At 40.4% G+C, this 56826-nt stretch overlaps 2 protein-coding genes across 5 annotated transcripts; both read left to right on the top strand.

Annotated features, from left to right (window-relative positions):
* The first annotated feature begins 9539 nt into the window (after positions 1 to 9539).
* On the top strand, positions 9540 to 36612 carry nbr1b (NBR1 autophagy cargo receptor b). Of its 3 annotated transcripts, none has more exons than XM_019858639.1 (23): positions 9540 to 9781; positions 10828 to 10890; positions 11340 to 11358; positions 11462 to 11481; positions 13149 to 13334; positions 15413 to 15490; positions 15578 to 15810; positions 18441 to 18566; positions 18665 to 18871; positions 20061 to 20220; positions 21651 to 21734; positions 22243 to 22428; positions 22535 to 22657; positions 24407 to 24482; positions 26237 to 26347; positions 28450 to 28620; positions 28829 to 29074; positions 30115 to 30316; positions 32550 to 32795; positions 33103 to 33188; positions 33293 to 33365; positions 35830 to 35923; positions 36246 to 36612. In XM_019858639.1, the coding sequence occupies exons 1-23, from the start codon at positions 9680 to 9682 to the stop codon at positions 36417 to 36419; spliced, it is 3066 nt and encodes a 1021-aa protein (XP_019714198.1). In that variant the 5' UTR covers positions 9540 to 9679; the 3' UTR covers positions 36420 to 36612. The 3 variants fall into 3 exon arrangements, with proteins under 3 accessions (XP_019714198.1, XP_019714197.1, XP_019714196.1); XM_019858638.1 differs by having other exon boundaries at positions 9541 to 9781; positions 11459 to 11481; positions 22538 to 22657; XM_019858637.1 differs by having other exon boundaries at positions 9541 to 9781; positions 11459 to 11481.
* Positions 36613 to 52690: 16078 nt separating this feature from the next.
* Positions 52691 to 56820, top strand: LOC109508601 (ADP-ribosylation factor-like protein 4D). Of its 2 annotated transcripts, none has more exons than XM_019858636.1 (3): positions 52691 to 52857; positions 53837 to 54422; positions 56397 to 56820. In XM_019858636.1, exons 2-3 carry the CDS (start codon positions 53979 to 53981, stop codon positions 56559 to 56561), a joined length of 609 nt encoding a protein of 202 aa, XP_019714195.1. In that variant the 5' UTR covers positions 52691 to 52857; positions 53837 to 53978; the 3' UTR covers positions 56562 to 56820. The 2 variants fall into 2 exon arrangements, with proteins under 2 accessions (XP_019714195.1, XP_019714194.1); XM_019858635.1 differs by having other exon boundaries at positions 52691 to 52861.
* Positions 56821 to 56826: the final 6 nt, after the last annotated feature.

Below are 56826 nucleotides of genomic sequence, written 5' to 3'. Positions count from 1 at the left end.
AGGCCTACTGTCATATAGGTTATGTTATCGGGCATCCTTCTAATTCCCTTGAACAACCAAGATTGAACTTTTGAACTCTTTATAATTTCTATTATCTAGTCCAGTTAAAGTCCAGGGGAGGAAGCCCCATCATAGTAAAGAGGATACTAATGTGATGTGTGTAGTTCTTCATAGCCTCTTCATTTTGCTCTCAAAGTGCACGGAATTGATGGATTTTTAACAGAATGTAGAAAAAAATTCTCCCGGGGGGGCATGCCCCCGGACTCCCCTAAAGAGGCTGTGTTCCCCTTGGGGCTAAGCCCCCCTTGTTCTTGAAACCTAGTGACGCCCCTGCTTAACTACTTTCAAAATAACCCTCTTTGACTGCAAAACAACATATATCTAGTTATTTGTTCATTGTTTATTCAATGATTTAATTTGAATATTTTTAAGTATGGGGCCATTGTGCTGCTGCTGCTGTTGCTGCTGCCATTTCTCTGTTATTGCAGTTAAAAGAAAAAAAGAGCCTAGTTTTTTTAGTTATTGTTTTATTTATCGTGTCCAGTCGCTAATGCTGTAGTGTAGTGCACACGCTGGACTTGTGTCTGGGCAGTGACGATGTGAATGTGGGTGTGAATGTTTGTCTGACTCTATATGTGCCCTAGCAACTGACTGGTGACCAGTTCAGTGTGTAATCTGCCTTCCACCCGTAGCTGGGACAGGCTTCAGCAACTGCCCGCGACCCTGTTCAGGATAAGCGGTGTTGAAAATGGATGGAATTATCATGTATCTAAATCCGCACCCTCGATTGTTCATGTGCCCCCCCCCCATCCCACCATCCCACCCAATCCCATCCCACCAGTGCGATGATGTAAAAACTACAACAAGGATAATCATAAAAATAACAATAAAATGCATTCAATGGGTTGATTTCTACAATGATTCAGAGGGTTTGATGGCCAATGCTGTTATATTGTACTTATGAATGAAATACAGGGACATCCATGCATATGTCTTCAAGGCTCAGTATCTACCTGGCTTTGCCCTGATCCTGTTCTCCCACATCGTGTTTGACCAGCTGCAGCAGTATCTCTCTCTCTCTCTCTCTCTCTCTCTCTCTCTCTCTCTCTCTCTCTCTCTCTCTCTCTCTCTCTCTCTCTCTCTCTGTCTCTCTCTCTCTCATATCTGGGGACTGGCTGTATGGTCCCCTCCAAATGCAGCCGTCTTAAAAGCAACACAGAGGAAAGGAGTAATTAAGTGCTGACTGTTTCGACCATGTTCACTGTTTGGAACATACCGAAGGCCTGAGTTCTCTTCAATAACATTTACAAAAGAAGACGCCAGAGTTCTCTCTTCAATTATACACAGACTTTTGCTGTTCACAGACTGGTCTGTGTCCGTCACGGCCATCGGCGTACACTATCGTCTGCTTTTCCCTTTGTCCTGTGCTGTTCCTCATCCTGTCTATCGAGATAGTAGTAGAGTAACAAAGCTTTCTTTTCCATGTCACTTTCCAAGTAATCTTAAGTTTTGTGTCAAGAGTTACAATAAGATAATTGTCAATTTGAGTTTTGTGTTTTGCAAAATATCAAACTTTATATTGTGAAACAGCAACTGTTTTTTGCCCAGTGAAATAAGTTTATGTCTATTGTTGTCTTTTTTTCTTTTTTCTCTTCTGACTGATTTTGTTGTTGATGTTGTTGTTGTTATTGCTGTTGTAATTTATTTATTTAAAAATTGATAATTTGAAGTTTGTTGTTTCTGTGTTTGAGTCATTCGTTTGGGTTCAGCCATAGTTTGATGGTGACAAATGGTTTGGGAGTAACGGGAGGCGATGAATAATCGCAGTGAATGCATTTACTGTAACGTGAGGCGTACGCACACACACACACACACACACACACACACACACACACACACACACACACACACACACACACACACACACACACACACACACACACACACAAAAGAATGTGACTTCAAGCCATGAAAAATGATCACACTGCACTTTTGTTAATCCTATTTATGTGATACACACCCCAATCCCAATGAAGTTGAGTTGTGTAATATGTAAAAAAAAAAAAAGGAAAAAAATAATTTAATACCATTTTGCAGATCCTTTTCAACCTATATTCAATTGAATACACTACAAAGACAAGATATTTAATGTTCAACTGAAAACCTTTGTTTTTCTTCTTGCCTCTATTCATCTATCCATTTCCCGATCCGCTCATCCCCACAAGGGTCGTGTTGGAGCCTATATCCCAGTTGTCATCGGGCAGGAGACGGGGTAAATCCTGAACAGCTCATCAGCAAGCTCTGTAGAAGCCTGAAACGATCATGATCAATTGAATCAGGTGTGTTGGATTAGGGAGAGCTCAAAAACAGGCAGGATATCACTCTCGAGGAACCGTAGTTCCCTACCCCTGCACTGGAAAGTGCAGTGGCAATTGTGGCACGGAGTCTCGTTTGAGCACAGAGGAAGAATAAATTCTCCTTCTGAGATGACAACAGCAGCTCAATGTGTGCATCTCCTATTCTTGCCACAGTATTTCACCACACGTTAAAACATCAAGAAATATCGCATTGTCCTTCCAGCCACCAAGGCAGACCGGGCAACATATTCTGTAGTCATTTACATTTTGCAAAATATCTCAACTTCACTAGAATTGAGATTTATGGATAGATAGAAAGATCGATAGATAGATAGATAGTGTTACGGTATGGTTCCTCTCTGTTAACTGGATTTGAAAGAAACAATGTAGAATGCTGTTGAAGGTATTTCTTGCTTACTGTGATTACAATCACCTTTGGTACCCCCTCACCCCCACTACTTTTATGAACCCTCCAGAGGACATGTCAACATCAAAAGAGGAACTGTTATCTCAAGTATCTGTGTTGCAGCTATTGAGGGACTGCGCTTTGCTATGAGTACTATTGATCTCAGTCTCTTTCCTGAACATTTGTTTGCACACTTAAAACAACATATGTGGTGTTAAAGTTTATCTTCTTCCTCCTAGGTTGATTAACGGCCCCCCAAGTGTCTTCTGGTGTTCCCCCGCACCTTGGGTCGGTCCCTGATCCCTGTTAAGCCCCCCTGGGAAGACCTCTTATCTCAGGATGTATGCACAGCGGGGGTTCTGGAACTTGCCATCACACCAAATGGTGGCTAGTGGTGGTCTGGTCTCACCTCACCACTCCCATCTTCTTCCAGCCACACCGGGTCAGATGTCATGTTACTTTCTTTGTTTCCGGGATTTGCATGAGAGGCGTACCTAACCGCCTCTCATTATCATATTGTCTCTATATAATCTCATGAATGTGTTTCTTCTACGCTTCCTGATTCAAATCTGGACCCTTCAGGAGCCCGAATCGATTTGTAAACTGCAGAAAATAAATTAAAACCCTTCGAAGGAACTGTTCATCGCCTCCAGCCTTTATTTGGATTACCAACATTCTCCTCGTCCGAAATTCAACGAACACGCGGGGAAGAGGAGGCCGCTCTGACCCCAACAAGATAGATAGATAGATAGATAGATAGATAGATAGATAGATAGATAGATAGATAGATAGATAGCCAGCTAGCTAGTTGAATAGATAGATCGATAGGTAGATAGATAGATAGATAGATAGATAGATAGATATATAGACAGACAGACAGACAGACAGACAGACAGATAGATAGATAGATAGATACATACATACATACATACATACATACATACATACATACATACATACATACATACATACATACATAAATTCAGCCAGGACAGCCAAAAGTTCAAGAAAACCACAGGAGATTTAAAACAACTCTAAAACACTTAAATTATTCGGTTCACTTGTGAGCTGGAACTTTGGGAGTGAGGCAGGGTACACCCTGAACAGGTCGTCATCCAATCGCAGGCACATACAAACAAGCATTCCATTCATTGTCCCATTTATATCTAAGGATTATTCAAAGATTCTATTCATTTCACATGAATGTGAAATAAATAGAGGAACCCCACACAAGGACGGGGAGAATATAAGTAAACCAGGGGAGTCCAAACTTTTTTGTTTGAGGGCCGCATATGAAAAAAAAAATGGAAAGATGAAAGGACCACTTTCGAATTCTTCAACTTTTTGAAACACGCTTAAGTAAGAAGAAGAAGAAGAAAAACCTTTATTAGTCTCGCAATGGAGAAATTCAAGTCAAGAAAGCAATTGCCGGTATATATTGTGCGAATTGTCTAGTTTATTTCATCAGCTTTTGGTGAAAGGTGTTAAGGCAAATATTTGAGTACGTTTTTGGAGTGGCCAACAGACGTCTCTCTCACAAAGTAAATCCCACTTTGCACTTAACAGCAGCCGAATCCCATCTTCACATTCAGAACCAAAAAACGAACAAAGTAAAGTGACCATTTTTCAAACAGCTACTTGAGCATCATTAATGTGATGTCTTGATAAATCAGCAATACAGCACAAAGTGGAAAAAAATATTTTTGCCTCTAAAATTGAATTATCTATATTCACTGTAGTGTTTTAAAGATAAATTATTATTCTTTTAATCAAACATGGTTTATTTGTATCTTCTTACATTGAAAAAAATTCTACAGTATTTAAACAAATGTATTAATAGTGATGGCATCTATTTTTCCAACAAACTCCCTTCTCACAATTCCTGCCTTCACCTTTTTTAAGTACGGCCTGTGTTAGTTGTCATTTTATTTTTTTTTTGGGAGGGGGCTGGTTTGGGTCATGCCACAAATGGCCCCCACGCTGTAGTTTGGACACCTTTACACCCATACACGAAGACCAGATCACAAATTTGAAACCTCAATCTCAGGATTGTGGGGAGGAGCTGTTTACTCGCTCACCGAGCCACATACACTAAATTCATGTTAAATGATTTCTGATTTTGTCAATATGCAGTTTGGGTTTTAGATGACAAGAACTTGATGTTAATTTAAATAAAACCACTGGAAATGTGACAAGTACATCTTGAGACCAAGATGGGAAGAAGTCCCAGAGACCAGAAACACCACTGCAAATTATGTTTATTGTCTTTTTGGCATATTATAATTATGACACAGAATTCTTAGAATACTGTACTTTCACATTACAGATAAAATTTTAATTGTGTAGGGGGCGCTCAGACGAAACATTCATTCATTGTCCGAACCGCTTTATCCTCACTAGGGTCGCAGGGGGTGCTGGAGCCTATCCCAGCTGTCTTCGGGCAGTAGGCGGGGGACACCCTGAATCGGTTACCAGCCAATCACAGGGCACACAGAGACGAACAACCATCTACGCCCACACTCTCACCTAGGGACAATCTAAAGCGTTCAATCAGCGTGCCATGCATGTTTTTGGAATGTGGGAGGAAACCGGAGTACCCGGAAAAAACCCACGCAGGCCCGGGGAGAACATGCAAACTCCACACAGGGATTCCAGAGCTGGAATTGAACCCGGTACCTCTGCACTGTGAAGTCGACGTGCTAACCACTGGACTACCGGGCTGCCACCAGATGAAACATGTCTTGAAATTTTTCTTTTGCAAGGCCTGTAAGATATAGTGACTGGGAAAAAAAAACCTTCTCTTGCATAAATATTAAAAAGAACCATTGACAGTGCAGTAAATCTGCTGAATTTATGTGCAGCCCAAAAGAAGCGCGCGCGCACACACACACACACACACACACACACACACACACACACACACACACACACACACACACACACACACACACACACACACACACGCACGCACACACACACACACGCACGCACGCACACACACACACGGACACACATGCACACACATACACACATGCACACATACACACAAACATACACATGCACATGCACACATACACACCTACACACCTACACGCACACACACACACACACACACACACACACACACGCACACACACACACACACATCTATTTTAAGCTTGACAAATGGCTATTTAGGTTAGCTTGTCCATTTCATATATTCCTTTCTCATATCTGGACAGTCTCAACAGCTGACTTTTTTTTAGATGAGGGCAGGGCTTACATTTTTTTCATCACTGCTACTGATGGGCCACATTGGAACATATGCAGGGTGTCTGTCCATAAAGTCTCTTTATCATTTCAAAAACATTTTTAAATGCAATTGATTAGATATTTTATTCAGATTTGTTCTATTGTATTCGGTGTTTATTAAAGTTTTTTTTTTTTTTTTTTTTTTAATCACACTGCATTTGTGTGTAATAGCCCAAAGGTGAATGTGTGGTGTGGGATCATGTGCAATCAAATAATTGGTCCATTTTTCTTCAACGAGACATCAATTTATGCAAATGTTTACTTTGACCTTTTAACTAAATATGTGGTACCACAACTGAATGGCCTTCAACCAACCATCATTTTTCATCAAGATGGTGCACCACCACATTGGGGGCTGCATGTTCATGGGTTCCTCAATCAAATATTTCCAGACCGGTGGATTGGAAGGGATGGGCCAATTCCTTTGCTGCCACGTTGAGATATCACTCCCCTGGACTCCTTTCTATGGGGCTATGTTAAAGATATCGCGTATCGAACAAAGATAAGGGACATTACTGACCTAAAGCAAAGGATTACTGATGACCTAAAGCAAAGGATTACTGATGCAATTGCCACAATTGATGATATGCTACAGCGAACATGGCAAGAAATCGAGTACCGTCTTGATGTGCTTCGTGCAACTAATGGTGCCATGTAGAAGTGTATTAAAAGAGGTAAAAAACTTTCATAAACGCTGAATACAATAGAACAAATCTGAATAAAATACCTAATCAATTGCATTTTTAATACATTTTTGAAATGGTAAAGAGACTTTATGGACACACTGTACTTCCTAAGCCGATAGATGACAAAAATGCCATTTTAAATATGGACAAAATACGTTTATGTGTGCAAAATATGTGTTTTTATTGTATTAAATTTTTCATCATGGTGTGTTGGAGCCTATCCCAGCTGTCTTCAAACAATAAGCAGGGTAAACCGTGAACTGTTTCCTAGCCAATCACAATGCTCACACAGCCGAAAAACCATTCGTGCTCAAAAATCACACCTATGGACAATTTAGAGTGTTCCATTAACCTGCCATTCATGTTTTTGGAATGTGGGGAAAAAAAATGGAGTACCCAGAGAAAACCCACGCAGGCATGAGGAGAACATGCAAACTTCACACGGGAAGGGCGCAGACTGAATCGAACCCTGCACCAGGGTGAGGCAGAACTGCTAACTAGTTGGCCGCCTCTTTTCAATACTTGACTATTGTGATGCACTCTTTTGGTTTTAACAGACATAACTGCAAAGGGATTAATTAAAGTTGAATTACAAATAAAGAAGCATAAAAGTTGAGGAAAACATCTATATCAAAAAATATATATATACAGTAAAAACATGTATTAATCAACAGATCAATCCCATACACACATTTTCTCATTCATGAGCAGATCCAAATAACAGTCAGCGTGAACAGTTTCAGGCTTCTGTTTGAAAGCAAAACAAGACATCTGAAACCAACTTTATTTCGAATTTGACGTTTTAAATGTGAGCAGTTCAGTTCTGACACTTATTTAACCTGATTTTTAATGTAACCTAAAATTCTGAACACATCCCCAGTAATGTGGGTGTGCACATTGTGCACCCACCTTCATTCAGTTTGACCCCCCCTCTCAAAAAGATTAAAAAGAAATACATTCAATTGAATTGTACCAGTTATGGTTCACATTAATGGCAGAAAAAAAATCACACTGATTTATCAATGTTAGCATTTCAACGGTGGGATGGAGACTTTTTATTGTCCACTGTACATCATAACATCAACATTATAACTGACTTTAAATCATAAGATAAGATGAGATAAAATAACCTTTATTTGTCCCACATTGGGGAAATTTGCAGTCTACAGCAGCAAAATTGGAGCGGGGGTGAAAAAAAACAGTGTTTCATTGCACAAAATAAATGTTTCAGAAAAGAACTGTACACACTTCCATATAAGTGCAATATAAAATATAGCATTAGCAATATATATGTTGAATAAATATAATAAATTGGCAATAGCATCGAAAACACAGCATAAGGTGGCTGTGCTATTTACAATGGTTACAGCTTTTCACGTATGTTGACCACGGGGTGTGTGGAATTATTTTCACAGGACTCTTACCTGCTGTGTAAAAAGAAAGGACACAAGTTCCTGTTCCCAAACAAATGTGGCGAATCAGTATTTTTTTCCTTACTTCAGTGTTTGTAAAAGATTCTGTGAATTAAATTGGTCTTTCCTTCATGTCAACGTGAACTCAGATGCTCTACATTTCATTTTTTTGATTATCACTAAATCTAATTCTTCAAGTATGCATGTCATGTGGCAAACAAGCCCCCCCCTCACACCCCCCCACAGCCCTGTGATCTACACTCTGGCCTACAGACTGGACACGATTGACCTCCTTCCTCGTTCCACCGCTGTTGCACACACACTTGACAGAAACTGTCACTACATTACAGGACGACTTGTTCCTTAAAAATGTTGAAACAGGTCGGACAGCAGAGGTCCTCCTCCGCTTAGCTTGATATTATCCCTGTAAATATGTCCTCCATTTCAGTCGAAATTCTAACGTTCACAACTCAATTACAGTTCAGTACAAGTGGAAGGTGTGTTCTTCAGTACAAGTGGAAGGTGTGCTCTTGTTTTTGGAATAATGTCAGCCAGGTGACAATGCATAACCTTAAGTCAGACAGTGGAATGTCACAGAAGGTTAGCCAAGCAGACATACAAGTTGTCATGTATTCATCTCGGACTGTTAAACTTGGTACTAGTTGATTAATATTGGTTGTCGTTTTCAGGTGTATATGTGTACGCACACACCAGTTCAGGGTGTTGTCTGCCTTCTGCACAAGTCCAAATTTCATGTCATGTAATGTTTTCATGTCACGTCATGTAATCCCATGCAATTTATGATTAACAGCTCAGAAGCACATTCGAGTCTCAGTATGTTTAATCAGAAAATTGCGTTTTAACACAACCAGTCAATTTATTGTTGCAATTTTCCTCCTGAATCTGTTTGCCATTATTTGAGGATTTTTTTTGTTTTTAATCGATCTTTACCAAAAAAAAAAAAAAATTATATACTCCAAAGTTTTAATTTAGACATTCAGAAACACATTCACTTAACACTATTGTATGTTAACTATTGGGTTTGCACTTTGCAGTGTTGTTTATTTTGCACTATATTCGGTACTTCAATTAATTTCTAAGAATTTTATTTAGCCAAATTGGATCATCGATTTCGAAAAGGGTTTTCGTGATTTGCAGTGCAGTTGTGCACCACGGTAACTTGAAGCAAAAACAAAATTGATAAATAATAATAATATAATTAAACAAACACCTTTCTGACAGTGTCCAACAAAACGGAGCATTTTCTTTACAAATGTTTATTAAAATAAAAATACGACAAATAAAAATGTTCTTTTATTCTTCCTGGCATGAAACCAAAGCGGCGCTCGTTGTTCCGGGCAAAAGGTGCAAAGTGGGCGTGCCCACGGTGCTGATGTAAACACAACATACGCCTCATCCTCTTCCTGGATCCAACTGGCGAGATTAACCCCAATCGCCCTTGTCTTGCCCGAGAAAACGCTCGTGGCTTTCAAATATATTATGTATTAATGCGGAAAGAGTGACACAATGGACTTCTGCATTAACGTCAAAGTAAATTTCAGGGGAAATTCCAGGAATTTCCTCCTGTCGGGATCCGAGACCAAGAGCTGGGACTCGATGGAGGCCATGGTAAGCTAACAGGACAATTGCCGGGCCGCACGCAGCAGGTATCAGCTCCGACATTTGTTTTCTCCGCAAATGGTCGCAAAACCTGCCGGACGACATTGTTATGACCCAGAGGGGGTTTGAGTTATTGTTTGAGAAAGCACAAACCCTGGCTTCTCAAAAAAGAAAAAAAAGGAGCAACCGACCCACCGTATTCATATTACATCGCAGGATATTGTCTTGAGAATTATTGCGAACGTGCAGTCTCGTGAAATTGTTGTTCACGGAAACGATGTTGACCAGCTCACCTCCACTAACTACTGGTAAAATTTTAGCACAATAGAGGACAAACATTGTTTTGGATAACGTTACGACGAAGTTTTTGTTGTAGCATTCCCAAAATAGTATTTAAACACGAGAGGAAGATGTTAAGGCCAATATTAGAATGTGAAAACAAATCCTACTATCTACTTTTTATTCTAAAATGTACATGACCTGAACTAACACCTACATTCATACAGACCGGAATTATAGCAGACAAACTTGGCGTCATCATGCTGACACCGACATGAAAACAAGGGCTCAGAACAGTCAATGCATAATAGAAAACAATCTCTTCATATGAATTTACTCAATAGCTCGCAGAAATCTGCTCTGGCTACTCTCCAGAGTGACACAAAATATTCACCAAGCTCATTCTGTTACAATGCAGTTCTATACCATTTGTGAACTGTAACCAAAATAGTAAACATACCCGTATCGTTAAATTAATGCCAGTGCAAATGACAATGGATCATTATTATCGTTGTAAAGGCACTACTTATGAGAACTCATGTAGTGAATGTACTGCACTTGGTCTGTGTAAGTGTTTTTTTGTGATTTGTTTTTGCTGCTCTGCTCCTTAGTGTTGTGACATTTCTCTGTCTTGATATGGTAAACAGTTGTTTTTCTGCCTTGGTTCTTGGATCTTGCTGTTTCGATATCGTGGAAATTCACTCTTCATAGCACTGTTAAGAATGTCAAATGTGGCTTCGTACTGACTGAAGTGTGCGCGTGTGTCTCTGTCACAGGTTAAGCGTTCCTTTAGCTTGTGCAGCCTTCAACTGACCTATTTCGACGAGGAGAACGAAGAGGTGAGAGATTTTCTCTTCCTTTAATCAAAACATGTCACTAATGTACATGAAGAAACTTCGAATGAGCTATTTACTGATACCTGTTTCCAGAAAATAGGATACCGCAACCATGTTATCTGACAGGTTGCACTGATTTGGGTGCTTTTTTTTTTGCTTTTTTTCAACAATTGATTTGGCCTCAAAAATGAGAGAATTGGACCAGGTCTTGACAAATATGTTTGTGTCATCATTCAACGTCACTCTGAAACAAACATGTCACCCAAAAAACTGAGGATTGAACAGGAAGGAAATGCAACCTGGCCTCTTCTTGTTTGTCGTAATTTTCACGAATTAAAACATATTTAGCAAATAAAAGGTTCAGTTGCCCCTCGTTTAACCCTTGTGAACTATCATAACTTATTGACTGTGAATCTACCCATTTACAAAAAAAAAAACTTCCTTTCTGATAGGTTTCTATTAACAGCCAAGGTAAGAAATTATGACACCCCTACTGAAAAAAAACATCCATATTCATACAAATGTGCACATTAGGTCCTATTTCAAACTATCCTTTCTGTTTCCTTTGCAGTAGAGTACGAAGAGGCACTCAAGGTATGTTTCACCGTTTTAACAAAGTAATTCAAAATGTGCAAAGCAAATGTGAACTGTACTCTCAATTTTACACTGACCGCTTTTTTCGAGACGGGTCAGGCCACAGCCCCCATTCTCAGCCCCTCGTCCCCACGTCCATGCAGACCTCAATTCTCCACTATTGTCAGCCCAGAAATGTCATCATTTATTGAGACGCCTATTTGAACACACACGGAAGAAAACTGTAAGTGACTACTCTTGTACTATTGTTAATCTTAAGAGACTTAAAACAATGACCGCCTGACTGGAGGTGACTTAATTTTGTGCAACTTGTTTACACTTTTGTATGTGTCTTCAAGAGCAGACTCGTGTTACTTGGCCGGCTGGATGACTTGAACATCAAAAGCGGAAACTGCTAAATCTATTTTTTGCGGCTACTTTGTATTTTATTGAATATTAACGATCATAGCAACAGAACATAACTGTATGACCGAGAAGAATTGGATTTTTTTTTTTTTTTGGTGGGGGGGAGGGCGTTTAGAAGTTGTTAGTTTTTTTGGTAGTTGGAAAAGCATGTCCCTTTATCGAAGGCAGTCGTCAAAATTGCTCACTAGTAAGAGCTGCTGTTGTAAATCAGCATAGAGAAGTGTCAGAGCTATTGTGGTTAAATTGTTGAATCTAAAATTCGTTGCTTGGACATGATCGTCACTTTTTTGTTTTCCTTACATAGATGCATCTGCATGGGAGAGGATGAGCCGTGGGGAGCAGAGAAGCTGTTTTATCAAGGATATGAGAAGAAAGAAATCTTGGGAGCTTCAAAATGTTCTTTCATGATAGGGAAGGCATGTGGAACTTTTGTAAAAATAAATAAAGCTATACTAACATTAAAAATGTAAACTGGCGTGTCTGTCACTGTTCTGCATTATTGTTGTTTGAAATAAAGCACCTTTTTTTTGACTTGGACTGGACAGCTTGAATTTGAACACATTCCGTTGTAGTTTGTTCGGCCGTATTTCACTGAGCGGCGAAGCTTTGCAAGTGCGTGCGCAGCTTGCGTCTGTTTTTTTCATCAGCGTTCCTTCAAGGTCACTGACGTTCACAAAGATGTTCGGCAACAATTTGAATGGTCTCAAACTGTTTTTCTTTTCTCAAAGAACTTTTTAACATGTTCAAAATTTGATGGAGACAAGAAAAACAGTTTGGAACCATTTCAACTGGTAATGTCTGGCGAACGTCTTTGCAGATGTTTTGCAACATTGAACGAACCCTCACAAAAAACATTTGCTACGTGCGCACACACTTGAAAACCTTCGCCGCTCAGTGCGATCCAGGCTTTCGGCGATTGGAAAATAAACCTGAGCATTCATAATTTTAGCTTGCACATTTCAAGAATTTTTAAGTCCAGTATTTTTATATCTGATTCCAAAATCATGAACAACTTGAATGGCAAAAGGAGAGTGCAGATTTGCGTTTTGAAATAACTTTAAAATCCGTATTGATATTATATTCAAAGTAAATTTTATTTTGACCAGCATTTGGTGGAAATGGAACATATTTGAGAATTGACAGCCGCAGGGACGCTGCGATGAGTGGCTGAGAATGGGGCGCTGCAAGTCGGACTTTCTTCCTTTTTTCCTGTGTTGCAGTTGAAAGCCAAAGGGACCAACATTTATGTTTGTGCTTCACAGAGTGCAGCAAGGCAGGGAAATCGACTGCACATGAATGTTTATGAGACCCGTGGTCAACCAGCAAGGATCTCCACTGGCAAGGCTGGCGCAGAGCCAAAGCGGGGCTTCAGACCCCCTCAACACTGTCCCACTCTTGCCCAGGTGGTCAGTCGCAAGGTTCAGGTGGCAGTGCCAGAACAGGGCATGGTAGGCACCCACTTCCAACACGCTCACTTGCTTTTTCACTCATTTTAGACATTTCTTATGTTTTGTACAGTTTAGGACAGTCTTCAGTTTTAAGTTTAGAAACTGTGACTACCTTCCCACTTCAGAAAAATTATATTCTTATCCAACTGTGGAAGGTTCATGTATGAATACTGTTTTCATATCCAGCCATCTCGTTACCTCTGCATCCCGCGTCCTGGATGCATAAGTTTCCCGCGGGACGCACAGTTCCAAATAACGTGCGTTTTTGGGACCCAAGGAAATTTCTCAGTCAAAAAAAAAAAAAAACTACGGCAGGCCTGAGAATTTCACGGTAACGATCGTTACCAGTCGTGTGTCGTTTCCGTAGCGTCATTTTGACGGTACCGAAAAATCGTTTAACCATAAAAGTCACCGCACACGAGTTGACTGTATGCGATGAAATCTCTCCTGTGTGATCAACGCGATTTCACTGTGCCTGTATGTGTGTTTGTGGTGTGGTGTGTGAGCGTGTTTCTTCTAATTTACTTTTGTTTTCAGTGTTGGGGGGGACGGAACAGATAACGTTATGTGCGCATGCGTGTTGCTATTTTAGTCCGCAAACTGAGGAATCTCGCGGATGAAAGTTTGAGATGGCGGCGAAAAAAACTCACAAAGGTCTACTAATTACGACATTTAAGAAATGGGAATGCCAGTCTGATTTTTCGTATGAATCATCCGAAGGGCGTATCACTAAACTCACCTGTGATGTATGCACAGAACACGAGAGCGAGATACGACGAGAGGCACGATTACGAGGCAAATTGGTCATTAGATCTAATTGCTATGAAAAATATTATGAAACAGTCTTGATTATTCTATAATTTACTGGTTGTAGCATGGTAACTTTATGAATAAAACATTCGTCACAAGGTGTAGTAATGCTAATGTTAACTGTTGGTAGAACTAATGATGACGTGTGGTAGATTCTTTCATCAAATTGATAGTCGATTACACATGCATCGTCTTGGGAAGAGGATGTCAAGCCATATTAAAACTTACGAGTAAATTAATCTTTGCAGTGTGAGATTGGAAAAAATACTCTGATTTTGTGGAATGCTGTATTCATGATGCCATATGAGTACAACATATTTTGATGCTTTTTTTTTTTTTTTTTTATTGAGTAAACCTGGAGTACACAGCTGCTGATGTAATGTTCATTGTTTATGCATAGTTTTAAAACATTTACCCTTGAAACATTATACTTTTGAGTTTCAGAATTCTTGATTATGAATATCAGTCAAAATAGAAAAATGGGTTCCCATGATGTACGTTTACGGAACCCAAAATTAGTTACCGTGGTTTCCCATTCGGTAATCCGACGGAACCGAAAAACAGTTGCCGTGAATTTCTGAAATCCTCAGGCCTGCGACTGAATTATTTAAATTTTTGCAGCATTTGTTTATAATTGTATGTATATGTTGTTGTTTGTGTTATTATCATATGCAATTGAATAAGTAGACCATTTCAGAATTAGAAATTTGGGACTCTCCAAATGCATAATGGGACTCATACTTTTCTGATCAGCGAGTCCCTGGGACTCGCTGGGGGTAAACTGTAAAATTATCACTGCATATCCCGGACAAAGGTATAATTTTGTTTTCCTAATTGGTTATTTTGAGTATTGTATAATTTGGATTGTCATAAACAGTTTTCAAACCTGATATTCACATCAGAAAAGTATGATGCTGAAATGTAATTGGGTCAAACAGTAGGCGTGTGGAAGGGGTGGGTGTGTCCAAGACATCTTGCGTTATGGATTTGGACTGGGGTTTTTCAAGACAAAGGAATTTATCAACAACAATATCAAATCATTCACACAATGGTCCAGTTACTATAAAAAAGCCAACAACACTTTCCTGAGTCCATCTTCATTGTTATTTGGCAAGACAAGTCCCTGATTTCATTTTTATTTTATTTTTATTTGTTTATTTTTTGGTTCTTTGGTTTCCCTTTGCTGGTCAAAAATGACTTGAATCGACTCTGCTTATGGCAAGTGAAATTCCATTAATTATTGTTTATTCCCTTGCATGAATTAACAGGTGATTATGAAAGAAGTGAAAGGGACAAAAGAAGAAGATAAGACTCCCCCAGCTTGGTTCACCTCTTACATGGAGAAAGTAAGCGTGACTGGTAACAAGCACAAGTTTGGCTACGTGTGCCACAATTGACCTCTTTTTGTTTTCCATCTCCTTCTATACCACCAGTTCAAGGATCAGGTGGTCCGTGAGGCTGTGGAGAAAATCTGCAGGGAGTTTTCTGGACAGTGCTGCATCCACAAGCCTCTGAGTGGAGTAGGGGGAAGTAGAGGGGATGCAATTGCCGGAGCTGCCGTGGTGCCTGAGGTTTCTTCTTCTGCCCTGCCCGGAGCTCCGTCCTCTTCCACTCTTCCCTGCTCCTCCTGCAGGGGACAGACCACAGGGGGAGGCTACCAATGCAGGTACTGTGGGTGTTGTCAGCTCTGAACTGACTTTACTTTTCTCCAAAGGCTTGCTGTTAATGTCGGGTGCCTGGTCATCATTTTGTTTTGCCTCATTTGGGAGACTGTCGCAACATATTACCGTAATTTCAGGACTATAAATTGCTACTTTTGTCACACGCTTTCAACCCTGTGGCTTATTGAATCATCTGGACTATTTAAAGATTTTAACAACGGCCGCCAGGGAGCGCTCGAGCAGAAAAGGTAACGGTGAGACGCTATCATGTGTCACAATGAAAATAAATGGCCATTGGAGGGCGGACTTCACCTGTGTTTTGAGCTGGACTGCAATCTGAAAGCTGTGTGGCTGGGTCTATGACAGACTTGACCAAACACAAATTTTTTTTTATGAAGGCTTCATTCACGACTCAACATCAGAATTGTACAGCATTAATAAAATAAAAGACTGAGGTATGTCAAATGGGACTAACAAATAGAAAAATACAAAAATAGACAATAGTAGTGGCTTGTGAGCCGGAATGTTGTATGTGCTGAAACACGCGGAAAACAACTAATCTCCCCTGCTTCACGGCTGTTCACACGACCCACTGTGCGACACCGTTCAAACTCCCAAATGACGATATTTTACTCTTAATATCAGTTGGGTTACAATGGCGATTGCAGATCCATCAGGTCTGAGTAAGCACAGATCAGCGTTCGTCTCCCTTCACTTCGTGGTCCAAGTCTCACGAGATTCCCTATGAGATTATCCAACGCTCCTTTTAAAGTGACAGTGCTCCATTTATTAAATGAGGCAGCATTCACTACAACAGTCACAGTATTGTTCACCTGGTTACATATGCCAAAAGAAAACCTCACAAAAGATAATGTCTTGAAAGTTGACACGAAAGCGTGTATGGTACAAGGCCTAATAAAGGAATAGTTGACCAAGTGTTACGGCATGGAACGGTGCCTTTGTTTTAAAATTAAGCCAGCCGTGTGAGTGCTGTTTTACTGCTGTCGTGCTGCAACGTGAACAGGCAAAGAAAAGTTAAGGCTAAGTTATTAAACGTTGAAACCTCTTTCTGTGTACCGTCTTTCTTTGCAAATATCTCATGTTACAATATGGGCACCTGCGGCTTATAGACGGCTGCGGCTTGTGTGTGTACAAAATCGTTTTTCCTTTAAAAATGTCGTGGGTGCGGCTTATAATCAGGTGTGCTTTATTGTCCGGAAATTACAGTAGGTGCATTAGGCAGATTTAGTGTGCGCAATGAAACAAGCCATTTTCCGGTGTCTGAAGTTGTTTTGCCCAATGCACTGACCGGCATTATATCCACCTACTGGTGGGCATACCTTTAGCGTTCTCATTCACGGCCACACTTCCACATTAATGTCTGCATGTCTCAGTTGCGTCTGCCTTTCCTATATATATAAACAGCGTGCCTACATAACATCAGATAGTCAAGTAGAAAGCTCATCGAAGTCACACCTCAAAATACACAGATTTTGGAACTCGGCGCCCCATCCATTTTGGAGAAAATTTAAGACTTTTTTTTTTTTTTTTTTTTTTTTTTTTTTAGCCATATCACGTGATCAAGGAGAGTGTTTTGATAGAGGCACAGGTGGATGCGTCTCATTTTCAAAAGAAAACTTCCTGCACTTTTTAATGACAAGTACAATGTATTTTGACTTTCTGCTATCAAATGTCCCCTGGACCAGCACAGGTCCACTGCCCAGTGGTTGAAGACCCCTGCCATAGGAATCATTTTCAACCTAAATACCTCAGACAACCATACTTTAATTTGATTACTATAATACAAAATAGCTTTTACACGGAGATTACATTTTAATTTAATGACATTTTGACATCACGACTTTTCAAGTCATGGACAAATTATAGTTGCACAGTCATAATGAACATAGTTTGCTTCAAAACCTGTTCAAGACTTATTTAATTATTTGTTCAACCTAAATTGCAGCATATAAAGTTTATTTAAAAAAAATTGAACATTACATTAATTAAGCCAGTGGCCCTTACCCCGATGTCTTTTCACACAAAAGTCAAATCCTTACCACTCATGTGAGTGACATAAATTAGGAGGATGAGCCTGTTAATCACAGCACACTTGTTTGTGGAGGCTTGCAGTGATGAAAAATAAAACCAAGTTCATTCTCCACCTGAAAATAAGCTCTGAACCTATTCTTCATTTTTGTCCAGTAGGTCCGACCTTCATTCAGACATCCAGACAGACAGACACAACTCAAAGAAACTGTCATTATGGTTTCTACTTTTACTGATTTGGGTTTTGCATCACGTAATGGCGAGAACTGGTTTATCCTTTGTGCTCGTAGTTTATATGGCCCAAAGGTAATATAAGTGAGAGGTTCTGGTTCAGACAGCTTGTTTTTTTGGCACAGTGATTCTCATATGTTGTAATGCACTCTTTAAATAATGTGCGCATAGATATTTAGTATGTCTATCAAACCATATGCATTGTTATTCATGATTACCGGTACTCTTTTTACGATTATTACTTGCTGCTTGACGAAGTGTCTTCATGATTTATTAAGTTCTAGCTAATCTTTCTCCCTTTTTCTATCTATGCACTCTCTCTATTTTGTATGATACTTTTTTTTTTCCCCAACAGCGTGTGTACATCCTGTACTCTGTGTGAGCCTTGCAGTTTCTCTCATGATCCTAGTCACAATTTGGTGAGGGCCAGAACTCCACTCTCAATACCAGAGCATGGATCGCCTGCCCCTGACCATAGCAGGTACAAAAAGAAAGACCCGGGGAGTTTTCTGTAACATTTCAAGTTTAGATGAATGGTCCATATCTGCTTACCATCACTTATGACTCTACTGCGTTCAGGTTCTACAGGCGAGGTGACCGAAGCTTCCGGAAGGCTGAGAAACAGCGTCTGAAAGCAGAAAAGCGCCTTTTGAAGGCTGAAGTGAAAGAGATTCGGAAACAGTTAAGAATGGAGAGGCGCGGCATCCAATGGAGCTCCTCCCAGAGAGATGGAAGTTCTTCTCCTGTACTTCTTCAGCCTCGAGCCACTCAGCACAACAGCCCTGAGTAGGTTGCTGTAGATGTGTACCAAATCACCGCATTGTCGAAAAAGTCACATTTCTTGCATCACATGTTACGAACGACCTGGATTGGATCTAGACTCAAAATGAAATCTCACAATGTCTTGAACAAAAATTTAATTTTCGGAAAGGCATATGACAATGACACATTATTCAAAGCAAGTTTTGCGTTCGTTTGTTTTTTTTTTCCTTTCTGGGATTTGTTTTATTTTTCCTCATACCAAACAAACTTTAAAAGCTTTATTCAGGCAATATTTCCCGACACATTAGCTTGTCTACTTCTACAGAAGTAATACTGTAGAAATCTATCTTTTTCTGAACTGATAATGTGAAAATAAAATGGAAAAAAAATGTTCCTTTCATCAAAGCATGTAGATAGACTACTGTATCTACACACAATCCTTTTTAATTTAGAATTTCAACAATTTAACAGAATAAAATGCGTCATCAGCCTGCATGCTTCTGGTGATGCACATGTCTGTTGCCAGCACTCCGATGGTCTTTTCTCCTGTAGAGTTGGACAGGTAATGGAAGGTGACTTGGAAGTACATAGCATGCGTCATAAGTTTCCAGCGTGTTGATAGATCACAGCTTCTGCAAGAAATGTCTTTTTCAGTGTGATTGATTCTGTCATTGTCATCCATCGGACTTCGTGTAACATTGGAAAAAAATTGTTCCACTCATATTGTTCTTTACTGGAGTTAAACTCACTTGTCACTTTTAGAAAAATAGTCCCGAGAGGTGTCAGGAAAAGTCGCTTGATGGCAACATTGACTGCTTTTGCGAAATTGTTCCTCTCCGTACGCAGGCATGCTTTTCGTGGAAAAAGTGCACCTCACTGGGGAAGTGCTTTGAACAAAGAAAGAAGCAAAAAAGTTTGGGGTTTTTTTTTCAAAAATTGTTGCGACAAATGAATTTGAATTAATAATTAAACACAATGACTCATCCAGCTATGAATGGGAGTAGCATATTTATATGTCCATATGTTTAATCAAGCACTAACAGGGTACTTTCTGCAACTTTATGCAAATTGTGGACATATTAGCCTTATGGACTGAGTAATGTACATCTAAGTGCACATAAAAAATATATATATAGATGCAAACTGATTAAACCACCTGTTCGCCTGACTAAAAGACATGCAAACTCTGAAGTATTATTTCATTTGTGTTAAGGCGACCAAAGCGCCCCTGCCCTCTTATGGTTCCATCCATGACAGCGACATTTCTAGATGAGAACCTTCCTGATGGGACTCGTCTACGTCCTGGAACCAAGTTCATCAAGTACTGGAAGATGAGAAACACAGGAACAATGAGTTGGAGCTCTGATACTAAGGTACCATTGAATTATTTTCCTGCTGTTGGGTGTGCACATGATCTTTTGGATTTGTTTTATATATCGTTCATCTCTATAGGGGTAGAAGTGGCAGTAATAGTGCAACAAGTGTATTATCATGGATACATTTTATTCTCCAGTGCCCTGATCCCAGCCTCGAGAGCTGGTCCCAGTCCTTGATTAAAGGGAGGGTTGTATCAAGAAAAGGCATCTGGTGTAAAAATGTTGCCCAAAAAGTTACGCGAGTGACTTGACATGGCAAACCGGGATGGGGGGAGATGAGACTTGAGGGGCAGGGGCAAGTTTTAAATCTTATTGTGGACAAAATGAAATTTCAACTACAAGTAGATGTTAGTGAGATGGTAATCCCCCCCAATACTCATTCTTCAGATATTGCTCCTGTCCTGCATCCCTGCATGTACATGACTTGGTTCTGTATGTGGTGTAAGGCATGCAACAGATTATATTAGCGCTGAACAATTAACTGCATTTGCATTACACCGTAATCACGATTTGATAAGACGCTATTTCCACGTGCAACGGAGGGGAAGTGGGAGGACGAGACGGGGTGAGCGGGGAGAGACATCATCGCTGTCAATAAAGCTTTCCCCGTGGCCGTGGGTGCACGTAATTTTTCGTGAGTTTTCCGTTTCCTGAGACCATGAAGAATATCCAATATGCGAGGTTAAAACAAATGAACAAAAATAAATACATAAATAAAACACCATGCTGCCGTACTGTGGGAGTGGAGAACCGTGTGTGCGGCTGATAAATACTCTCTGTGCTAAAAGAGCAACCACAGCAGTCTGATGTGTGCCGCGCATGTAAAATAAAATCACAGTGGTGAATTGGATTAACAAGTCTGTGGTGTTTGCACGCAGGCGCTACCAAATGGTGACGTAAAATAACACATCTTGCGGTCAAATGATTTGAAAATGGAAGCGCTCTGCTAAATTGTCATCTATTTTGAGGATGAATAGTATGTGGCCAGATAGTGTGCTTTGTCTGGTTTCATGAATGAACACTAAAACAGATTAAATGATTATTGCTCGTCATTTATGAGGTACTGTAATATTTTTTAATTTCCTGAAGGAATTATTGTCTGCTTTCTTAAGAAAATCACATCCGACCCTAATGACCTTAGTAGATAAGGTCAATGTCTGAATCCGTGCATTTTCCTTTACTGTGCTCAGCGACAATCGTCAAAAAGGAAGACCCATACTCAATGACATGTAAATTTAATCTAAGATGCATAAAGTAGCTGGGATATAAGGTCATTTCTTGTATGTACAAAAGGATTTTTTTGGGGGGGGGGGGCAATTAACCATTTGCAATCATTTTCTGTTCATTCCCATTGAGTAATTTTTGCATAATTGGAAGTACAAAACAGTATCTGCAGTGTTTCAGTTGATATTATTTGCTTCCTGCAGCTGAAGTTCATGTGGGGAAACCTGGCAGTGGGATCCGGGGATCGTTGGAGAGAAGTATCTGTTCCTTTCCTCCAGCCTGGACAGGTGAGAACCTCAGGGTTCTTTTTTTCATATATACAGTACTTCCATTCTGTAATCAGTAAGAACTCAATCTGGAGAATTCTTCACCAAGGCCTGATTCATGGTTTCCTTTGAAGCAATGAACTCTCTTATTCTGTGCTGCTAACTTCTTTGAACTCAATTTGTCCCCCCCCCCCACTTTGCTTTATTTCTGTAAGTACTCAACTCTCAACTCAATTGTTTTTAAAGAGCACTTTAACAACCAACACTGTGTAAAGTGCTCTATATGGAGCAAAAACAATTCACCCATACTTACAATTTTCTTCACATATATTGTTTTAAAGTTATTTAATACCGTATTAGTAATGCCACGAGCTACTGTTTGACGGCGATGATAGGTCAAAATTCCCTAAGGAACATTGCACCTCTTTGCGATACGAATGTTGTATGTGCCATGATCCAGCTTGAAGCAATTTTTTTTCCCCCCGATATATTGTGCAGATCTACTACACCTTGCTCTCTGTATGTTCAGGTTGGTATTGTGAGTGTAGCGTTATGTGCGCCGTCTGTGGAGGGTTCCTACACCTCCCACTGGCGTCTTGCCCATGCTGGAGAGCAATTTGGACCCAGGGTTTGGTGCAGCATTGTGGTTGACAATCTGGCCCCTGCCCCCATGATGGCCGACGGGATACTCGTTTCTCCGTGTGTCACACCACAGGTACGAAAGTGTAAAGAATCACTTGCATGTGAGTGAAATAAATCCTTCATGATGTGAACGTATCATACCAGTGTTAGTGTTAAAGTAATACTGCATCAATGCCCAGCAGGGTAAAAACCCATTGCAAAAGGATGGAAAAGCATGTGCAGCCTCTCGAAAGCAGCCTCCTCTTTTAGTAGACAGCGGGGAAGAATACTACATCCCCTCCGTGGACCTACTCACTGCGCAGGTAATGATCAATAGTGATTAAGAATGACACTCAACTTTTATTTCTAAGGATGTGCACCTTCCCTACTTCTTAGAAAAAAAAATATCAAAACCTGCTTCTTTGTCAGAAACTATCTGTGGAACGACCTGAGAATGTCTCATAATGTTTAACCCTTTCAGCGACGGCGCTTACTACAGTGGACAACTTATCATGTTATCAGGTTACAGAGTGCATGAAAGGGTGAAGGCTGAAACTGATACATATCAGTTGTGCCATTCCTTGAATTGTCCAGACATTCTTCCCACCACAGTTATTTTGGGGTAATGCCAAATTGTCTCAGATAATTTAGGCCAGGGGTGCCCAACCTTCTTTGACCCAAGAACTACTTTTCAAGAAGCCAACTTCTTACCAAGATCACCCAGTTCAGTGTCAAAATGGCAAACCCACACACCTTTTCCAACCTGCAATAACTAACTTGACAACACTTTTTTGTTGTTGTCATACAATTACGAGACATCACATCACTCTCTGCTCCTCTCTAATGCATACAATCAACACGAGCTGGCACGTCACGCATACACGCGCACAAAGGCATGCCAATCTGCATGGTGAGCAAAAGCCACAACTGACCCTAATGTTAATAAAATAGTAAAAATTAACTAGATACAAAATGGGTAAATCTCTGAGTGTGAAAAAAAGTAAAACTTTGTTTACCTTAGTGGGAAACCTGACACCGGGTTGTGGATGCAGAGAGACACTTTTGTAGCGCATAAAGCCAGTTTTGCAGGAAGATATCCTATCGTAGCTGCTGTGTTGGCTCTCTGCGGACCATGGCTTGCGCCGTAAATGAGACTACAAAAAGAAAAAAAAGAGAATGCATACTAGAACATCTGAACTGTATTCTGGGTTAATAAGAGGCACTTTCAATTGTTGTGTGTGCGGAATCCCATTTAACAAGACTTCCATTGTGGTTGAGTTATCCGGCACACAGCTACACACAAATCTAAGTTGATGTGTGGAAAACTTGGCATTTGAACAATGGTCTATCAATTTGCCCGATCCACTGTCCCCTCCTCACATTTTAGCAGCCGTTTTATTTTGTCTTCTGAAGGGGAAATCCATTCCAACTTTAGACTATAGGCTGTCATATATAGCGCTTTCACAACACCTCCATCGCAGTTTTAAAATCTCTGCTGTACACATACAGCACATTTGACAATAAAGTTGTATTCAATTCAATTCAATTCAATTAAAACATACTTATGACCCCAAACACTGCCTGGCTGAGGAAGTTGAAAGTAATGTATGCCTCCAGACCTGAACCCAATTGAGCACCTGTGGGTCAACCTCAAGCAGCGAACAGTACAACACATAGTATCGAGCATACAGCCGTCTATACTCCACATGTATCAGGCGAATAGAAAAGGATTCTAATAACAACACATGCTGCTCCGATGAATTCCATGCCAAACAGGATTGATTTAGTGATAGGTAACATTTCTTTTTACTTGTAAAAACTTTGATGACATTATACTGTATACCTCATTTGGAGTTTATCTCTGTGGAAGGCCAGTTACAGAATTGATTGTATATCTTTCTTTTTCTCATGACTGTTTACAGGTCAGGATCAGATTTTATAAGCACATCTTTGCTTCACACAATAGAAAGCAACATGAGATTACAGTATTACAAAGGAAAAGAGCCGAATGACGTTCGCATTCTTCAACATAAAGATTCTACTTTTGCATCTAATTGCTTTGCATCCCTCAGGATCTTCTGTCTTTTGAGTTGCTGGACATCAACATTGTTCAAGAGTTGGAGAGTGTCCCGAATAACACCCCAGCTGGTAAGAAGAGTTGGAATTCATGTGCGTTGTTGGATCTTCAATATTACTTGTTTGTTTCGGCCAGGGGTCGGCAACCCAAAATGTTGAGAGGGCCATATTGGACCAAAAAAACCAAATATATCTGGAGCCGCAAAAAATTAAAAGCCTTATCATGAACTCAACACATGCTGTATGTATCTGTATTTGCGATATTAGCCTACGATCAAGTCAAGTCAAGTCAAGTCCAACTTTATTGTCAAATGTGCTGTATGTGCAACATAGAGCACAGATGAAATTTCTTCCCTCTCAACCAGAAAACAGGACAACAAGAGGAGCCGCTGCGGGTGCCCGCGCCGCCATCAACATGACTAAGTTGGCTACAAATACACAAACATTAATAATTAAATGTTTTTCCCCCCTCCAGTTCATCCTGTAGAGCAGGGTGCCCAAACTTTTTTGACGGAAGATCTATTTTTCGATCAACCACCCTCCCGCGATCGGCCCGTTAACGCACACGCGCGCATACGCACACACTTACACACGTATGCCGCAATGAGCAGCAGCCATAACGGCCGCTAAGATGAACGAAGCACGGGACGCACCTTCGCAGCGTTCTATTGTAGCTCACATGTGCCGTTTAAAAATGCTTCTCTCGGCCGCCCAGATTCCCATTCTTTGCAAGTAAACTTGATGAATTGTACAAGAAAGGCTGTTTCATTTATTTTTTTTTTTTATTTATTGACAACAGCCCCCTGACTGACATCCCGCCCTGCAAATAGAAATGTGTGTCGCAGGCTATGACGCAAATCCTCGTTGACGAAATGTTGAAATTTAATATTTATTCGACATATTTTTACAGCATTGGAAAACATTAATGTTTGTGTCATGTTTGTCCTCTTATAGAAACCATATTGAAATAAAAAATATATATATCTGTTAGAGAAATCTATGAGCAAAATTGTATCATGTTTAAAGTTTCATTTAATTTGGGCACATCTAAACGTTTGGGTGCGTATCCAGCACCTCCGAATGCCTGTGCACATAGGCGCCGGCCACCTGGCCGGAGGGCTGTTGAAGTCCACAATTAGCACGTCAATGCAGGTGGGCAATCACAGGGGAGGGGGCGAAACTCGGTCACAAAAGGGGAATGAATAATTTGGGAACAGCGGTTGAACAACAAAAGACGAGTTGAGAACACCCGTCGCGCCCAGGCGACATTTGTCGTCCGCAAAGTCTGCAACATGTTAATTCGATGTAGACCAGACAGAAAAGGCGCCAACGTACTGGTGGTTCAAGTTTAAAAAACAGGTAACCAATCACCACCGAGGGGCCGGACCGGGGGTGCGGTATGCAAATGTCGGGGGCAGTGTTTTCCTTGTATGTTACAATAAAAGTCGGAATTGGCGGGAAGGGAGCTCGAGAGTGTGATCATCGGAGCAACTACCGTCGTTCGCTCTCAGAGATCCCCTCCCGCCGATATTGAAGACAATTTTCCTGTGTGCCGAGTCATTTCTTTAACTTTGTCCGAGAAAATCTCTGACAATATCCCTCCCCCATCTTTTTCCATTTTCAAACATTTTTGAAAAAGCTCCATGAGCCACTAGGAGCGTGCTAAAGAGCTGCATTCAGCTCTTGTGCTGCAGGTTGCCGACCCCCGGTTTAGGCAAATAAGCTAACGATTTGTTAACTTTACAGCGATGTGATATTTAAGCAGAAAACTTAACCTGACCTGATTGATCAGATGATCAACCTCCTTCCTTCTATCTTCCATGCAGACATGACTCCCTGCATCTCCCCTCTTCCTCAAGATGGCCACCTACAGGACAAAAGTAGCCCTTCTTTGGGACTGATTCAAGAAGAGAATGAAATCATCAATAGCATCATGGGTAACTCGAATTAATCTAGTGTTGTAACATGTGCAGAATGTGGCTTGGCATTGTCTTGCCTCAATATACAGGAGCATCCCTGAAAAGGACATTGCTTGGATGGTTGCATATGTTGCTCCAAAATTAGCCCTGAAGAAGAATCGAAATGTTCCGGACAATATACTCCTCCGTAACAGAGTGCCTCATCTTGTGCATGCCGTTATGTACCTTTCAGCATTAATTGTTAAAGGTACCCATGTCATAGGCACTGACACCCCACCAGACTTAAAAGATGCTGCCTTTACAACTTTGTGCTTATAACAATCCAGATGATCCTTTTCCTCCTCAGCCCCGAGGATATGATGATGATGATTTCTGACGAAATTTTGAAATGCGGACCACAAAACACTTTTCCTCCTTGCATCAGTCCATCCTATTTGATGCAAGGAAGAAGCTGATGGCATTTCTGGGTGTTGTTGATATACGGCTTTCTCTTTGTATGATCGTTTTATCTTGCATTTGTAGATGTACTGATGAACATGTTAACTCAGGGGCCCCCAACCTTTTTTGCCCCACGGACAGGTTTATGTCAGACAATATTTTCAGGGACCGGCATTACGGTGTGGCGGAAATAATACAACAAAATAATATGGTATGAGCTGCATGAAAACTGTGGCGTTTTCGAAATATAATAAACACAAGGAGCGTCTAATCTGGCCGCAACACTCCGATCGCTATGGCAATGTTGAATGCCTTCAAAATACGATACAACGCAAATTCAAAGTGCATGAAAATGACGACTCACCGCAGCACCGAGCTTGATTTTCTGCAACCAGACGGTCCCATCTCGGGGTAATAGGAGACAATGACACCTCAAGTGTGTGGTTTATGTCCAGTCTACTTCGTAATTTTGTTTTTGTCGCCGTTGCTGCAGAAACCCCCCGCCTCACACAGGTAAGATGTCGGAAATAGCAACAGTGCTATTGTGGCCATCTCAGAGTATTCAGCCATAACTTTAATCCAGTTGTCTCGAACGTACTTTTAAGGCCGCCGTCATTTGCGATCTCCAGCAGGTTTTTTTACTCATTTTGCGAGCTCCCGCGTTTTGTTTTGAAGTAATCGGTCACGTGAAGGAGAAGCGTGGCTTGACGTGTGTCAAGCGTAACACAGACGGATGTAACGGAGAATCCGGTAGTTTTTCAAAATAAAACATCTTTCGTATTCCGAAATAAATAAAACGGAATTAAGGCAAGTTCTTTCTGTGCGGCCCGGTACCAAATGCCCGGCGGACCGGTCCCGGTCCGCGGACCGGTGGTTGGGGACCCCTGTGTTAACTGACAATGGTTTTCTGAAATAATTTTCAGATTTCTCCAGATTCTCTGCGCGTTTAAATGATATTTGAATCTTTTTATCATATTTGGACGATGAAATCCCTAAATTCCTTCGAATTGTCCATTGAGAAATGTTGTTCTTAAACTGTTGGATTCAAACACATGTGGCAAAACATGAATTCAGCTCCATGCTGTGGATGCTCTCAACTGGTCATGGCTTGTGCTCTAAGATGTGATGATAAAACTGTCCCCAAAAAAAGTTTACAAGAACATCTTAACTTTCAGTTTCAAGAAGCTAAACACACAAAGACAACTTCATATTCCAGATCTCGGATGAAATAAATAATATTATTATAACTGTAAACTGTCAGGCGGCCCTGTGGTCCAGTGGTTAGCGCTTCGACCTCACACTGCAGAGGTACCGGGTTCAGTTCCAGCTCTGGCCTCCCTGTGTGGAGTTTGCATGTTCTCCCCGGGCCTGCGTGGGTTTTCTCCGGGTCCTCCGGTTTCCTCCCACATTCCAAAAACATGCATTGCAGGCTGATTGGACACTCAAAAATTGTCCCTAGGTGTGAGTGAGAGTGCGGATGGTTGTTCGTCTCTGTGCCCTGCGATTGACTGGCAACCGGTTCAGGGTATCCCCCGCCTACTGCCCGAAGATGGCTGGGATAGGCACCAGCACCCCCTGCGACTCTTGTGAGGATAAGTGGATTGGAAAATGAATGAATGAATGAATGTAAACTGTCATGAGAGTTATCTGTGAGTAATCTGTAATTCTATATGTACCCTCAGATGTATCTCATGGTGTGGGTTCTGGTGCTGAGGATAGTGGCGTACCAGCACAAGAGGAGGGGGAGGAGGATATCAGTGGCACTCAGTTTGTCTGTGAAACTGTGATTCGCTCATTGACCTTGGAGGAGGCCCCTGACCACACGCCGATGAGAGCATCCTGCTCCGGAGCAGGTAAACAAACGTGACAGAATGTATCAGGACGGAAATTGGCTATTTGAATGTACAGTGTTAATATCCTGTTGGTTTTAGTTTCTGTCAGTGTAAAAAAAAAAATCTCTTCTTATATGCTGTATTATTTATGCAAAGAAATTGTTGCACTACAAGTAAACTGAGCTGAACTTGTGCTCATCAGTCTGGGTGATATTTTGCTTGCTCACAGTGGTGCGTCCGGCAGCTCAGATTGGCTCCTGTGTGAAAAGTAAAGCTGTGAAACCTGAGAAAATCTTGGATGGTTGCCACAATCCCTTGAAACTACCAGCTATTCTGAAGTCTTCCTTACCAGCACCTGTGAAAGCCTCCATATCAGCTTCTCTTTCGATGGTCCCAGCTCAGGTGGCTGGCCCCAGCTCAGTACCAATAACGCTACCCTTGATGCCCTCCACACGACAGGAGTCCACCACCATAGGTGAGTGATTGAGTACAACTTGCATTGCGTTTATAATGGATAAAAAAAGATTCAGATTAATTTCAGAGTAACTTTGCGGTTAACCAACAAAGTTGTCCAAACTATCTCCATTCACACAGATCTACTAAAATTAATGTTATGCTGTAATATTTAAGTGCAGCATTAAGTAGCAGCCATTTTGGCTTCACACGTGTATTTTCAATAGCCACAGACATTTTAAATTCAGTTTGTAATCCAATGTGTTGATTAAGGTAAGTCGTGTTGAAGTGTCAACACACCCACCTTGAGCAGCAAATTCAGCAACAGCGTTCCGCCATTGTTGCTTTTTATGGGACGCACGTGCTTAGACGTATTTGCACGTCCATTTTCATATTATACATTTAATTTCATATTTAGCTGTGTGTGGAGTTACAGCAATATGACAAGTGGTTGCCATCTTTGTGGAATTTTCTAAAAAAAACATTTAAAATCCTCCATTACAAATACATTAACATAAAAAAAAACCAAACAGTTGACTGCTAAAGTACATAACCTATTCTCTTCCCACCAGCAATTTTCCATTTATGTTAGTTAAATCCAGTTTCTAGGGCAAGTTTCATAAGTTTTGGCCTGCCCGAACAATTGGTGGATAGATTTTTTTTTAGCTGAAACTTGTTAGCCAATCGGAGAAGGGGATTTCCTGAGTCGAAAGGGTTGAAGAGAACATTGAGAAATACTAGTTTTAGCATTTTACTCTATTTCGAAGATTTTTTTTGACCAGATTTTGGAAAAGTGAAATCACACAAAAACATTCCTTAAAAGGGCCATATTTTCCAACACAGGATTTCAACCCCATGTCCGATTTTCTAAATTCTTGTTGCGTTGTACTAAGGTTGAAGTAGCCATTTCAACCAAACTTAGCATTTAGACAGACTCATTTTGGGGTAATTTCATTCCTACCAAACATACTAAACGAACAGATTTCTATAGTTATTCAAGGTTTTGATGTTCCATGATTACTCCCATGTCACTTAACATGCTTTTTCAATTTCCTCACACAGGTGAAGGCGAGGGTCCGCACAATGACTGCGCGGATGGGCAGTCTCAACGAAGGGAAAGTGAGAAAGAACCAGAGGTACAAGTAGGATTGAAGAAGAAAGAGGGGACAAGGAGTCGCTCTTCTTCAACCTCGTCAGAGGAATACATCATCATCCTTCCTGACTGTTTTGACACCAGTCGGCCACTGGGGGAGTCCATGTACAGGTCTGTAGGCCTATTTAAAAAAGGAATTTGCAATTGTCGAAAGAGTTACTTTGTGTCTATTTTGTTCAAACTGGCAGTCTGACTTGGCAGTACGTTAGAAAAGTCATCTGTAAAAAAAAAAATAAATAAATAAATAAATAAATCAGGCCTCCCTGGCCCAATCTTGTGTCTCTAATGTGACCCCGTGTGGTCAGGCAAACACAACCAATCAGAGACCAAAGGCGTGGCAGACAAGCTGTCGATGGTTTGCTGTGCACTTGAAGGCACACCCCCACAGTCTTGGACGAACATTTTAACTCGGGCTTCAGTAACTTTGACGAAGCTACAGTATAGTTTGCGTAGAGGTGGGCAATTTCTCCAATATGCGTATGACCTATTTTAAATACCTGCAAATAGCACCTATAAAACGAGACGCATTGTGCTTGATATTTCAGTTAGTGACACCATCTGCATGTGCTTTGTGGATTAAACGCTATCTACTTGTTCCATTTTTACCGGTTAGCACCACGCAAAAGCCACACAGTCCTTTATTAAATTCATCGCTCACATGGAAAACATTGGATGGGTTCTTTCTTCCATTTTAGGGGATTGACATTTACCCCTGCTGTCGACTTGACATTGACGTCAGAGTGCCCACTGGACTCGCTTTGTGAATGTCACGGCTCACCTGTTATCTGGGTTTGTTTCATGCAGCGTTGGCCATGCGAGCCTGAGGGAACTTTTATCATGAATTTCAGCCGGCAGCAAGGGGCAGGGCTGGCTAAAAAAAAAGTGTGTGTGTGTGTGTGTGTGTGTGTGTGTGTGTGTGTGTGTATATAAGGACCCTGACATGGATGACAACAAGTGGATTTATATGCTTACCATAATTTTTAGACCACTTAGTGCAGTGGTGTCAAACATACGGCCCGCGGGCCAGAACCGGCCCCCAAGGAGGTTCGATCAGGCCTTTCACATTTAAAAGTGAAAAAAATGTATAAAAGACACGGAATGAATATTTTTAATCAGGTGCGATTCATGGAGTATTCGCTAGGGGACACACTGTTTTGATCAGAGTATAAGACAACATTGTTACAATACAGCAGACGCTATCAAGGACATATGAATACTTTATTCTTTACACATTTAATAGCACTCTCCTTAGTTTGTAAGGTGTAGGCATGGATTAAATTTAGATTTTATATGCATGTGTAAATGGTTTAAACATTCCTTTCTTTATGAATCTCATTTAATCTTAAAATGCATTACTATATTTTTCAATACCAATTATTTGTTTTGTGCCTTTGTACAATCAGTGGGATCAGTTGCAATGCATACATGTGAAAGATCAAAGTAATTTGGACATTTGTCTCAGGGAAATCCAAGGTGCTTCTTGAAATGTTTTGTAAAAGATATGTTTCATTAAATTTCAATTTTTTTCCGAATATCTTGTGCTTCTTTAGACCAAAACAAAGGAAAGACATGTTATTTTGGTTATTTATAACAGAGTATGGTATAATTTTAATGGTCCGGCCCACTTGACATCGACTGAGGCTGTATGTGGCCCACAATGTGAAATGAGTTTGACACCCCTGACTTAGTGCATCGTATTATTAGACGCAGTATCTTTGTGAAGCATTGTATTTTAAATAGTTTATTTTAATTATACCATATGTTTATTTGATAGATTTAGTGCTTTGTATGCTAGTTCCAGACCGGACATGAAATATCAGGTACTGCCGCATGGTATGGTAATTCTTCTTCCACAAATACAATATTAATCAGAATACAGTCAAACCTCGGTTTTCGAACGTCTCTGTTCTCGACCAAATCGGTTTTCGACCAAAACTTTTGAGTTTTTTATGCGTCGGATGACGACCGAATTTCAGTTCTCGAACAAACTGAGTGCACTTGAATGCGTCACTTGACTCCTCTCTCCTTCCTTACCCGAGGAATTGACGCTACCTCGTTTAGCGTTCCATGGTGAACAGACGTGTTCAATAAAGATTTTTTTTTAAAAAGACCGTGGTTTCGGTTTTCGAACAAATCGGTTTTCGAATAGCCTTCTGGAACGGATTATGGTCGAAAACCGAGGTATGACTGTACCATGTTTAGATCAATGGAAGGTACATAGAACATGTTTTATTGCAAAGAAAACATTTGACCTGCGTTCCCCGCTTCATCAAAAAGAGTGACCATATGTTCCAGTCCAGAACACCTCATAGAAATACATTTGTATGCATTCTCTATTCCTCAGCTCTGCACTGTCTCAACCTGGTGACATCTCAGCCAGTACCTCCGCAGATCCTGAAATCCTTACCTGTGAGCACCCAGGTGCTAACTCCGAGCAAGATGGCAAGGCACATAACATCACAGCCACTCTGGGGACAGGATCATTGGGCAACAGCAGTGCTAACGACATGCTTTGCACATCTCAGACACTAGATGATGAGCCATTGACACCTGAGGTGGTGGCACCACCTACAGCCATACTTACATCAAGGTTAGTATGTATGCTGGTATCTGGTGGTGTATTGTTCCCTTTGAGTTGGAGGAAAATATTACTTCATTGACATTCCATTATTTTGCTTTGGTAAACAATTTTAAAACTTTCGAAAAGCCCAAGCAATGAACCTCAGGACACTCCACAGGAACACCCTCGGTTACATTGATAAGTGCAAGCGTATCTCTCATGCTGTGTGAGAAAATGGAATTGATTGGATGCTTATGATATCCAGATTTTGCAGCTCTGCACATCACGATGGGACTCACACATCGTGTCAATGTGGAATTGTTATTCATATTCACAGTCCAGAGAGTATTGGAGAATCAGCAGAAGAAAATGTTCGAGCTGGGGAGGACACAGAGCGCTCGGACCTGTACAAAACGGAGGATGGTAATATTTTCAGCGGAATAATTCACAGCATTGAAAGATGAAACGGTCATATTATGATATAGATGTACTGTAAGTTAAAGTTTGTGTCTTGTCTTTCACCCCAGTTGCTGAAAAGAATCAGACAGAAGGATCAGAAGCCACTGCAGACACCGAGGTAGACTGCTCTGAGAATCCCAGGTGAGAAATGTATGCAACTTTTTCCCAGTATTGGGGGTTTTGTAGAATTTATTTCTAAAATATTTTTATCTTGCATTATATGGTATCAAACACAACAGAATAATTTAAAAAGTTCTCATCTGTCTTAGTATTTCTATTGTTTGCTTTCTTCAAAATCCTGAAACGGTCATATTATGATATAGATGTACTGTAAGTTAAAGTTTGTGTCTTGTCTTTCACCCCAGTTGCTGAAAAGAATCAGACAGAAGGATCAGAAGCCACTGCAGACACCGAGGTAGACTGCTCTGAGAATCCCAGGTGAGAAATGTATGCAACTTTTTCCCAGTATTGGGGGTTTTGTAGAATTTATTTCTAAAATATTTTTATCTTGCATTATATGGTATCAAACACAACAGAATAATTTAAAAAGTTCTCATCTGTCTTAGTATTTCTATTGTTTGCTTTCTTCAAAATCCTACAAAAATCAGGAATTCCAGCACATTTTCTCCTTCTTTTTTTTTTTTTTTTTTTTTTTTTTTATAAATGCATCGTGAACCATCCTGTTCATGGGAGGGGCTTGAAAATGAGCCATGCATTTTGTCCTCTCTACGCATGGGCAATACTGAGGTTCCATGACAACCAGGAGTTGGAACTAAAGAGGTTTGAGGGGGGAAAAAACAATAGTCCTGACCCTAGAGTGGTGGATCTTTGCCCAGCCTATCTGGCATGGGTAAAGAACTGGGTCTGAGTGCGGTTGTATGTTAATTAGCGCCACTGTGTGTCAAAATTCAGAGCTACTTGCTCACAGACACATTTACGAAATAACAAAAAAAGTAGATCTGTGCGGGCTACAGATCTACTTTTATGTTCAATTTCACTTGCAGTGGGTGGGAAGACACACTGGCTTGATTTGAGGAAAAATGTGTTTGTTGTTTTCACCATTTCAATGTGGGTTAATTATGCTGGGCCTTTGTCTTGAACATTTTCATGCAGTTTGCGTACCTGAAATGTGAGGCTCACCTTCAATCATGAAATAAAAAACAAAATGATGAGCCATCCAATGCTCCCTCTAAGCTGTGCGCAATCGGTCACTGCTCTCACCGTTTCAGCGCACAGGACATTAAAAAAAGTATACCAAATTCCTCGATAGAGGCTATTCGGTCCCCATATGACCACTGTCAGTGTTTGTTCCACATTGCCAGCCGTAAGTCAGATTCGTTAACGGTGAGAGTTGAACTGCGCCAAAGCTTTCCTTTGTCACCCATTCTATTCATAACCTTTATGGACAGAATTTTTAGGCATAGCCAAGGCGTTGATTGGGTTTTGGTTTGGAGGCCTCATTATTGGATCTCTGCTTTTTGCAAATGATGTGCTGCTGTTGGCTTCATTAAGCTGCGATTTTCAAACTCTCACTGGAGTGGTTTGTGTGAAGATCTTGGTATTAAAATTAGCACCTCCAAATGTGAGATCAGGAAAAGGGTGACCTGCCCTCTCCAGGTCAGGGATAAGATCCTGCCCCAAGTGGAGGAGTCCAGATATCTTGGGGTTTGAAGTTCACGGGTGAGGAAAGAATGGAATTGGGACATTGACAGGTGGATCATCTGCTGTTATGCAGACTTTGTATCGGTGCATCTTGACAAAAAAGGAACTGAGCCAAAAGGCGAAGCTCCCAATTTACTGGTCGATCTACCTTCCTACCCTGACCTATGGCAATGAGCTGTGGGTCATGACCGAAAGAACGTGATCCCGGCTAGTTTCTTTTGCCGGGTGCCTGGGCTGTACTTTAGAGAGATGATGAGAAGCTCAGTCGTCCGGGAGGGGCTCAGAGACGAGCCGCTACTCCTCCACATTGAGAGGAGCCCGATGAGGTGTTGGGCATCTGATTAGGATACCTTCTGGACGCAACCCGGGGTAAGCGGAAATCAATGGATGGATGGATTGTTTAGCTTGTTCAAGATTGCGGCGAGCTGGAGCTGACTCCACTCTGGATTGGTTGCCAGTCAGTCACAGGACACATAGACAATCATTCACATTGTCTCTGAATGGACACTTAACCAACACTGTCTAGACAATCAAACAGCTGAAGCAGTAAAATATCAGTGACCAAAAAATTTAATTAATTGTAATAATTGTGCACATGCAATAAGTGTTATTTCTGCATGATTCCAATCATTGTCATTTTCATAGTAAAAAAATAAAAAATAGCAAATTTGTTCAAGAACTGGCAGGGTAAGAAAAGAAAACTGAGGTGGTCTAAGACACAATATACGTGTCTAAAAAGCATGTTGCCTTCTACTGCATAAAAAAATATCAATAGATAATTCACTTTGCGGCAGGATAATTATTTATTTATTGCATCATTCAGCCTCAAAATCTAAGCATGAGAGTATTTTTCTCAGTGTTACAAAGAATTTCAATTCTTCTCCTTGAAGTGGAGTCAATTTTGTCACATTTTGGATGTTCCATTTTTATTCTCTCTCATCAGGCATCCAGGTGTCACCACTGACCTGGTTAAAGGCGCGCTGTCAGTTGCTGCTTCTGCCTACAAAGCTTTGTTTACAGGACAAGGCCCGACACAGGTACGACCCTTTTTGCATGATTTTCCAAACTATTGAAATTTCTACTGAGGTTAAAGTAAATACATGAGAAAATACTAACATTTAAGACACGCTAGACTTCTAATTGGCCATTACAGCATGATGCGCTATTTAAACAGAGAAGGTTTTTCTGCAATGTTTTAATGAATGGGCCGTATGTGGGTGGAAGGTGGTTTGAACGAGTCTTATTTTTGAGTGCTGGACTGCTTTCTGTTCCATGACAGAGCTCATTTCCAGCACGGTCTTTTTCTTTCGATAGTGAGTAGCATTTATCTGTGATTGATCTTGATCTTTTTTTGTGCAGCCTCCAGTAGACGAGTCCACACAAGAGACCATGATGGCCGTGCTTGTTGAGATGGGATTTGGGGACAGACCACTCAACCAGCGTCTGCTGAAGAAACATAACTACAACCTGCTCGACGTCGTCAATGAGCTCGTTCAGTTGACCGACAATGACTGGTACTCTACACGTTACTGACCAGCGAGAGCATTTTGGAACGATGACAAACATGAGGATAATAGAACAGGAAGCAGAGATCAAAAAAGTGGGGGTGTGGGTAGAAGATAAAATGGCATATCTTTGTATCATTTAAAAAGACTTTCCGGTCACGGAATAGCGGACTCGAACCTTGTTACGCCACAGAATGGTTTCTCCCAAGACTCATGCACAATAAAGCATAAAACCTAAAACTAACCGAAACTTGAAACCACCATACTAAATGCAAATCACCTGAGCATAAAATCAGTGGTAGCTCTCAGTTTAGTGTCCAGAGTTTGAAACTATTTGAAGACCTTATGGCAGGGGTGCCAAACTCATTTTTGTCCACTTTGGAGTTCCGGCTTGCCTGAGAGGGCCGTTACTACAGCGAAACCGAATAAATGTTTAATCATCATGTCGTATTATTACTTGTACACAATAAATTGATGGATAACTAGTTTTGAAATCAGTCAACTATTTTTTTGTTGTTTGTCCTCTTATTGTTTAAGTGAGTATAAACAAGGAAACAAAATTATTGCAAAAGTTATTTATTACACATGACAATTTGACATTCTGGTACAAATTTTAGCAAGGATCATGGAAGTTGACGCACATGATTTGCTTTCGCGGGCCACATAATATGATGTGGCGGGCCAGATCTGGCCCATGGGTCTTGAGTTTGACACCTGTGCCTTATGGCATCATTGAGAGCTAGCGTCCAGACCTGTAATTTAGGTATGCGGCTGTCTTTTTGGGGCCGTCGTCTGCTCTCTCACTCCCTCTTCTTTTGTATCATCTTTAGTCTTTCAATTCTTTTTTTTTTCCTCTTAACTTATATTTGTTTTTGGACATTATCAGGTATCACAACTATATGTGAAAAATTGGAGAAGACATATGAAGGGTTAATTTATTTTCATTCTAAAAGATCCCGGAATGGGATGACAATTAATAAGAACTTTTCATCATCGGTACTGCTTATCAAACCTGTTCCATGTGAGTTTTCTTATCGATTCTCATTCGGTGAGGGAATGAAATACCACAGATGATAAATGATATCATCATCATTATTTATAAATATCATTATATGATAATCCAAAAGAGGTTTCGGCATAGTGCTGTGCAAAATGGACAAAATGGTCTATCCTGAAATACTGTAGCTAAGTTAATATCCTGATAAAGATATATATCCCCATGTAGTATTTTTGCTTAAAATGACATGAAATCTGTCTGAAAATACCAATATTCTCTGATCATTTCTCTATTTATAAACACATTTTTTTATTGGAAAAAAAATTAAAGTAAATAGAAATACCATAAAACACAAATAGCCAATGGAAAAATGCTACTCAAAATGGCTGGTAGTACAACCAGTTTTCAAGCAATGTACACTGTTGTTGATAGGGCCTACATTGTAAATGATTACAGCTTACAATGTTGTCTACATTCATGATCTTCAAGCAGTGCCATCAATGAGTGTTTGTTGGTCATGTAGTAGCGTTCCTGCAGTACCATTACCTTCATCCGTGTCCTATACAGCAGGGGTCCCCAACCTTTTTTGCCCCACGGACCCCTGGGTTAGCAGACAACGATTTAGCCTGGCAATTAGCACATTTAACAACTGTGTTTGAGCCTGGGGCAGGACCGCACAGGATAACCACAGTTCCATCTGTGCTCCAGGTTAGAATGAGTTAGTGAGTTTTTGTGGGACAAGAGTAACTTTTGTCCCACACCTCGTACATTATAACACTGTATAGCAGGGGTCCCCAACCGCCGGTCCGCGGACCGGTACCGGTCCGCCGGGCATTTGGTACCGGGCCGCACAGAAAGAACTTGCCTTAATTCCGTTTTATTTATTTCAGAATACGAAAGATGTTTTATTTTGAAAAACTACCGGATTCTCCATTACATCCGTCTGTGTCACGCTTGACACACATCAAGCCACGCTTCTCCATCACGTGACCGATTACTTCAAAACAAAACGCAGGAGCTCGCAAAATGAGTAAAAAAAAAACTGCTGGAGATCTCAAATGACGGCGGCCTTAAAAGTACGTTCGAGACAACTGGATTAAAGTTATGGCTGAATACTCTGAGATCGCCACAATAGCACTGTTGCTATTTCCGACATCCATCTGTGTGAGGCGGGGGGTTTCTGCAGCAACGGCGACGAAAACAAAATTGCGAAGTAGACAGGACATAAACCACACACTTGAGGGGTCATTGTCTCCTATTACCCCGAGATGGGACCGTCTGGTTGCAGAAAATCAAGCTCGGTGCTGCGGTGTGTCGTCATTTTCATGCACTTTGAATTTGCGTTGTATCGTATTTTGAAGGCATTAAACATTGCCATAGCGATCGGAGTGTTGCGGCCAGATTAGACGCTCCTTGTGTTTATTATTATATTTCGAAAACGCCACAGTTTTCATGCAGCTCATACCATATTATTTTGTTGTATTATTTCCGCCACACCTTAAATGCCGGTCCCTGAAAATATTTGTTTGTTTGTTTGTTTGTTTGTTTTTGTTTATTGAACATAAAGCATATACAGTAATATTGTCTGACATAAACCGGTCCGTGGGGCAAAAAAGGTTGGGGGCCCCTGTGCTAACCTACCGACTAGTGCTACATTTAAACTCTCTCAAGTGAGAAAGTGATGTCTGATTTACTTTTCTACAGCGCCCCCACACCCACTTTCCAGTTCTGACTAATCAATTTGGCCTCAAACCAACTGTTAGACTAAGGTAACAGTTGGAATGATTGATCATGGCTGGACAGTGAGGCACACGTATGACATTTAGAAAGGCAATTGTTGTCTCAGTGGCTACATTAGTATAGTGTAGCATAATAACCCACACATCAAAATAGTGATATAAACAATAGAGGGTTATATTGTACAGTAGAGCCATTTTGGAAAAATTCTAAGCCAAAATGCACTTCTAGCGAGTCGCGTCATCACACATTTGAGACTTAAGCGGAATCGTCAGACAGGAAAACAAACGATTTTTACAAATCCCCCTACTGGATAACAGTTCTCAAAAAGATCAAAGATTATTTTTGTTTTATTGTTTTTATGTGGCCCTTAGTGTGCCTATTTACATAAAGAATACTGTATTTTTCGCACTATAAGGTGCACCTAAAAGCATTCCATTTTCTCAAAAGCTGTCCGTGCGCCTTATAATCCAGTGCGCCTTATACATATATATATATGGATCAGTATTCTGATTTATTGGACGTAGTTTAAATGTTCTGAAAAGCGCTTTGTTACTGCTGCAGCGGTTGTGACAGTGCTATATAAATAAAGCTGAATTGTATTGTATATCCTTTAACATAGCTCCATCTAGTAGATGCATAACGCAACCTTAGCCACTATTGTAGCTTCTATTCTATGCGCATTATAATGCGGTGCGCCTTGAATATGAAAACAGTTTTAAAATCGGCCACTCATTAAGGTGCGCCTTATACAGTACTCCAAAGCACCTTATAGTGCGGAAAATACGGGACTCAATTTTTGTCTCACTGTTATTAGCATGTTTTAAGAGGGCCACATTGTCCCATTAAAGTCAACCAGTGCTAACCTCACCTCATGTGCTGCTGAGTCAATGGCAAATTCAGATTTCGTTCACATGACAACTAAGCGGCGGAGATATTTAATGGTGACAGACTAATACACACACACACACACTCACACACACACACACACACACACACACACACGCACACACACACACACACACACACACACACACACAAACAAAACATCATGTATATTACTACTACTGTGATCTGAAGCACTCTTATAATTTTCACTTTTAGACAAGTCTCACTAAACTACTAACACCACAAGGAAAGGCTGTAGTCCAGTTTAGTACGCAGACCACCCCCCCCCCCCAGTTATGTTACGTCGATCTACTTAAATATTCACAATCGGACATTTTTTTTACTGTCCCAAACCAATGTTCGTATTGCTAGCTAAGCTGTGATGTTAGCTACCCTGTCTGTAGGTTTTGTTATGATGAATGAAGTTAGATGTTGGTATTCTGTATTCATTCCGTCAATTGCAAACTATGCATTTTGCCATCCTATTTTTGCTGTCACCATCGACAAAATAGTCCTTTAATTCAAATGAATGATCGACGAAGTTGCTCCCATTGCTGTTGGTTTTTACGTCGCTACTTCACACCAACAACTATAGCCGCCCTTGTCTTTCAGTCAACTCACGTATAAATGAAGCGCTTTCACGTTTGCCTCATGGTAAATAGTTGCATCACAAGGGTTACGTTCAGAGCCGTGAGTGGAACACGGCTTCCTGAAGTGCACATTCACACCCCTGCATTGAGATAATTAGATGCGTGCAGACGTCAGTGTGCCCGTCACAGTTGTTTTCAACTCACAGAGGTATGGGCAGTGAGTCTCAGGTGTTAAGCTTCACACTCTCTTACACACTGGTGGTGTTACGCCTTACACGTGGTACCTTACACACAAGTGAGCAAGGTCAAAAGGTCGAAAAAAAAGGTGCCCTTCCATGGCCAGGGTGAAGGAACACTACTGTTACCTGGTGTCTTTTTAGACAACTCATCAAATTCCTTCATTCTGGAATTACTGCACACTGTCTATTTTGTATTGTGTTTAGGCATCAAACTGAGCTATTTTGATCTTGACGTTGACGTTGCTTTATCTATTATTACCTGCAGAGCAAACTAATGGGCCTAATATTCCGGCCGTTTGTCTTTACAGTTGTTGTCAATCATATTGTCAATTTTTGCAGTGAATGCTTTTTAGAGTTTCCAACTCATTCCTTTGGAACATCGCGAGGCATTGTGGACTCTTCTGGTGTCAATGTAGCACATATTTTCGAGAATCACAAAAGGCTGAAATGACTTCATTCCATTGCTTGATGGTATACTCTATATTTACCGGCCCAAATAAAGAATCTGTCATGGAAACAAAAAATATGTATTTTAATTTAAGAGGAAAAAGAGATGCTGAAGAAGAATGAAATGAACATCAAGAATGATTTAATCCTAGCAACATACAATTACATACGTAGACCTTGAAAGTGCTTGAAATGTGTATAAGGATTATTTTGAAATTCAGTATGTCTGATGCCATTCTTAAGGGGAGCTTTGTGTTCTTTAGTTAGAATCCATTGAAAGACACAGTTAAATCATTCTGGAGTTGAAGTGGAATTCAACATATTTCCTTAAAACTTCTCAACTGAGAGCAAAGCCTACGAAGTGACTTCATCAACTTTCAGGCAGAATGAGGAGGACTGCTCAGTTTTTCTTTTTTGGGGCGGATAAAATGCAATAATGTAGTCTTGTCAAACAGAGACTCACAACTAGTTTGCCAGGGCACATTAGTGTGCCTTGAGTATGGCACTGGAAATTATCCAATTTCATCTCATGTCTCCCAAAATTATTCACGAGAAATAATGTATCTTTGTTCTATTGTCTGTGCCAGTGACATAGAGAGACGGGCACAACAGTTAAATACTCTTTTACTGTGTGGCAGAAGGTACATAACCTACACATTAATTAACATGTGTGTATGTTTCTTCAAACATTTGTTTGGTGGTGCTCCATGAGATATTTCTTCTTCTCTAAAATATGTGCTTTGGCTCATTAAAGGTTGCGAAACACTAGTACAGTGATCCATATTGCAAACCTAGTGTTATTATTTGGAACACATTTTCAGGCCGGCCTCATAAATAAAGAAAGAAAGAAAGAAAAATCCATCTCCTAAAGTTGATACAGGAATGTACAATGATAAATGCAAATTGTAGTAAATATGACTAGAATGGGCAAATATAAGTGTGCAGAGGTAATCTGGACAGTTTCCCCCTTCTGTACCAGTTTTGGCTTAGTTCAAACATATACTGTTAATGTATGTGTATGTGTTTTAATGTTATGTGTTATTAAGGACAATCCTTTTCATTCTGCCATTTAAATTGAGGTTGTTTTGTTTTGTTTTTTGCCCTGTGCGTTTTATGCTTGAAACGAAATGTACAACAAAGCTCTTTGGATCCTTGTATTTTCTGGCTTAATATGCAGTGTTTTAAAATTTGCTCTGCTATATGGTTGTTTGTATTTTTCTTTGTGAGTTTTTGACTTGATCTGTATTTTAGTTTACAGATAAGATAACTTGAAGGAATTTGAGTTGAAGGCATCAAATAGTAGAACCTGTTTATTTGCATAGGTAATACTTTAACGACTATTTAAAAGAATATATACAGTATACTGTATATCGTGTAATGGTCTTTTTAGTTTCTGATGGTTGTTTGGCAGAGATGGCAACTTCGAATAAAACACTGACATCATTCAACTGCATGTGTAATGGTTCCTTTTATGATGTGTATTAGAACCTTGAACCGCAACCTCAATCCTGGTACAATCCCATGCCTCTAATTATCCGTGACAGATTAAAAAAAAAAAAATGCCATTGGAAATAGTGGAAATTTAAATAATTTCCTTCCAAGGCAATATTGTCACCACTGTAAAATTATTATTATTTAACCTTTGTTGCAACACATAACAGCATTTAACATTAAGATATAAAATAATGTGTGGCCTGGCTTCAAAAACAGAGATATTAGGCTACATACACACAATGGGTAGTGAAGCCCAATTGGATTTTTTTTTTGTTAAATCCGAAATTTTTATGTACTTGTGACATTACAAAAATAAACCTGATTTCTAATGTGAACGCAAGGCGTCTGTGATGTGACACGTATGCACAGAAGGCACAGTGTTGAGTGACGTGCACCCAAAAGAAAAAAATTACATCACGTGGCAGTGTTTACGGAAGTAAATATGGTACCCGTGTCGGGGCTCAACCCTCTTTATTGAAGAGGCTTGGACCGAGTACAGAGCCCTGGGGGACCCCACAAATAACAGTTGTGAAGGTGGGATTTTGCGTCCCTCATGGCTATGAACTCAGTCCTAGTGAGGTATGAGTGAAACCATTCAAGGGTGGTGCGAGACATTTTAATGTCATGTTGCAGCCGGTGGAAGACGGCGTGGTGATCAACCGTATCAAATGCACCAGAGAACTCAAGAAGGATGAGGAAGAAAGTACAGCATAGTAGGACTTGAGTTTGTTGTTAATTTCACAATCAAAGTGAGACATGTTTTCCAAATGGATATCTATGGAATTCACGGTCTGTCTCATGGAAACTCCATAATCCAGAAATGAGGGCCACCATTAGATTTGAACAAATCAACAAAAAAATGGTGTTGGAAAACAAACATTCAGTGTAAGAGTGTTGGTGTGTCAGAAGTCTCGACGGGAGAACCGCTGCACTTTAAAAGTGCCCAATCCAGGCTCATGAAAAAAAAATGGTATAAAATAACGCAATATTAATCTGAATGCTGTGTTTAGACTAGTGGAGGCACATGTAATATATTGTTGCAAAGACATTTTTAAACTTGATTTCTGATTTGTTTCCTTTTCTAATGTACATCAACATGCAAAAGCCTCCCCAACTATTTATTTAGTTTTTTGACAGGGGGTGGGATGGTCGTTTTTTTGTTATTTGAACTATTTTTTTTTTTTGCGTAATTTTGTAAAACAGTGTCCACAGTAGATACAACTTCCAGGTTTGCACAAAAAAATCCACAGCCACAAAAAACATTCCATTAATTTTTAATGAGAATCTGGGTACATGTGCAGTTGTTATGAGTCACTAAAACATCAATTGAACCCTGCACGTCTGGTTCTATGAACCAGGAAGTGGCATTGTATTTAAATAGCAGATGTTCAAACAAATATGGTGCACCACCAGTTTGTCCTTTGTGGAGGTCCATGATCTACTTTGACATTTTGTTATCATTAAAGCATCGCTAAGACAGCAAATCAAATTGAATTTGGTGTCTGTTTAAAAAGTACAATTTCACTTCAGAATACAAGTTTACGTTGCAGAGGAGACATACAGTCCAGTCGTTGAGTTATCACTGGCTTGAATAGTGTTGAAGCAAGGTTATCTTCAGTTAGGTAACAGAGAGGGCCACCTCTGTCTCACCACTGCTGTGTGTACTGCAAAGACTGTAAGATGAGTACATGATTCACTGGAAGGTAGAATCACGCGGATGAATATTTGAGACAGACTGTGATACCCACTGAGTATCTGTTGGGGATTTTGCCGCTGTGACGGATAGGTGCTTTCAGCAAACTCTTACAATAGGGACACTGGTATCCAGCTGAAAATGATAAACAGTGTGACTTTTGTAGGTATTAGACATTTTTCTGAGAATCACAAGGCACAGTACCTGTTTGCTCCTGTGATGAAGTTGAATCAGTTTTATCACAGGTATTCTCACTTTTTTTCACCAGCTATAAAGAGAAGCAGGTTATAAGCCATTCGATGGTGTTACCATTTTGACGAACTAAACCTTGAAATTCATCATAGGTAACAACTTTATGTGAAGGCAACATATCTGATAAACTCATGACGAAAACTCCTCACTCGCATGTCTATTAGCAAAACCAACAGGATACATGTATTCTGTCTACTGTTCACATTGGAAATAAGGTTGACCTCATGTGCTGGAGTGTCACATGTCCCAGCTCAGCTCCACTCTTCTTTAATAATAAACTACACTAAGCAGTGTTGGCTCACCAACAGCAGACTCAATGACAATTTACAAAGGATGCGTGAGTGACACCGCCTTGGTGGTGCTGAGACTCTTCTTGGATACAAAACATGATTTTAATTAATTATGTTTTTCCATTGCCTTAAAGCAGTGATTCTCGAAGTGTTGTACAAATACTGTACCACATGGCTCTCTCCAGTTGTACAAAATTCCCTATAGTCTCCTTGTTTCCTAATTTACAACAGGCATGTTTAAACTCCCTTTAGTTAGGACCCTGCATTTAGTTAAGGCATCTGTCTGGGCACCCTGAAAGCAGAGGACCCCAGTTGTTGTGATTCTCTGCAGTATATGTGGAGCACTACACAAACATGCGACACACTGAAATGCATTCTTGAGGAAATAAGTTTGTTTTCTGTATAAACCATGCAATATTGGTTCACGTACTAAAAGAATATTGAGTTAGTATTCGTCTGTGTTTGGTTAAAAAAGATTGTTTTAAAAGCCTAAATTCGGTGGTTAAGCTAACAGTAGCCTGAGGAAATGGAAAATTATGTACATATAAGATAATATGCTGTATGTTGAATTCTATTTGCTATACTGTACTTTCTTTACCTTTATACTTATCGTAAGACTATGTGTATTACATCCCATATACAGATACCATTCATCACAGCTCTTGTTTGTGTCTGCCATAAAATTCTCCATAAAACCCACCATAAAATGCCCGTCAGGTGTCATTCTTTAATAACTCTCACCGGAGCCCCGTGGCAGGCAATCCCTCAACACCCTTTGGAATATACAGTTCTCACCTTGATTGAATTATAATTTTTACACAAGTGGTGGATAAAGAATCACAGAAGTAAGTACATACATGTTTTACTAAATTTAAAACATGAAATACAATTAACTATTTTAGTATTAAGGCTGTTTGGTTTTTTTTTCCCATAAGTCACTACAGTCAATTTTTAAGCACCTGTTCAGTTTTATTTAACTTTTATGTACAGTATCTTATTTTTAGAGGTCTTTATTCAACATTAATTTTTGTGTCATTTTTATTTAGCATTTACTGTATGTGCAATTTATTTTAATTAGATCATAATTTAAAAGCATGTTTTTCCCACTTAGATTTAAGTGCAGTGTTAATTTACAAACTTTGCATTATGTACAGTGACTTACACATATGGTATACGTTTTAGGAATGAACACTTGAGCCTTAATGAACACTTGAGCCTACTACACTCCTGTATTTTAATGTGATTTTGGAGAGCTAAGTCCTTTTTAGGTGGTACTTAGTGTGGAAACTTTGACAACCACTGCCTCAAAGTATAAAACAATAACAATGACTCACAATAACTTTCAAATGATTGCAACTACTATATTAGATGCGACGGCACGGTGAGCGACTGCTTAGCATGCCTGCCTCACAGTGCAGAGGTTCAGGGTTCGATTCCGGCTGCGGCCTTCCTGTGTGGAGTTTGCGTGTTCTCACAGTGCCTGCGTGGATTGTCTCCGGGTACTCCGGTTTCCTCCCACATTCCAAAAATATGCACGGCAGGTGAATGGAGCACTCAAAATTGTCCCTTGCTGTGAGTGTGAGCGCGAATGGTTGCATCGTTTATGCGTGCCCTGCGATTGGCTGGCAACCAGTTCGGGTGTCCCCCACCTCCTGCCCAAAGACAGCCAGGATGCTCACGACCCTTGTGAGTGGATCAGAAAATGGATGGATGGCTATAATAATAATAATAATACATTTTATTTATAAGTGCCTTTCAAAACACTCAAGCACACTTTACAATCACAATAAAACCCCAGATAAAATTATAAATAATTAAAGAAGAGATGAATTTAAATTGAGTACGCGCCGAGCTTGGTTTTGCAAGATGCTTATTTCTACCATAGTTGAGTATGAATATGCTCAAATATTCGAAGTAAATCCATTCATTCATTCATTTTTTGATCCGCTTATCCTCACAAGGGTTGTGGGGGGTGCTGGAGCCTATCCCAGCTGTCTTCAGGCAGTAGGCGGGGGACACCCTGAACCGGTTTTCCAGCCAATCGCAGGGCACACAGGGACAAACAACCATCCACGGTCACACTCACACCTAGGGACAATTTTGAGTGTTCAATCAGCCTGCCATGCATGTTTTTGGAATGTCGGAGGAAACCGGAGTACCCGGAGAAAACCCACGCAGGCCTGGGGAGAACATGCAAACTCCACACAGGGAGGCCTGAGCTGGAATTGAACCCGGTACCTTCGCACTGTGAGGTTGACGCGTTAACCACTGGACTACCGGGCCACCTAGAAGTAAATTATTGTCATAATTTAGGGACTGTATACCTGCTGCTTGTCTCTAGCCAGCCTTCGATCCAGAGCACTCTGACGTCGTCTGGCTTCCCAATGCATTGCTGACATTTCGACAGCACCTGAAAGCAGGTAACAGGACATCTTCCGCATCCTGATTAATGTCCAAAAGGCTTACTGTGCATTCACATATTCTTGTATATTTTGTGGGAGAAGCAAGCAGATAAATGTACGTTATATGTTATTAAATATTATAAATACAGTACATACTGTTTTTCTGTTTATGTATCTTCTGGCACTCAAAATGCTTTCCAGTCACTTCATCAGCCACTCACACAAAGATTAAGAGAATATACAGTACTGTCTCGAGAACTGAACTTTATACATTGTACACCTGACAGCCACACCTCATTTGAAGAGTGAAAGTGAATATCGTGTACAGAATTGTTTTTCCTCTCTCGCCTCGATCCCCAAAGGGTGTGTGTTTTGAGAAGTCTGTCTGGTGTCTTGATTCTTGTGACCGACCTCATACCACAAGGCAGAAGCTCACTCAGTTCGATTTCAAAACATCTACATATCAATGTACCAGCTCTGATGTATTTCAAAAGTCAATGAAGGAAACACAGAGGAAATAGGTAGCATTACATTCCAAATATTACTCAAGCAATCTCAAATAAAACTATGCACAAGCGTCAGCATGTCATTTTACTTGTTTTCATGAGACCATCTAGGTTACAGTTAGTAACACCCAAGCAAATCCCCCCCCCCCCCCCAAAAAAAAAAAAATGAATACTCACCAAGCTTCCTGGTCTGCAAAGCGAACTATCACAGCCTCTGTAGGAGATTAGTGGAGTCTGAGATAGCCATGTCACTTTACCCCACTCCTCTTTCTGACGTCTATTAGTGGAACGTGCTTAATGCTCTCTTCAGCTGCGTTGTTTAGAAGGAGAATGATAGGGCTGGATAAATCATGGCTGTATCGCACTGGTAATTGTACTAACCTGCCTTTGTAACTCACAGATGGCAAGTCTTGTTGGCTATCATGTATCGAAGGGCACCAAAGATTGATTGTCTAAAGTGGATTTGAGACACCCTGCCTTCTCTGGAACAACATCGGATACTTTCTAAGGACTGTTTTTATGTATATAAAATATTTAAAACAATCATTAAAATCTTTAACAATGCATATAGTTCTGGTGGCTGTTATTGTGACCTTAGATTTTTTTTGTGTTTGTTTTAAAATATTATTTCCAAAACATAAAATATAAATGGGGGAAATGGGATCTCTAAATTAAATTTTATGTGCGTGCGGTCGCGCATTCACTACCGGCCTGGAGGAATTGGTGTCAGATGTCTACTGTGAATTGTCATGGCTGAGGAATTCAGGCACCACATATCACAGTAGCTGACAGTTATTTTGCACTTGAATACAGGGAGTTTAGGATAATCTTGTTTAGGGTAATCTTGTTTCATGGCTTATCATCATCTAACAAGTTGTACGCAATACTCATGACAGTATCTTAAAAACATAAGTATTGTATTTCACAGGATTATTTGTTATATTGTTTGCCAATTAAAATATAGACAAAAAGGTCCCGCATGACGCCAATTATATCAATTTAGTGGATCATGAACAGGACAGCAGAGGAAGAAAACTATGATTTACAGTATACACTATATTTAAAAGAACCTCAGACTTCATGGGAAAGTGCTGCTCGTCAACCAAATGGGCTTCGGGTTCCAGAGGCTCAAATTTGATTTCAGTTATTATACAGTGTAAGTGAAATACTGAAAGACCAAGAAGATTGATGCCATGTTATTGCTTCTGTACTATTTGTAATGGCCATGAGCATGCAGACACAAATTAAGGAGGCCTAACAGAGGGCGCACAGAGGGGATGGTTGTAAAATTGTGATTTATTGTCAGGAATGTGCCCACGTGGATGAAACTGCTTGTTTTGTCGTCTTGAGTCAACTACACCAAGCCAGATGGCGTGCACTATCCACTGTTGTTTAGATTCTATCTCAACTTGGTTGATATTATGCCCAATATAAAATTGGCATCAAAACAGAAGCGCGGAACATTCAGAAAGATTTTAAAATCTAATTTAAAAAATAAGAATTCGATTGATAATTTCATATCGTTGACAAAGGAAATTTAATTGAATGCTCATTGCTAGTAAGGCGGCACGGTAGTTGACTCATTAGCACATTCGCCTCAGAGTACAGAGTTCCAGGGTTTGATTCCGGCTCCGGCCTTCATGTGTGGAGTTTGCATGTTCTCCCCGTGCCTGCGTGGGTTTCCTCCGGGTACTCCGGTTTCCTCACACGTTCCAAAAACATGCATGGTATGTTCATGGAGCACTCTAAATTGCACCTAGATGTGACTGTGAGTGGTTGTTCATTTATGTGTGCCCTGCGAGTGGCTGGCAATCATACAGCTCCTGAGACTTATTACCTCACGGGATTAAAAAAAAAAACATCCATCCATTCAACTATTTATTAAAAAAACAAAAACAAAAAACATCCATCCATTTAACGATTTTGTTATTGTTACAAAGAAGTCCTCCTTTTTTTATTTCATTGAATAAATCACCTTCAGGTGGTTTCAGTGTCCAGGATGAGTTCTTCATTGATGAAGACCCAATCAGAGCCCCATTTGTGTCTGAAATTGATGCATTCTGGAGTCTAAAAGGTAACAATTGGTTTCAATGAAAGGACAATGTCGCTTTTGTCTATACTATTAGGAACATATACTACACTGACAGGATTAATACATTTATTTAAATATAATTACATTACTGAGACCATTTTCTTTTACTAAAAGTGGACTAAAATGCCATCACATTGTGTTTATTAAAATTAGGCTGAACCGCACAGGTGTCAGAACCAGGTTCAGAAAGTAAAAACCTTTAGCCACAGATGCTTCTTCTCAACCGACTGGTGAGTGAGCTTGTTTACCTGCAGGTTGAGTCGAAGCACCTGTGGCGAACACCAAACTGTGGGAGCGTTTTTATTTTCTGGACAATTCTGACTGAAATAAGAATAAGACTAAAATTGTCAGAGTTTTGGTCAACTCAGACTTGACTAAAAAGAGTACGAACATGACTAAAGCTCATAAAACAAAATAAAATGACATCTTGACACAAAGACAACAGGCCGCCAATAACACCACCATTGGAAATCCGCTTCAGAACTGGTACGAAAGTCGGCTCATATTTCCCCTGGAAATATTAAAGAACCAACAAAATAAAAGAAGAATTATAGATCAATTTACACCAAAGAATTATTTTATTAATACTGTATTGTTTTTTACTCTCTCCTGACTTTCTTTTCATCACGAGTAATTCTTTTTTCCATGGTGTCTCGTGAGGGTTTGAACCATTTCTGCAATTTTCCGTAGGATATGCGTCTACAATTACCGTATTTTCCCGACTACAAATGGCATTTTTTCATAGTTTGTAATTTATACAGTGCTCTGGAGCGATTTATGTGTGAAATTATTAACACATTATTATTGTATCATTTCACATGTTGTTTTCACATTAAACCGCAAGAGGGTGCTCTAGGCCTGTGTTAATGATTTCAGCATTGGCGGTACTGTAACTTCAAATAATACTGCCGGTACTGAATAAAAACAACCAAGAAGGGCTGAACAAAAATGCCAACGAAAAGAAAATCATATTCTGCAGATTACAAAATGCCAGTCGTCGAAGATGCAGCCGAAAACGGTAACTGAAGAGCAGAAAGAAAGTTTCGTCTCAATCACAAATCTGACGAAAATAGGAGAAAACAATGTCTTCCCGTCATTTCGAGTGATACAGCGTGCCCCCACACAAATTATATGGCACAGCAGTGAATTAAAAAACTTCAACTTGTAAATTTTAAAAAGCTCTAAAAATGCTTTTATCTCCCATCAAGAGGAAACGGGGAGAGTCAAAGGTTGCACAGTACTGTACTTAAAAAAGGCAGTGCCACATTAATTATTGAAGTAGAGGAACACAAAAATTTTTGTTCCACCCTTTGATAATAATACAGTACAATATTTTTTTACTGGCCGTGTTACATTACAAATAAATACATCTTTATTTCGTGCTTTCACTGAAACAAAGCGCTTTACAGAATAGCTAACATAAAATAACAAAATACGGTAATACAACACAACATGTAACATAAGACATGGACAGTCATGCGATCGTAACCGCTATTCCTGCATACGTCATGTTGTTTGAAGCGGTTATAGATGAAAGAGGAGAAGATCAAAGTGCCCTTTAATTTTTAAGTGGATCAGTGACGTCATGTTCAAAGCATGCATGACGTCTAACACGCCTGCTACAAGTTAAGTTTGAAAGTAACTAAGAAGCTGTTGCGTCCACTGACGAAAAAAGAGATTGGTTACAATATAATAAAAACATTATACAACATTAGGCAATCCATTGAACATCGTTCACATACATATACATACATACATACATAATAGTATAACAAAAATAAATTGTTAAAATGTTTTCAATTGCAATAGTAAAAATGAAGAAAATAAAAATTAAAAATACATCTCTCCAAAACAGGGATATCCCTGAGTTACTCTTTAAACATGTCCGAGTGTATAGCAATTATTGATCAACATTTTTTTATTTGTTATTAGATCTAGAATCTTAAAATAATTATCTTCCTCAAACAAAAATATTTTTTATAACGGGGTGGAATTCAAAACTTTACCACAAACTGCTTTCACGGCCACACTTCCCGGTCGCAAGGCGTCACTTCCGGCCCAAGCATACGCTAAGCGCGCGCGTGTGCGTGCGTGCGTGCGTGTGTTCGCGTGTGCGTGTGCGCGCGTGTGTGCGTGCGTGCGTGTGTGTGTGTGCGCCCTCCGATTGACTGGTGACCAAGTAAAAAGTCATCAGACTTAGAAATACTCAAGCACAGATTGCTCGAAATGTACTCAAGTACAGTGACGAGGTATTTTGTAAGTCATAGCTTTCCACCACTGTCAATAATTAGTAAGATGTTTTTTCTTTTCATAAAAATGCCGTTTACTTTCTGCGGTAGAGACTTCAAGACCCGACTCTGCACTTTCTTTTGGATACGACAGATGGTGCAATTGCTTTGCTTTATTTTTTTTTCCATGTTGAAATGCGCTTCTGCTGTTAAAATATTTTTAAAGTGTTTCTCTTTAAACCCTGTCTGTGGCAAATGGATCACACACCACGACACGAAGATACAGAAGGGGAACTGTGCCACAAAGGCTCGTTTTATTTTGACAGATGTGTGACGTTTGATTTTTTTTTTTATCCTTTGTCGGCCACCGTGCACACGTGACGTCAGCAGCTGGCGGGGGCGGGGGGCTGAGGTTTTTTTTTCCACTGCTGCCGCTTCTCACTTCATTTCGACTCGAGTCGTTACTTTCTCAGCCACGCGTCAGCAGGAGGTCGAGTGAAAGACGGCTGCCCTCTTGAAACGCTGGAATTATATTTGTCATTTTTCACAGAAGACTTTGGTATTTATCCCTGAATAGTCCTGCAGCAACGATATATCGTGTGCAAGTACAAGTCGGTGAGTAGCGTTTCTTTTATCCACGAAACCTGGAAGTTATTTTTACTTGAAATATCCATTTGATCACCGGTGTTACATTGGTATACTTAATATTGGAAAGCTGGTTTGAATCGACATTTCTTCCAACAGTTGTCTTTCAACTTTTAACTTCAAATGTAGCTTTTCCCTCCCCAGCGGCTTGATTTGCACGTTACAACCACAAACGCACATTTTTATGAAAGTGAAGTACTTGCCACTGCAACGTTTTCTTTTTTTTTTTTTTTTGTTAGTAATAGCCGGTACTGTATATTAAGACGCAGTTGGGCGATTAGGCGTTTATTTGTTTTGCAACCCCCATTATGAGGGCACTGTCATTTAATCGCCGTTTGTTTAAGGACAAGGCAAAAACTAGGCTCAGAGCTTGGCCGTTGGGACGTTTCTGAGATTTCTCATTGGAGTAAGTCGCTTTTCAAAGGCAGAACAAATTGACGGTGTTTTTCTTTTTGGCAGTTTGCAACTAAATCATGAACGCATCAATCACTGTTGACGGTCACCACGCTATGTTTGGGGGTCATTGGAAAATACACGCCTCCAAACAGTGTTTTGTTTGCTTTAAAAGGATAGAGCAAGCTTCGATGTGTTTTATTTGGTAAAAGGATGGATACCACAGAAAGTACTCGGATCAAAAGCGGTTTTCTGACGTGAGTACATGAAAGTAACAAGCAGCCTTTGAAGATCTCCACGCCCCCATGGATCGATAACCGCCGAAACGTGATGACAATTTATGGTATATGCAGGGGGAGGGGGGATCATTTTCGGCGATGACGTCCTCACTCTTCCGAGCACTTTGCATATTTTAACATATTTCGGCACAAATACCCATTTTGATTTTGTACCGTGGTACATATGTAGATAGATTTGACAAATCTGTAATTGGTCATCACTGTTATTTACAAGCTTATTCATGTTTTCCTTCCCCACTCTTTTCTCTTCCAGGCCTTCGGGTGACTGAAGTTACTGCAGTCTGCTGTCCCCAGGCCACACAGCCTTTTCTATCCCTTCACTCTTACCCTCCCAAGGAAAGTCAGACAGGAGTGGAAATACCAGGGTGGATTTTTCCAGTGGTCTGGACACAAACATGGGCAACCAGTTTACAGACATTGCTCCCAACACCACTTTCCTCCCCAACCTCCAGTCCTTGCACATTGTTGTGATTGGTTTGGACAATGCAGGGAAAACCTCGCTCCTCTACAGACTCAAACTGCGAGAATTTGTCGAGGCCATCCCTACCAAAGGCTTCAACATGGAACGCATTAAAGTGCCCATGGGGAATTCCAAAGTCAACACATCAACTTTCCAGGTGTGGGATGTTGGCGGTCAGGAGAAATTGAGACCACTCTGGAAATCGTACACTCGAAGGACTGACGGCCTCGTGTTTGTGGTGGATGCAGCCGAGGCCGAGCGAATGGAGGAAGCGAAGATGGAGCTTCACAGGATCAGTCGGTCTGCTGAGAATCTAGGGGTGCCTGTCCTGGTTCTGGCGAACAAACAGGACCTAGAATCAGCCATGTCAGCTTCAGAGGTAATCCATTTTTATCCTGTATGTTTCTTCATTAAATTGTGTTACGATTGCTATGATTGACATGCCCATAAACATAAAGCAATGCTGTTGCTGCGTGTTTACGCCGCACATTTGGATATGCAAGCAAAAACGGTTTCGTTAATCATGATGGGAATGACCTGCATGTAGTTAAGCGGTTCCATTTTAGAGGACAACATTTACTGTTTTTTTAATTTCAGCCTAAATTGTAGTGGACCGTGTGTGGTTTATAGCTTCAACAATTATCACTAAGTAGAAGTTTTGAACTACTTAATGAGAGATTTCAAATAAGTGATTTTTTTTAAGGTAGTCTAGTCAATACAAAAAAAAACTTGGTGGCTCATATTGCCAAATACTGTTATTGCAAATGTTTTCGCCATTGTTCAGGCAAATGTAACTGACTGGTTTTGACAACGGCGGTCTCTTCATGAAACTTCAAAAGACGAAATTAGAGCCCCGTTTTCAGGTTTTTGCCATGTAAACGTTCAAATTTAAACCTTAAAGCACGAGTTCGCAGAGGCCATTTCTTTTCCTCTTTTTTTCCTGAAAGGAGGTTTTATTTTCCCTCACTTGAAAACTGTTCCTCGTTGTCCTATTAAAATGTTTCAGGCACACTTAGGACAAACTATGTCAGGAATCCAGAATGACAACATTGTCCTCTTAACAGCCCTTTTGAAACAACCGGTTTTCGGGTGTGGTTTTATCTCCTGCAACTGATCCCCCCCCCCCCCAGCCCCCCCATATGCAGCACGTTGAGTAAGCCCTGGCTGCAGAGCACAATTCGCGGTGTGGTTCCATGTGGGGTGGGCTGAAACATTTGACCACATGGATTCTCGACCTCAAAGCACCTTTCCCCCCCCCCCCCCCCCTCTTTCCCTCCTTCATATTTCCATGCCGGCTTTGATGATTCCCCCCCCCCGACTGCAGTCGCTGGGGGACATCTGGCGCTACACCCCTCCCACTGATTTCAATGTGGAGGACGTCTTTCGACCATCACTTTGGTGGAGCCCACTGGTCTAGACCGGGGGGTCACCGACCTTTTTGAAACTTGAGAGCTCCTTCTGGGCTACTGATTCATGCGCATGGGTACCAGTTTGATTGTATGCACTTTTGAAATTGCTCAAACTACCTCGATTTCTAGATGATTGTGAGGAAAGTTAGAGAAATGTGCCTTTACACCCTTCCCCGCACACCAGTGTCAGTTTCAACATGGCGCAGTTGAATGTGTTTGGTGTACGTAGAGAGAGAGAAACTAAAGAGCTGAATTGTCCCAGGTCTCTTTAGCGCTGAATTCATTCCTTGGTTTAAAAACAAAGAATAAAAGCAGCAAAATTATATTTAGTGTTTGCGCTCATAATATTTATCTCATTTAGTCTTACAGACTTTCAGTCTTTCGGAGTTTACAATGAGCTGAAAAATTCACTTATGTGGTTTGGTGTGGATAATTTTTTTTTTTTTTAAACAAATGTGTGGATGATTTTATTTTATTTTTTTAGGGGTGGGGTATTCATAAAAAAAAATTAAAAAAAACAGGCTGCATGTAGACAAGGCCTGAAACTAAGAAAAAAAAGCAAGTACGAAGCAAGCCCCAAAACACATTAAAAGAAGAGATTTATATTTTCTCTGTAGGAGTGGCATTTCATCACCAGGCTGCCAAATTACACATGCAGCCGACAGACACATCACCAAGCACAAATTTGATCAGAGACAACTTTTTGCTCACTGGAACCTCACAAAATGTTGTTTTGTTAATGCAGTTCAGTTCATATCTCATATCTGCTTTGTAAGTAAATTGAAGTGTTTGAAAAAAAAAGTATTGTGAGGAACCTATGGAAGAAAACACACTGCTTTCTGCTTGATGAGCGTTATCGTCTCAGCGTAAAATAGGATTGGTCGTTGTGATGACAAGTGACTTACCTGCAAACATGTGGCTAATGTTGCGGTTTCTTCTCTCAGGTGGAGAAAGCCCTGTCGCTCCATGAACTGAGCTCCGCGACACTACACCACACACAAGGCTGCTCAGCGCTGGATGGTCAGGGCCTGCAGATGGGCCTGGAGAAACTCTATGAGATGATCCTGAAGCGGAAGAAGGCACTTCGACAGAGCAAGAAGAAGAGATGAGAAAGCTTTTTGCTCTTGATGGCATTCACGTGTTGATGGGAATGACAGCGGAAATAATGCCACAAATTTGGAGGAATGCAGCCCCATTTGTTGAACAGGGACGGCGTCAAGGAGGACTTGCTGCCCAATACCCGCAGAGGATAGTACCGTTCTATGGGGACAGACGAATTTGAATCTGTGCAATATATGATGAACACTCACTGACGGTCTCACACCAGTATTGAAGGATTTGTTACACTTTTTTTTTTTTTTTTTTTACCCCAGT

The sequence above is a fragment of the Hippocampus comes genome, unplaced genomic scaffold, assembly GCF_001891065.2.
Source record: "Hippocampus comes isolate QL1 unplaced genomic scaffold, H_comes_QL1_v1.1 scaffold187, whole genome shotgun sequence".
NCBI lineage: Eukaryota > Metazoa > Chordata > Actinopteri > Syngnathiformes > Syngnathidae > Hippocampus > Hippocampus comes.
The sequence above is the reverse complement of the archived record's forward strand: the minus strand, read 5'-3'. Positions and strand labels throughout refer to the sequence as shown.

What these genes read in the sequence shown, in the direction of transcription:
- nbr1b (XM_019858637.1), top strand. Translation starts at nt 9,680, where the DNA reads ATGGACTTCTGCATTAACGTCAAAGTAAATTTCAGGGGAAATTCCAGG. An exon ending in GGGGGAGGCTACCAATGCAG is followed by an intron (nt 15,811 to 18,440) that starts GTACTGTGGGTG and finishes TTTCCCCAACAG; the next exon opens with CGTGTGTACATCCTGTACTC. An exon ending in ACTCAGCACAACAGCCCTGA is followed by an intron (nt 18,872 to 20,060) that starts GTAGGTTGCTGT and finishes ATTTGTGTTAAG; the next exon opens with GCGACCAAAGCGCCCCTGCC.
- LOC109508601 (XM_019858636.1), top strand. Translation starts at nt 53,979, where the DNA reads ATGGGCAACCAGTTTACAGACATTGCTCCCAACACCACTTTCCTCCCC. An exon ending in CAGCCATGTCAGCTTCAGAG is followed by an intron (nt 54,423 to 56,396) that starts GTAATCCATTTT and finishes TTCTTCTCTCAG; the next exon opens with GTGGAGAAAGCCCTGTCGCT.